This window comes from Tetrao urogallus, assembly GCF_951394365.1.
Source record: "Tetrao urogallus genome assembly, chromosome: 1".
Classification (NCBI taxonomy): Eukaryota; Metazoa; Chordata; class Aves; order Galliformes; family Phasianidae; genus Tetrao; species Tetrao urogallus.
The window spans coordinates 111,768,330-111,840,418 of NC_136813.1; the positions used below are offsets into that span (position 1 = coordinate 111,768,330).

The 72,089-nt window shown below is 40.4% G+C and overlaps 1 protein-coding gene across 1 annotated transcript; it reads right to left on the reverse strand.

Annotated features, from left to right (window-relative positions):
• Nucleotides 1-13,737: 13,737 nt before the first annotated feature.
• Nucleotides 13,738-47,245, reverse strand: ZBTB20 (zinc finger and BTB domain containing 20; the record flags this gene model as incomplete). Its single annotated transcript, XM_079547657.1, has 4 exons — nt 47,193-47,245; nt 40,471-40,658; nt 17,956-19,566; nt 13,738-14,156 (listed from the first exon to the last, which is right to left on the reverse strand). The coding sequence occupies exons 3-4, from the start codon at nt 19,544-19,546 to the stop codon at nt 13,738-13,740; spliced, it is 2,010 nt and encodes a 669-aa protein (XP_079403783.1). The 5' UTR covers nt 19,547-19,566; nt 40,471-40,658; nt 47,193-47,245.
• Nucleotides 47,246-72,089: the final 24,844 nt, after the last annotated feature.

Consider the following 72,089-nt stretch of genomic DNA (forward strand, 5'->3'; position numbering starts at 1 on the left):
CCACTCACTAAAGTATCACTTGGAAAAACATCATAAAGACCATAGGGGTTTCACCAGTACTTGGAGATTAATGTTGGTTTGGACCGCCACCAGAGCTTCCATCTAGCACTCATAACAATGAGAAAGGAGTGTGGGGAACTAAAATAGTGTAAGAGGCCACAGTGGGGGAGGAAGAGGAAGAAAAGGAAATGTATAGAAAGAGAAACATACTAGGGCAATCCTGCTGCTGCTATACAAGTCTGTCTACAATTGCTCAGTATATAGAGGAATATTGCATGATGCTTCATCTAGGCTCAGGCACATGCTTTCTCATGTCTTCTCCCTTTTCTCCCATTCCCAATCCCTAGTTGAAAATTGCAGCCTACCTAGAACGTGAACAAAAGCTAACCCCAGCAAATAAACCAAAGCATAAATGAGAAACAAGTTCCTCCTTTTTCTTTCTCTTGCAGAAACATAAGAACCATGCCCTCGAGTCAGATGCACAGATACACTCTGTTTCAGTCTAAAGATTAAGAGGTCTTCGAGTGCACAGAAAGAAGAAGGAATGAAAGAGGAGTCTAATTAACGGTATGGGGATCCTGAATATTCATCTCCAAAGCAGAAAAATGCCAGGTCACGAGGAGATTTGCTGTCTAATTTTAGCAATGAGAATGTCAGAAAAAATAGAGACTGCAACTGAATTGTTAACTAAGGGAAGGGGCCAAGCACCTAAACCTTCTGTCTCTGGGTTTTTGTGAGAAACAGAGCTGCAGCAATGTGTCCCATGTCAAAGCATGCACAAGACACAAAACGGGTAACGCTCGCTAGCTCTTCTGTAAAGCCTGTAAACAACAATTTAGCCAGTATAACCATCAGCAATGATTTTTTCTCTATTTGGCTGTACTTTGAGGGTGTCCTGTTCGCAAAAATGCCAAGCTTATGAAAAACTGTGAGGGCTCCCATCCACTCTCCTGCAAACGAGATGCAATCGTATGTTTTTTAAAGGAAGTCTAAAGAAAAACATGATGTATTCTCTGAATTTTGGGTTATTTTAATCAGACCTTACAAATAAACTATTTTATTTCACCCAAATGATTATGTAACAAGGTACTGCAAGAAAGCCTCCTGGTAAAATAGCCAGAAACGTAGAATCATTTAACTCCACATATCACTGCTGCAATGTCCCAGAGGCACAGCTCTCATTTACACCCCAAACGCTTGTACATTGTTCTAGTAATAGAAAAGTGACGCAGCAATGCTGTAGATTAGGGAAAAACAATTGCTGTGCATCATGTATCTACACTAGCTGTTGGGGCCCCCTATTTGATTATTTAAGATTAACATGCTATTGCCAATCAAAAGAGGCTATGTACTTGTGCACTTGTGGAATGAAAGACTCAAGACTATTGGGAAGTGGTTGTCCTGCCCTGTATTCTGTGTATTTCTTATGACTGTTTAAGCCTCCCAGCAAGAAACTGTCCCTTCAATCGTAGAGCCCTTAAAAATGGCAAAATCTGCCTGGTAGAATGAAATCAAATCTTAAGTCAGTTTTAGGAAGAGTGAAAACCTTGGGCAGGAACATTCTAAGTTATGGGGAACAGTCTTGTGACATCTTAGAGGATGTATATGAAATTAGTTCTTAGGACTGTGACCTTCGGTAGGACTACATATGCTTTTGCAGTCTGAGAGGATGCACAAAGTCAACAAAAAAGTCTGTAAGTCACGTCTGCAGGATTTGGCCCAGAAGGCATTGGTCTATTCTGTTTTTGGGATTAAGTACAGCGCTCTCTGATGCTGACAAGAAAGTTATGCAGGACATCCAGCCTGAGCTGAGCAGCCTTTCTATCTTATGTTTGTCAACAATTTGGAGTTAGGATCCAAGGGACTGAATGCTCAATATATATATAACTGGGAATAAATCAAAGATTTAAAGGATCCTGAGTTTCATTGAAATCCAGTCTACATTCTGGTATTATGGCAAGGGAAAAAGGACATGCCCCAAAAGACAGTGAAACCTGTTGAAGATACTTGTGAACTGATTTAGTTCTGACACCAAAAACTAAAACAGTGACATCTCTTCCATCAATAAATAGGAACTACACATTCTAAAAAGCTAAAGATAATTATATATGAATAAAAAAAGAGCAACAGCAGACGCTGACGATTCAGTCTTTTTCTCTGAGTGGGTGAAGAGAAAGTCCCTTGTATGGAGTTCAAACATTCCTTTCTCTTGGAAGATCCCCCAGTCTTCATCACAAGCATCCCCAAGGCAGAGGGACCCTCCTCTTATTCAGCCTTGCAGATTTGAGCTTTAGAATCCCTTTCTGTCCCCACACAGCAGTACAGGGTAATGCTCTCTTAGTACAAGGTTCTCCCTCTTGCGGTGACAGTGTTACCTACTTCCACTGTTGCGTTCCTCAAAAGCTGTATTAAACAGAAAAGAAGTGCAGAAGGGAGCTGGATGGTAATGCTATCATCTGCAGAAATATTGCTTGCATTAGCCCAGGAGGTCTACTTGGTCAATGAGGAGACGAAAACAGAAAACAACAATGAAAACCATATAATAGGATAAAGCTAATGCTTGGATAGAGTCTTCCCTTAATGTTTATGCCATTCAAGAAAAGTCTCCAAAGCAAGACTGGAAAACTGCAAAGCCAGTATCACCTTCTGTTTTCTCTCTCTTCAGAAAAACAGAAAACATGCACATACAAGTTTCGTAGAACATAACAATTTTCAAGGTTAGCGTTTCTTCAGAGAATGAAAAAGAAAGGATACATGTTCAAAAAAGCAAGATTTCTGGATTCACAAATGACTGACTGTTCTTTATGTAAAATATATGTTAAAGTAGTGTTCACCAGCTGATTATTTTGTTAGTTTCACTTTCCCTTAGGCAATTGTATCTGTACACACTGCATTCTAAAAGTACAATCTCTAGTGTGGATAATCTACCTGTTTGGTACCATCCTGTTTGTAAAACCACTTCTTAGCCTAAAAATATAAACTGTAAACTGTATAAGATGCAAAATGAGCGGTGGTGCTTAAAAAAGCATTAGGAAAAATAAAAGGCAACAAGGAAGTTAAATCAAGAAACGTATTAACTAGTCATTATCCTAAATGAATTACTGAACCTTACAAAGGATTAGCAGGGGAAGCATGGAATGGGTATGCAGCCATTTAAATGAGCAGACGTTCTCAGTGAAGGGAGAACACTCTCTACTAAAATATGTATGAATTAGCACTGAGTCAAAGGAAAAGGCAAAGACCATGGTCAGAAATTGTGGACCACTGAATCAGCACTCGGTTGCAGCAGCTAACTGGAGTTAATTTGGGAAATGGCACCTTTTTGGTTTAAGGGGACCAAAATAATCTTCTATGTATTAGGGCAAATTAGTAGTCTCTTCCTTCCCTCACAAATGGATATACACAGAATAAAGACAAGCCAGAGTTAGAAATCACTGCTGGAAGACCATGACTTTTAAACTGCATGTAGAAAGAAAAAGGATGTGGTAGTGGCCTCCACGTAAGTGCAAATGGCAGACGACAGGAGTCTGTAAAAACTGCCAGCTCCTGATGACTCCTGTGCTTGAAGTTCTCATGCTATCATCCCACGAGGTGGCATAGATAAATCTTTCCCTCTTCTCTCACTCCAAAATCACCTTTAAGTTTACTGATTTGCAGTGACACAGATTTTCTCACAGCACAGTTCATAATCAATGTGACCATTACTCATTTCTTCCAGTCTTTACAGTTAGAAGAAATAAGATACAACGAACACCTCCTCCACAACTCTCGTCCACTTGATTTTGCACATTTTCATCTCAAATTAATATGCTATTGACCAAAAGAATAAAGATCACCTGAGATGTAAGTGAACTGGAAAAGCAAACAAATTTCCAAGCTCTCATAAGATTGGACTTGTACAAAGTCTGGATCTAGACCTGCTGCCTGGGTGATCTGCTGCAAGATGAGAGTGCAACCTCCAGGCAGTAGGTTTGGGTGTTGATCAGTTTCTTCTGGGCTATTCAGATGTTGCCATAAGCCTAGTGACATTTTTTCATCAGCTCCATGGTGAAATCCTAACAGATCTGACTCAAAACTCAGAACCAACTGGAAGATAACAAAGGCAACACTCAACACTGGAAAACTTTCAAACTGAAACTCCAACTTCAGGGAGGTGCTGACGTTTGAAAAAGAAATGATCAAGTGGATATGGAAAATCTAATTGGAATATATTAATAGCGGTGGATGGAGGTATTTTGTATCCAATTCCTGTCAAAATCCACTGGCCACATTCAGAATGACTGTAAAAAAGAGTCATAATTCTTCTTCTTGGTGCAGGGAAGAATTTTAGGAAATCTTAAAACTTCAAAGAAATGGAATTTGGAAAGAGTAAAGGGTCACTTCTGGCATCTTTCTCCAAGGCTAGTGGTAGTGGAAGAGGAAAGTCTGACAGATGCTTTTGCAAATGAAACAACAGGACATCTTTGAAGAGAGCAAATAGATAATCTTAACTGTTTTGATTAATTGTTCTTCTGATATGAGATTGATAGCAGGGAACAACATCTAACTTTCTGTAGAACCTAATACTGTTTTACCTTTTCATAAAAAATTATTTTCCTACATTCTGCTACATAGAGATTTTTAAAAGCCTGAAAAAAATACTTGTAAAGACAATAAAGAAGCAAATAATATGAAAAAGCACAATAGAGCTGTAATAATGATTGTTAAATGCTTCAAGTAGCTGCAGCAGTTGATTGGGTTGTGAATGATAAATGTGAAAATATTTTTTTCTATGATCATAGGCAGATGCAAAAGTTAAATGATTATACTATGTATATATATTGATATAGAATTGCTATATATATTGTGTACTGTATGTTCTAGCTTTCAGAAATACTGTATTGTAGTGTACTGTACTTACTAAGCAGATCTAAATAGCAACTTGTCATTTTCCACAAAGTCACTAGTACTGTTAACAAAAACCAAAAAGTCTATTTTCTCCAGTAAAAGAAATACATACTGTTACAGTCACAGACATTTTGACTATAGAGAGACAATGTACATTTAACCAAAGGAAAACCCCAAACCAAAATAAAAACCTCACCCCAAAATCATCCAGCCAAAATTGTTGCATTTATCATCTTACTCAAACGAGGAAGGGAAATGCCACCAATATAAGAAAAGGAATAACATTTACTCAACTTTGTATGAGTGAAAATGAAAGGGAAAAAAACCCAAAAACAACACACCCCAAATCATCAATTACCTTTTCTGTGACAATGAAAAAAGAATTCCAGAATAAGAAGAATAAAAAGCTACTTTAGGGCCACACAATACCAAAGTAGGCAGCTGTAGCTTAACATACCGATTCATCCTGCTAATGAAATGAGAGCAAAGTGCGTTCCAGAGCTCCTTCACTTCTCGTGGAATACATGCTGACTATGCTCACCAACCATTTCCTTCTCCTGATAATTTACTAGCCTTCTTGACACATTAAAGATGTTCCTGAAAAAGCTTTGGCAAAGACCAGAGGAAAGTTAATTATTAGTGGCTGTACATTCTGATTACCTTATTCATATTATTTCGAAAATATTCATAGCCAACATGTTGCAGAGTATATGAGGTGGGGAAAGAGCTGTTTGATACGGGCCTCTGGATACAAGAGGTTATTTTTGAGCCCATCAATACACTGTATTGCTAACTGTTTAATGACTTGATAATTTTTTACTATCCTTTTTAATGTGGGCAAGAGGAATGTTAGATTATGTTTTGTTTTGGGCCTTTTTTTTCTTTTTTTTTTTTTTTTTGTTTTATTCCCCTGTTAGGTGAACATGAAATTCAGCGGAAATGAGGGACTGAGCTCAACAAGATAGCCCCAGAGTTGCTAGTCCCCTGGCTGTTCACTTCAGCCAGCAAAACCTGCTGAGCAACACAACCTTATTTATATTGTGGCTAAATGTCCGTCCTAGAGGCACACTTTAGCTTTCCCTTCAGAGTAGATACTAACAAAAATACACCGGGCCAGTTCTGGGAACTCTGTTCAAGTTTTGAACAGAGGCAAACATTTCATTTGGGCAAATATGTACTTCAGTGCATTTGGCCAACCAAAAGTGCATTTGATGAATATATGTGTGCATGTATACTGTTTAAGTAGTGCACTACAGATTCATGTCAGTGTTCCATAGTTAATGTTGTAATTGCTGTTTCATTGGAACCCTTTCCCAATCCAGATCTAGCTAGCTACCTACCTACACATGCACACATACACATGCACACTCACACATCTATTTGCATGCACATGTGCACGGAGGACACATAATTTGGTTTTATTCAGAGATCCCACAGATACCAACAGACTATGCAGCAAATGAAAACCAAGAAAAAGACTTTTGGGGAAGAATAAGAAAAAAGCTGTGTTGTGTTTCAGGGCAGTTGCATGACTGTATTCCTTACTCCTCAATGCACTGTTCCTCTCTAGTCAAACAGTAGATCTTCCACATGGGATACTTTTAGGGAACTCTGCAGTTGTCAACAAAGAACATGGAAATATTCAGGTGGCAAAAAGAAAAGGAGCGAAGTTAAACAGAAAAGATGCCTAGTTAGATGTACAGACCTCAGAAATGTGCCTATCCATTTTGTATAAATGGGACGCTGCAGGAACAGACAGCTGAGCACTACAGCACGTATTTAACAAAGCTCTGCACTTTCCTCAGTTGTTCTGTTGCAGCAGAACATGATAAAAAATCACCACAAAGTCATATGAATGAAGTACACAGCCTTTTGCTCATGTTGTTAATTTAGTACAGGAGCAAGATTTATCCTCCAGTGTTTTACAGGGAGTTGATGCCAACTCAATAAAGACAGGATCACTTTGGAAGAGGACCAAACCTGGAGATGTAAGAAAAGATAAGAAACAGCTGGAAACACCATCCAGTGTAAAGAGAACAACAGGAATCATTTCTTTACTTCTTTGCTTCCCCCTTATACAAGAAAACACAAAACAATACATTTCATATGAAGAGAATGTTTTGTATAGAACTCTGCTACGTATACAAAACTTAAGTACACTATACAGCTCAGATGCATTTCTGTTTTAAGCAATTGTGTTTGAGGCTGTAGTGTTTTCATTTCCCAAAGAAGTATTTCACTGCTCTTTGCTTTTTGAAAAATAGCTAAGGACAAATGTGCAAACTGGGAGGTTACAATCCAAACTGACGATGTTTTTGGAAGACCTTTCCACCCTCAATGTTAAGCTTCTTATTTTTTTCTTCTAATTTCAGCTTACTTGCTGCTTGTATTGCACTAGCAAGGGTTTTCTTTCCATCTACAAAGTCAAGACTACAGATGTAACATTTTGTGTGGTTTCTTTCCTAAGTCTTTCTTTAGCAGGGTTGTGATCACTTAGGGGCTAGATCCCACTGAGTGACAAGCCCCTTGGGAGCTGAGGAGGCTCAGAACCTCTCCAAGTCAAGTTCATCAGGTTGCACCTCCTTCGCAAATTGTCACAGCTAGCTAACAACAAATCAAAGAACGTGAAAGGTAGCTATTTTGCTTTAGGCTGATGAGATGCTGTTTCAGTTAGGTTGCGTGCTGATTCATTTCTATCAGGTTTCTTTCAATAGATCAGAGGAGTTGGATGCAGAATTGAAAGGGTGATATTATCAAGGTCTAGTTTGCCTTGAGAGAACAGCCACCAGGTACTAAATTGATATTATACTTCTTTTTGAGTAGCAAGTCATCTTGAGCAATGAGAGCTGCAGGATTACCTTACCATAAGACTGTTGAAAGGGTCATAGTCATAAGCATACTGGATGTCTGGTTGTGTTTGAAATGTTTTTGGATTGGGCTCAGTGCTTATGCAAAGAATATGTTTTGTGCCTTCCCCCTGCAAGGTCTGTTTTCTATACTAAGAGAGGCAGAACATGCTACAATAATACTAAAGGCAAGAGATCTGTTATTCCACCATATGAACAATCCAGCATTACCTGAGCAGCTTAAGGATGACTGAAATCAGTCAGTTTAGGGTCAGTAAGAAGTGAGGGGGCTGATGTGGGTTATTTTTCAACTTTTCTTCGGATGAAAAAGAAATCAGAAGAAGAAAAATGGGCATCACTTAACACAGAATCACAGAATGGCTTGGGTTGGAAGGGACCTCAAGGATCATCAAACTCCAAACCCCTGCTGCAGGCGGGGCTGCCAATCTCCATATTTAATACCAGGCTGCCCAAGGCCCCATCCAACCTGGCCTTGAACACCTCCAGGGACGGACGGGGCATCCACAGCCTCTCTGGGCAGCCTGTTCCAGCACTCACTCTGTTGGTAAAGAACTTCCTCCTGACATTCAACCTAAATCTTCCCTCCCTCAACTTAAAACCATTTCCCCTTGTCCTGCTGTTATCTACCCTTTCAAAGAGTTGATTCCCCTCCTGTTTGTAGGCTCCCTTTAGGCACTGAAATGCTGCAATGAGGTCACCCTGCAGTCTTCTCTTCTCTAGGCTGAACAAGCCCATCCCTCAGCCTCTGTGTAGGTGAGGATTCTTTGATTAAGAGCAAAGGGAAATCATATTGTCTCAGCGCATTAAATGATACTTTTCTCTGTTAGCTTATGGTGAATTTGGGCTGGTTTTGAAAATATCTAACTGCATGGGCCGGAAGTGGGTCTACTGGCAGCAAGACAGTTGTTCCAAGCAGCTCCTGCAACACATCTATGCCTGTTCTCCTTATGAGAGACACAATTACTGGGGGTTTTGTGAGAGAAGTGACAAGCTCAAAATGCTCATATTACAATTTCTAAATACTGGTATACTTCCTTGTTATTTTCTGATTATGTAAGAGCTGTACTTTCCGTGCCTCTGCAAGAAATCTTGACGGAGAACCTCACTGATGCACATGCCCAACACGCACACACACACGCAGTTGCTAGCTGTTCTCTACTTTCTGACCAGTAGACACTGATCTTGTGATCCTGCATTCCTTGTGGATTCAGATTTCTCAAAGACAGGCAGGCTTCAGGGGAACGGGCAAGAAAAGGCAAATTTTGGTCATCTGATTTATGTTTTCATGGGATACAAGAACAATGGTGTTTCAATCAACAGCAATAAATTTAACCAGAAAATGATTTTTTTCTATAAGGCAGTAATTACACAGAGCAACTCACTTCCACAGGATAGCAGTGGGGCCAATTATCAATTAGTAAGCTAGATCTTTATAGGATAATGAGAATTATTTGCCACAATATACAATTTTTATAAGGAATAAAAGGTTAAGGCCATCAATTATTACATCTTCAGGTTATAAGGAGATGCATATCTAATAGGGACTATAATAAACTTTCCCCTTATTTTGTTTACAAAGTTTACTACTTTGTAATTATCCAACATGGGTCTTAGAGACAGAACACCAAGAGAGGTGGACCACAGGGTGAATCTGTGGCTGTCCCTATATTTTCAATTGACTTCATCAGCCTCAGCAGCAGTACGAGAAGGCACTTCCCTCTTGTTTACCCTAAGGCTTCCTTCCACTTTTGAAGTGTAGAGAAGCCTTCATTTCTACTTTTGAATTTGTGCTTCATTTGATGCTGTTTTCCACTGCTTGAAGCAAAATAAGAAGAGCTATAGAGAAAGTGAGAATCAGGTTCAAGGAATGCAGGATGTTGTGTGCTTCACACATCATAGGGATGTGTGCTACTGTCCGCTCTTGCTCATCTATGTAATTTTATTAGGTGTTTTGAAGGAAACCTTTTGAGCATACTGAGACAGATGCACTCAAACAGCAGTTTGTAGATCGCTGGGCCTAGCAATACATGAAGCTGAATAATACTTGCAAAAGTCAGCTATTGTAGTTGTTTCCACATAGTATACAAATTTTCCTATGGTTAGGAGGAAGCATTACTAAAAATAATTTAACATTTTAAAAGACAAAGGGATCTATGTTTGAGCTCCTAAGTTCACAGAAGGGCGCTTAAATGCATAAGTGACCTGATGAGCATTTTCGGCAACATTTGCAGGAAAGCTGCAAGTTGCTCCATGTTTTACAAAATCTAGCCACTACTTTTTGAGCCTAGACATTTGACAAAATCTGTTTATATTTCTGTTTGTGAAGACCTTGGCCTAAGCTCTCTGTCAAGTGATTTAGAATTCAATTTATATGCCTTAGCTTTACTTTAAGGAGTTTACTTTTAATTAGCAACATTCATTCATTAGTAACTGATACTTAATTCACTTTAAATTGATTATGCCCTGTAATAAATTTGCATTTCAAAGATGATGTTTTTTTTTTTCATTTAAGAAAGGTTGAAAATTGAAGAATTAAGATTTGTATAGGATTTCTCACTCTAAACTATTATTAGGATTTTGGTGGATGTAAACCTCGATTCTTATTTCCTGTTTATGGGCATCTCTTCTGGTATGAGAACCAAATTTCAGAATATGCTACATTTTGACTATAGTTGACCAGATTGAACAGTGGCAAATTAAACAGCTTTTCCCCAGACCTCAGATGGCAAATGAACAGCTACAAATTTTTAAGCCGGGCAAAATTCATGAATTCTTCAAACTGGAGAACATGAAACATTTCAATACTAAAGATCTCAGGAAAAAAAAAAAAAAAGAAAGAAAGAAATCAAAAACAACCCATCTACTTTCCCCACGCAAACACCTTTAATTCATTTTGTATAGGCTCATTATTCTATTCTCTTACCCACCCTGGTCTCTACAACCTGAATTTTCAGACTTAGTGTGCCTTCACACAGCAGATACTAGTTATTCCTGTCTTTGTCTTAGGCTTAGTCTTTTCACCTCTAGCTTTACAGGTCAGCATTGATCTTACCAGTGCACTTATGAAAACAACGTATTTTTAACTTGCCAAACTAATGTAGATACTTTTTGAAAATCCTTCAACTATCCAAATAAACTGGTGACAAAAAAGACGTTACCACATAGAAAGTTCATTTGCTCTGGCACTCATCTCAAAGTCTCTTGACGTTGTCTAGTGCAAGTGAGAATCAGGCCTTGGACACTTAGGATCTGCTGAACAATACCTTGCAGGTTACTGAAAGATTCTGAGACTCAAGTATCTGTCATTTTCTTTCCCCATAAAAAATCAGAAATGGAAAAGGCCTAGAAGGTAGCAATGGGGTTACTTGTTCTGAGTACAGAAGCTGTGGGTGTAAAGAACACACATTTTATGTGTAGTCCTATTGATTCAGTATTTAGAAAGTTGTCCAGCATAATAGAATGTCTCGTGTGAAATGCTAAGTGTTCACAAGCTTCGTAAACTTAAGAAAGCTTAATTTAAGTATAGACACAAGTAAAAGCTAAACTAGCAGTTTTTCTTTTTTTTTTTTTTTTTTTTTTTTTTCCTTTTTGCATATTTTTGTTAGGTGCTTTTTCTCTGCCTAAAATATAAAGTCCAGAGTGCAGCTGGTGCAAATCCTAGCTATGGATTTCAAGCAAGACAAAAACAGTGTCAGACACTGATCCAACTGAACTAAGGACCCATGTACTTTGGGAGTTGGCTTTGGGGGAAAATCCTCACACGGATGCACAGAAGATGACTAGGGAGAATACTAGCTGATACAATAAAACAAAATACAAAACACCAACACATATATGCAGATCAGGAATCAACCTTTCACAGTGATCCTACATTCCTTGCATAGCTTTGCATATGCAGAGAATGTGGGATGTGGCCCTTAAGTTAGATATTTTTGCAAATGAAGAAGGGAAGGTCATATGCAATGGTAACGTTTTAAGTCATTTTGGCATCAGCACAAACTACCAGGGGCAGGATCAGATTCCCATACAAATATGGAAGCTCTCTAGCAAGCTTCAGGCAGGGATGAGAGAACAATGCAGCGTATTAATTCTCGTCCAGTGTCCAAAAAAAAGGGGAATCCTAGTTATTATACACCTCCAAAAGTTTCATGACATTTGCAAAAATGAAGAAAGACAAGAAAAAAAAAAAAGAATACAAATTCTATCATCCCCAAAACCAAGGATACATTGAGAGAAAATCTCTTTCTCAAAAGGAATCTCCCTTCAGCGGAAATAAATTTTGAGATGGAACCAAAACCAGAAACAACAGAACCTTGGTAAGAGCCAAAAGAGAACCACATAACTCCAAAACAAAGTATAACCGATACCGCAAGACGCACAAACTCTAGTAGATAAACCCACAGATGACTTCACAGAGCCCCTCATCGACCCAGGTAATTCTTGATTCCATTAGAAAAGAGAGAGAGAGAGAAAGAGAGAAATAATACTCGGAAAAAGAAATCAGGAAACATCCTTCCTCTTTTTTAAAATAAAAATCAAGATCATCTCCCCTCCCCCCTCTATCTGGAAGCAGGTTAGCTAACCTTAACAGTCTCAATTTAAAATAAAATATATATTTATATATATATTCATATATATAATAAAAGAGAAGATATTAGTGGCAGTGTACGCAAAACAAAAAAGAAAACAAAGAAAAAATTACTTTTAACAATCTCACTTTTTGTTTTTTTTTTTTTACACAAATACTGTTGTAAATATATTAAAAAAATCAGCATTCTATCTGGTAAACGTCACTTTTGCCCCTCTATAAAATTTTGAATTAAAAAAAGTCCCAATAACTCTTTTTTTTTTTTTTTAATTATTCCCCTCCCCGCCCCCCCTCTATTCCTCCTTCTTCCACAAGAATAAATCCTGATGCAACTTTTTTTTTTTTTTTTTTTTTTTTTGCAAAGATTGTGGGAACTAACCCTTCTCTTGTACCTAGATCCATAGGTTGCAACCTCTGATATCTTTGATTTTCCTCTGTGTTTCTCTTTGCCTTCTGTGAAAGTCCCTCTTGATTGTGCTGAGGCCCTGGGCTCAGCGAAGACACTGAATAAATTACAAAAAGCCACCGTTGCTCGTTGTCTGAATCTTCTTGGTTTCTGCTGTAAGGTGGTGATGATATGGGAAAAGCAGCGGGGAGGGTGAGCCAGAGAGCGTGGGATGGAGCAGAATCCAGGTGAGGAACCTCTGATTCTTTTTCCTCATCCTGCAGGGACTCCACACTATCCAAGCCACACTGCCTTGCACTCCCCTCAGCCCTTTCGTGTGTTTGTGGGTGCATGTGAGTGAGAAAGCAGACACGTGGTGGAGACCAGCAGGGCCTTGGTTCCTCTGGTTGCTGCTCAACCAGAAGTAAAATATTCCACAGTTCTAACTGGATACTGTGAAGTCCAAAAGCGGTCAGCATTGTGAATTATGTCCATTGAAACACTGCGAGCGGTGTACTTATAACGACAGTAGGCCTTGTAGATTTTGTAATATATTTTGTTTTGTTTCTTTTTTTTTTTTGTAGTGCTCTTCACAAGTGAGAAAAAAGAAATCTTTTTTTTTTATTATTTTTTCTGTCTGTTTTTTGATTTTTTATGATTTTTTTGTTTGTTTGTTTGTTTTTTGTAGTAAAGAAGGGTTGTATTTAGAGGCCAGTAGTTAGAGATCCAACCAGTGGAGCTCGTGAAGCACTACCTGGCCTTAAGGCCACCATCCAAGGGAGGCTGGGAAAATTATTATTCACCCAGCCTCCGGAAATGTAATGTACCAGCAGGCAAAAAACAGTTCTTCATGTAGTACAAAAACAACAAAACGAAACGAACCCAAAAAAAAGGAGGAAAATAAAGGTAAAAATGAAACAAAAATCATTTCTTAAATTCTAGTGCCATAGCTTTTTTTGTTGTTGTTGTTTCTATTTTTTGTTCACAACAAAGAGAGAGAGAGATTCTACTTATCCGTCTGACACATGCATCCTCATGTGGTCGTTGAAATGCTCAATTTGGTCAAACTTAGCTGGACAGACAGAGCAGACGTACGTGGTCCCCTCTGTGCAGGCCACCACCCCGGCGGGGACGGCCCTCGCGCTGGTGCCGGTGGCTCCAGGCGTGCCGTTGGTGGCACTGTGCAGAGCCACATGCCTCTCCAGCAGGGTCTTGTGGGAGAACTTCTTCTTGCAGATATAGCACTCGTAGGACTTCTCCCCGCGGTGCAGGCGCATGTGCACATTCAGGGAGCTCTTCTGGGTGAAGCGCTTGTTGCAGATGCTGCACTGGTAGGCCCTCACGCCGGTGTGCGTCACCATGTGTTTGATTAGGTAATCCTTTAGAGAGAAGGAGCGCCAACAGATGCTGCACTGGTGAGGCTTCTCACCTGCCCATTACCAAAAAGAGAGAAAACGAAAATTAGATGGGGAAAAAAATAAAAAAAAGGTAACAGAATTACGATGCTTTGCAGTAATGAATGGTGAACACCACAGGGGTCTCTGGAGAGATGCTCTAAGAAAGACTAATTCTGTTAATAACTGTGCTTTGATACACAAAACCTTGTTTGATCAGAGGATTCATGATGCTTTACAATGGAGGCTATAGGTACTCCCAATTTACACACTGTAAAATGGAGCTCATGTGAGCTCCTAGAACAAACAATTGCAAAGACAGGAGTGGAGATAAAAAGATTCTGGCATCTATGCTCAGCTTCAATGGCACAGCCTCTGCTGCTCCGGGCAGGAGAGGGAACACCGTTTCTGTCCTGTTCTCTTACACTTCCTAGGAAAGTCTTGGTCAGGTTATTTTACCTTTTAGTGCCTCCATTTCCCTATGTGTATGCAATAAAAACATGACTGACCAGACAGCTGACCTGTAATACACTCTTTTCTGTCAAATTGCTTTAGATTTATAGGAAGATAAGTGCTAAAGATTGCCAAGGGAATCCAGCTTTTTTATGTGAGTTTATATTTGCTGCCCCTTTTTCTGGTCAAATCTAATATCTGAAATATGGATTACTGTGTATTCCATATTCCATAATACAAATATATAGCTGTATATCCAAATGTCCCATCAAAAGGTGCTTTCAAATCTTTTTAAATGTCTTGTATATTTCAGATGTGGCAAATTATCAGCCCTACGCCTATCAGGGAAAGAGGCATTCCCATAACTCTGAAACTGTCACAGTCATCCTTTGTTTTGCTGACTGAAAAATAATTTTCCTTTGACTATTCTGCAATTTCCTGTCTAGCAGAGATCCTTTTCTTTCACATCCTACTTCCTCCCTTTTACAGTCTGTCTAGGACTGCTTTAAATCTTGAAGAGTCAATTTTCAGAGACCATCGCATTCCCGTGGTAATATATTATTTACTCTTTGTGCAGTGAGGTACATTCAGTTTTCAGAGAGCATGATTCATATGGATTGGATGGGAAGGATCCACTTTTCTTGTCTCTTCTGAGTTTTTGTTTCTCTTTATTTCTCAGCTTGCACGTATGATGGCAACATCTGCGAATAGAATCCACGAGCTCCACGTCTGCGTAGCAACGATGATTTTGTCCTGACTTGGTCAAAGATACTTTGTATAAAAAAAATAAAATTTCCTGGCTTTGTTCAACACAGTAGTGTGGTGAGCATAGACAGGCCAATATACTTGACGTGTTATGTAGGAAACGATAGTGTGTCAGCTATAATCATGTCAGGCTAATTTACAAGAGACTGATTACATTTACAGTGCTCATTTTTGCCTTAGGCAACGTATCTCCCAGAGTTTGTAATAAGTCAGTCTCCTCTGCTCTAGACCTTGTTAAGTTTATGCTATAAAAACACCCTCATTTTTGCCTGCACATATTTCTAAGATATGCTGGGTTCTGGCTTTTTTCTAATCTTAGCTTCAAAGCCTTCCTGGGAGTTCTTTCCTAAAAATCTTAAAACTTTTTAGATTTTCTTTTTTATATGCCAATTTACGTGTTCCTTAAGTAATCACTTTGTTGCCTTTTCCCACTGTAGATTCTTTGTTCCCATGATTCTTCCTCTTGAAATCAGGCATTCCATCAATTAGGTGCATATGTTCCTCCTTTTGGTTCTTTACTTTATATTCGACTGCTTTTAGCCAATAACATGAGAAAGTTACTCAATATTAATGTGTAGCATACAGGAGAAGGCAATGATGGTTTATAAGGTGCAGGTCACTGCAAATGTTCTACCACTGTGTTTCCAGAACACTAACTTCCGAGAACATCATGGGATACATTTACACCAGTTCACATGGAACACAATGTGAAAGAAGAAAAGGGGGTAGGTTTGCGTCTACATTACAGGGCTTTCATTGCATGAAAAAGTTGCATCAGAATATTGGTCTTGGAACCTTAAAATTGGGATTGGGAGATCTAAGGGTTGTTGAATTCTGGTTTACGAGTAGATACCTCATGAATTCTCTTGAGAGCAAGACAAATTCAAACACCTGTATCTCCCAAATCTTTCTCATTTTCCTTGGATCCTCACAAGAACCATATACCATGGGCAAGCAGCAGACAAGCCTTCTTCAAGACTGTGCCTAAAAAGTTTATTTTCAGAATGTTTTTTTGGAAGCTCTGCCTTCTGCTGCTCAAGGTGCTATTGCTTCTTAGTCACCTTGGTTGACTGTGTGTAGTACTTAGAAATACTTTAAGACAGATCTTTCAATGTTACCCCTTAATTGACTCCAAACACTGTGTGCAGTGCATAGTTGAGACTGGGGAAGGTAAAGCACCTGATCTCAGTGAAATTATTTGTGAAAAAAAAAAAAAAAAGAAAGAAAAAAAGCCTTTCTAGCTCTTAGAACTAGGATGCAGGCAGATATAACTGACTGCCTTTTTAATGGGATATTTTCCTGAAAAACACAACATTATCTACATAGTATTTTAGCCACTTATCCACAGCAGAAAGATAGAGAACATAAACAAACACAAAAGGATAATTCTGGGACTCGGGATTCTTGATCTTTGCAACCATACTTTTTTTATCAGTCATGAGAAGTGAACCTTCCTGTAAATTATATGTGTGTGTACATGTCTGCCTTAGATTTCTAAAGGATTTTTTAATTTAAGTGATGCTTACACATAAATAGTAGTTAAAAGTTTACTTACAATGGAAGTGAAATTTATCTGATACAGTAGGGAGGCATGATTTACATTCTTTCCATACCTTAGGCAATTTCTCCAGGTTCTACTCTATATATCACAACCCCAACATTTACTTTAAGATTTGATGTTAACAAAAAGACTGGTTGGTGAGAGAAATATTTACTCTTTCTCTAAACTGGAATTTCTTTCCAAAATCAAAATGAGATGAGGGCTAAAGAAAGCAAAATTTAGTCCTAAACCCCAGACAGCTTCTCCATGACCAACAGATAGGTAGACAGATACAATATCCTTGATTTAAAATCTTATAACTAAACAAAGCCAGAAAAGCTAGTTTTGGATTAGTAGTAAAAGCAGTCACCTAAGTTGCCTCAGAAGATCGTACACTAAAAACATTTTTTAAAGAAGAAGGGTGCTGCTGCTGTGTTCTACATTCATTACTTTATTTTTTTTTCTGAGTCCCATGTCTCTGTAGTCCTAGCTAGTGAAACATTTAAGAAGTAGTACAGAAGTACAGAAAAACTTCCTAAAAAACTCCAAATGTATGTGAGATTTAGAAAATATGTGGCATTCTGTGTAACACCCAGGCCTGGACCTAGTGCTGCAACTCCACTGGGAATGAACATGCCCTAACGTCATTCCAGTCATCACCATTTGAACCTAAACTCCTACAGCTGTAGCACTGGGAAGCTTTTCCACAGTAGATGCATTCTTCTTTTGATGACTCTATTATAATTTTGTCATGCCACTTAAGTGTTGCCTGGCCAGCTAGCAGAGGAAAACAAGTGCTTACCATTTCCTTGTATGGATGCAGGACACCTTTTACTCCAAGCATAAAGAGCTTGTTTCTGCACCATGCACAGTTAGACCCCTGTGTGGGACCTACGTGTGTCCACAGGGGCTCAACTTCAATGCAGTCAGCTTAGTGTTCAGTGATACCAGCTCCCTGGGTAGCCTCTCCCTTCTGTTTGTGCTGAGGGCTGTCAGGTTGGGAAACAGAACTTAAGTCCTTGTTTGTAAAGGATTTTCCCTGGCTTCATGTGTAAGCCAATAGGACAAACTCTTACCTGTGTGTACAAACATGTGCTTGACGTAGTTCTGTTTGGCGGTGAAAGTCTTGTTACAGAGAGTGCACTCGTAAGGCTTTTTTTCGCCTTGCCCACCTGCTGTGCTGTGGCCTGCAGATGGGGCTAAGGGCTGAGGGGCTGGCAGTTGAGCAGTGAAAGTTGACAGGCCAGGCTGGGACACTGTCACAAACTGTGTCTGTTGGCCAGCTATGGGCTGGGGCAGGCTGAAGAGAAAAGGCTTAGGGCCACTGCCAGCAGACTGTGTGGTGAAAAGGGCAGGCAGGTACGTGTTGCCAGCTGTGCCAATGACCTGAGTGTTGCTGGTCAGAGTCAGTGGCATCCTCAGATTGCTGGTGAGGGATTCTGTCTGGCGTAAGTAGATCTGTGTGGTTGGCAACGGTTGGGCAACAGTTGTGTTGACAGAAGGCTGCAAAGCCCCCTTTTCGGTGCTGTTATTGACTGTGAGCACTTTGCTGTCCATTTCAACGTCATTGCTTCTCTCTGGCGAGGAAGAGTTGGCATCCACATGCTGCTGCTGCTGCTGCGGAGGCTGACTGCCATCAGCAGGGATATCATTTTGATCTGCTTGAGAAGGTTCTTGCTGCCCATCCCTGCCCAGACCAGTCATAAACTGCTGCTCTACAGAATCAGGCTCAGTACCAATGGAGGAACTGACTCCCGAGTCAAAACTCTCCCCTTTGGGTTCACTCTCAGTGCCTTCTGCTTGGTCAGTGTCCTCAGTGCATTCCTCAGACTCATTGCGCTCAAGGATCTGCACCCTCTGTTGGCCATAGTAGTCATAGTCATCCTCCATCTCCTGCTTAATATGGATGTTGCCCATCAAGGTTTGAATTCGGACAGGGCGTGGTTGCTTGCGGCAATGTGTGGTTTCTGGAGTAGTAGAGAGGTACCGCTCCATCTGCTGTGACCGTTCATGGATCCTAGTAATCCAGCTGGGGTCTTCCATGTGATGGTCCCTAGGGAGACCCAGGGCTGTTTCATGGTGGCTGACCACAGCCCCACTATAGAAGGAGCGCTCCCCACTGCCATTTTGCATGGAACAGGCGTAGAGGGCTGAGTAGATCCTGTCCACACTGTGCTGTGAGTGGCTCTGCAGGTAGCCAGACTCTGTGTCGGTGCTCTGCCCCGAGGTGCCTGATTCGGGTGTTCCTCTGGGTGTCTCCTGGCCAGAATCCTGAATCACCGGGTAGACCTCTCCAACATTTTGCGAGACAATCCTTGTGCACTCATCAATCACAGTCTTGATCTGCAGGATGCTGGCAGCTGTGAGGATTTGGAGGGCCTCTGATTGCGAGACCCGCAGCACCCCACTGTACATGAAGTCAATGAGCTTTTGCACAGACTGGACTGACACCACTGAGGGAATCTCGATGTCACTGTAGCCCAGCAGCAGCTTGTCTTGGAAGAAGGGGCTGCCAGCCGCCAGCACGCAGCGGTGGGCGCGTAGCATGCTCCCGTGGATGCGGACCGTCACGTCACAGAAGTGGCCACGGTTGCGCTGCTCGTTGAGGGTCTCGAGCACAGAATTGCTGAAGTTGTGAAGGTTGATGCTATGAATGCGCTCTGTCATCCCCTTGCAACTGATGTTACCTGTAGCAAAGCAAGTGACAAAAAAAAAAAAGAGGAGATTGGGTCTTTTCTCTGCAGACAGGACACTGACAAAGGTGACTGCCCACTGGGTAAACAAAAGAGATCCATACCGTAACAGTCACAAACAAAGGCACTGGTAAGAAGATACCGCCTTTTTAAGGATAGAAATAAAATTATACAACTCTTTTTCAGAGTTGAGAAAGTTCCGAATTTCTGAACAAAAGGAGGCAAAGAAAGTGTAGCTGGTCAATGTTTCAACCACTTTTCTGGGCCTCAAGCTTTCTACCAGCTTACATGGCTTTAAAATCCTAGAGCCAGCCAACTGTAAGCACTGAGCTGGGTTTTAAGCTGTACGGATGTGGATCTACTCCAGAAATGATCAAATTATTACTTTAATTACCCTTTACATCAACTTGTTAATGCAAAGAGTCTACGTGAAAATGTGGTTTCTATCTAGAATGTCATTCCAAGGAATTTGCGTGCTGGTTTTTATACTACAGCTACTTGTACAAAAAGTTGGCGTTCACTTCCCAAGATATGAAGATTTATACTGTAAATGTTCCTAAAATCCCACGCACAGTTTTGTCTGGGGTTGTGGATGAGAACATTTGCTACCCCGATAGTAACAAACAGTCCTCCTTAAGAACCCTAAGCAAAAAAGATAACATGAGCTGTCCCCTTTAGTTTAAAGCATATCCCAAGTTCTGATTGGCACCAGAATGCCATCATATAAACAAATGTTCTCCTGCTGTTATTTACTTGACAGAAACTGGAAAATTACAGGCATTTTCTCTAAGACTTAGTCTTAGTTTGGCTGAATGATCTAAATAGGGAATAGTTTAGAAAGGCATCTAACTGATATAGGTACAAAGCAAATGTATCCTTCAAAATTAACCTTCATGTCTAACTTCTTAAACTGTTGATTCACTTTTCCCTATGTCCAACCTGCATTCTTTGGATTAATGCTTTTTTATTTCTTTTCATGTTCTTTATTCATTTTTCATCTACTTAGATTTTGATGGCAGAAACTACTTTTTCGTCTTTTAAATCACTACCACAATTATGGAACATTTCTTCTTGAATATTCCTACCAAAGTTACAGCACCTTTTGCACAGCTAGTGCTTAAGAATCTAAAAGAGGAATTTGATAGAGAAGTATGAGCAAATTAAACAAGCTTAGTGCCACCATCTGCTCTAAGAGAAATACAAAGAGAAAATAAATGGCATCAAAAGTGGTTTCATACACATGCTTTTTAACCCAACAGTGATCCTCTGGTCTGGCCTAATGGGTGTCTTACATCTCATATGCAAGCTATAGAATATTATGTATTACAATTTGCAGGAAAATGTGGAGTTTTCCCTCTTCCACTGTTTCCTTCTCATTTATCTACTCCTGCCATCTCAAGCTTCTTTTCTTTTGCTGCTTCATAGAGAAATCTCCCTGGACACAGGTTGTCATTTTAATTCTGTGAAGATGATGATGATAAAAGGAAGCATAAAGGTCAGGAATTGGAAATCCTGATGAGGCCAAGCTATCTGAGGAAGTCTGATGCTAACAGATGTGAACCAGCCAATGTCAGAAGATGTGAAGTCAGAGCACTAGGCGGATGCCCAGATAACTGTAACAAGGAGAAAACTACTAACAACATCATGGGTGTTGTGAATTAGTTCTGTCTTGGTTAATAAACTTTGCTGGGAAACATGAACTTCTTCCTCTGATGATCTGGATCATCAGGATTGGAAAAATGTCTTAGGAATTTGGAGCCTTTCCTTCATGGGCACCTCAATTACTATTAAACAGAATAATGTATAAATTACTCCACCCAGACAGTTATTCTCCAGAGGCCTCCAAGATAGTTCCAGATGCTTTCCTTCCCAGCATCTCAGACCACATAAGTATGGAAAATACACATTTTTTAAAAAAAATTGATATCCTTGATTTGAAAGGAAAAGGACTTTGTAAAAGCTTTGTGTTGGTGGAGAAACAGACAGATGGATGATTAGTGGTGAACAGAGGACCTTCTCAACACTTACAGTAGGCCGTGGCAAATTATTCCATAAGTATCCATTTATCTTTATCTCCCTTTGAGTGCCAGCCTATCAGTATGCTTCCCATCACAAAATATTGCTCACTACTTGGTTTGACCCTATTACTTCCCCTTTGTGAGAGTAGGTGTTTGAGATGCTCTCCTGAAAAAGAGAATGATATCTAGTTTATCCTCTGTTTTATCAAACTGGGAATTTGATAATAACAAGAGATACAGAATCCTAGAATCACAAAGGTTGGAAAAGACCATGGACATCACCTTGTACAACCATCAAACCACACTTGTGTCCACTATACACAATGTTCCTCAGTGCCACATCTACCCTTTCCTTGAAAATCTCCAAGCACGGTGACTCCACCACCTCCTTGGGCAATCTGCTACATTACATCACCACCCTTTCCAAGAATAATTTTTTCCTGCTATCTAACCTTAACCTCCCTTGGCTTAACTTAAAGCCATTACTTCTAGTCACATTGCTAATTACCTGGGAGAAGAGGCTGACCCCCACCTCACCACAACCTCCTTTCAGGCAGTTGTAGCGATGCATGCAGTTGTTGTGACTGAAATGCAGGACTTGGAACTTGGCCTTGTTAAAGCTCATACAATTGGACTCAGCCCATCGATCCAGTTTATCCACATCCAGGGCCTTTCTACCTTCAGGAAGATCATCACTTCCTCCCACCTTGATGTCATCTGAATATGTACTGAGGATGCACAGCCCAGATTATCTATAAAGATATTAAACAGGACAGGCCCAGTACTGACCTCTGAAGAACATCTCTAGTGATCAGCTGTCAGTTGGATTCAACTCCATTCATCACCAGTCACTGGGCAAAGGACACTCACTGGACAGTCAAAGGTTTTGCTAAAGTCTAGCTAGATTAATTACATCCACAGCATTTCCTTCAATAAACAGTTGGGTCAAGAACAGGTAGATCAAACAGGACCTGCCTTTCATGAATTCATGCTGGCTAGGCCTGATCTGAAAAGAATTCTACCTTGTTCATATGAACCTTGGCAGAAAGCATTAATTTTGTGAGTTAAATTCCCCCAAAAATGCATCCTCAGCTCCTTTTCACTGTGATCTGTATCAAGTAATCAGGAAAGGGAATCTCACTACCTGTTTACAAGTACAGAAGGAAGGAAAGATGGGGATTATCTGCATGTTTCAGCAGCCTTCTCTGCTGCATTGTATTTGGTCATTAGCTACTAATGAAAATCACCAGTCAGGGTTAAACAAGGCTAAGAAAAAGAGGTGTGTGTGCTCACAAGAGACTGATGTGAATAGCTCTCTAATAGGAACTGATCTAGGACACTAAATTCCTTGAGGTGTATGAACTGGACTCAAAGTCATTTTGTTACTGAACAGAAATGCCAGTCTGAAAGATAACTCCTGAAGACCAATGTGGTATTAAAGAGCAAGCCTTCTTTATTGTGGCACTGGATCCATAGCGGATCACCCCATTTAACATGCACGCCCAGCACAAAAAGTCTTCAAAAAGTCTTCTCAATACATTTAAAGCTTCATAAGCATTATTGAATGTGTGCGAATTGAATGCTGTTTCTGCATCAGAACAAAGTAAGAATTTTGCTAATTTCATGGCCTCTGCTACCATTTGGGTCCTTTATTAAACTAATAGTTCTTTCCAGGGGGCCTTTCTACTTTACTGGGGTTCTCTGATAAGTCTTCATTGCTAATCCCCTAGATAAATCTTCCCCAACAGCACATAGTTAGTATATAAGCTATACATATATACATATAAGCTAGTAACAACTTATGTATAGCCAGCATTGAAGATATATGTCACACACATTGCAAGAGCATCCTGCGCAAATTAAAAGGACAATTTGTTATGTGCCGCAGGGAGTGCCTGAAGAAGGTATTAAGGAAGATCGGACACCTCCCCTCCGTATTCTTTGTTTAACAAGGACTCTGAACAAAATCACCATATCAATATGAACAAGAAGAATGTTGAGACGTCTTGGAAACGACAGGACTGACACCAGATAACAAATAAATTAACAAATGTAAACCTTCTGATAAGACTGTGAACCTGGAGTACCGGCCAACGGAGGGGGGGGGAGGAAAGCAAGGGAGGGGAGAGGCAACGGGGGAAAACAGGGTATAAAGGCTGTCATGTTGTGTTCATAGGTGTGCCTCTGCTTGCAGGACGCCCGCCATTGCAATTGCGAATAAAATCTGCTTTTATCAGAGATATCATCCTGACAAAAATTATTTGGATATTTCCAGCAAATGGATGCTACAAACTATTCCGTACAATCTGACTGGATTAAGGCTGCTTGGTGAGTTTCGTTTGGCTACAAATTTGATTGGCAAATCTAGTGGCTAGTGTTTAGTCATTAATCTTCTTTACTTGCCTATCTATCTGCTGCCTCGTTTCCTTATGGTTTACCACCATGATTACTCAAAATGTCATAAAACATAAGTAGCACAAGACACATTATAAAACATATAGCAAAACATAATGTAGACATTAAAATATACATCATGACATATTGATATAATTGTGACAACGTGAGTCACTCCATGTAAGGCAAAGGTATTTTGGTTGCGCCTGGCATAAACAGAGCTCTCTCTTAAAAAAAGCCTCATCTAGTCTCTTTACTTCTTCAAGTGAAATTGAAACACCTTCCCTACTTCAACAGAGAAACAATTGAAATTCACTCCTTAAGGATGAAAGAGGAGTGGTGCATGGAAGAGACACATAATGAATGGTAAAAAACAAAAACAACACAATCTCATGCAGATTTTGAGGATGATTTTTCCAAGCTATCTTCCTTGATTTTCAACACTGAAAACCATACCCATTTAAAGTGCAACCGAAGTACTTGCAATGATTGTGTGAGAGAAGCTAGTACACAAACCACAGTAGCATAAAAGAAGCAGTAGTTCACTCTAACAAGTTCTAGAGATTGCCCTGTTCAACGCAGCCTCTCCCTTTCTGCAGGGAACTATGTCCAGATCCAAGTTCTGGAGTTGTCCTTTACATTGTTCTAAGCAGTCCAAAGTTGGTGTTTCCCATAAGAGCTGGACTTGTTAGGTTTAACTCCAAAGTAAATGTGATATTCTGACAAAGAATACTAGAATCTTACGCAAGCCCAAGCTGGTATCAGTTCTTTCAGCATGTCTCAGAGTGTATACGTTCGTCACAAGATCCAGCAACACCCACATGCGGGTGCACATGTGCACACACATACACACACACACACACACTCAGTCACTCACCTACAGAATGCCTGGCTCGAGAAAAAGACTACTGTCTCAGGCTCTGCTCAGGCCTGCCACTCTTTTAAACATGAGACAGTGGGAAACTTTCTGTGAAATTCAAGTGGCCTTTGTTAAGTGCCTCCCCGCCTCTCCCCCTTTTTTTGTCCAGTAAATATGATGTAGAGATCCCAATGGACTCATTCTAAGAAACTCCTGTAAAATGGTTTTGTCCCCTTTCTATGAAGCAAGTTCTGATTGGAGGGGTATTCACAAACCATATAGGAAAGAATGGGTTTGAAAACGCAAAGGCCATTCTTACTCAGATGGGCAATGAATAGGAGTTCGGGCAGTTAAAAAAAAAAAAAAAGAGAGAGAGAGAGAGAGAGAGAAAGAAAAACGAGGAAGAAAAAAGGGGGAAAAAAAGCCCAGTCAACAGCGCAGATTATGCACATTTGCAATCCTCCTGAGCTGCAATTTGAAGCTGGCATGGCATAAAGGTGAAACATATTACTGCGCAACTTTGAAAAAAGCTCCAGTTCCCCATATGCAAATGTACCGATTAAACTGTCAGGCTATTCACAGAAACATGCATGGAATTCATCCTCAGCCAGTAAGAAGGAGCACAACATGGATGGGAAAGGGAAAAACTTTTGTTGTGCAATACATGACTGAATGCTTAGATTAGTGTTTTCTTGAATCTCTTCCACCCCTCCTGCTGACTTTTATGCTAAGGGTGTTCTAAGGAAGGCAGATTTTTACCATGACAATGACAGTGACAATCTCTCCAAGTACAGTGCCAGAGGGTACTGAGGGTACAAAGGCAGAAGGAAACAGCAGGCAGTGGACTCTCAGAAGATGTTTTAAAATACGTGGAAGTAAAGCCGAGAGATACATCAAGCATAGCTTGAAGGAAGATTTCTATACATTAAAGCTACAGTACATAGATCTTCACAAAAGTGGAAAGGTACAGCTCACAAAAGCAAATTTTTTGTCAGAAACGTAGCGAATGATCCTAGCAAATGCATGATGTAGCACAGTTACAAAGTTGTACAGAATGCTGAAGACTGCTGGTCATACACAAATGGCTATGCTGCATGTTTTAAAATGTAAGGGTTTTTTTGTACAGCCACTAGATGTCCCTTTCTGCAAAGCCAACCTTTGTTGCTTTAAAGCTCATACCTATAAGGTATCACAAAATTTGATTTTCTCTATTGTCCTTCAAAATCACAGTCTCTCAAAGCATACTGCTCAATGATGACTGACCATTCCTACAAATAGTGATGAGGAAACCACTGCAGCTGCTGTAAGCCAGCAGTAGCTCAGTGCATGGCCTTCCCCTGGAGCAAGCTGCCAGTGTTGCTGGAATCCAGGCTCTTTTTTGGAACTTACTGTGTGGTCTTTCACAGGAATAACTTTGCAGGGGGAACTCCAAAGGCTCTACTCTTAACTTCATACTTCAAGGGTGAAATAGTCACCTCATATACTTCAGAGCTGGTAGGCCTATTGAAACATAAATGGATTGAGTTTTAGCCTCAATTTTCTGCAGAAGCATCCAGAAAATTGTTTGGCAATTCATCTCATTGATACTTAGACAAGATTAACTAGAACTATTTTGATATTGCTGCTTTAGCTTGTCTTCCTGACAAGCTCCTCAGGCCTTGCATTGAGAAGATCTCCCACTCTGAGTGACTGAAGAAAAGCTGGAGGCATTTTTATCTCCTATAGAGTATGTGCACCTGTAATCCAGTTCCTGGAAGCACCACAAACTAAATTAACCTGCTGCTGCTGGAGACCAGCACCTACTCTTTACTCTCTGTCCCAGCAGTGGTTTGTTTTGGTTATCTCTAACCTTTGCCTCCCAAATCAAGTGCTGGAGGATCACAGCCTGCTGGCTGTAGCAAAAGGATGTGTTAAGTTCTTCATATAGTCATCACGTTTACTCCTCTTCCTCATAGTGGGAACAATTTAGTTACACCATGCGCTCAGAAATTTGCTTAAGACATTTGCAAAAACCACAAATGCGTGGGATTTCCACTCTCAGACAGACTGTCTACCATCTTTATAATAAGAAAGTTTTCCTAGTATTCTACTTGGAAATCAATTAATCATCCTTTTCTCCAACAGACATAGAGAAGTGTTGACTATTTTCCTTTCTATAGCAGCCTCCCACATACTGGAAAATGCCTCACATTTCTTCTTTAAGCCTGTCTTTCCTAGAAAATCCAAACTCTGTTCTCCCCATCACACTCACTGGACATACATACATTCTTTTCTTCCGTCTTCTATTTCATTTGTCCTTCTTTCACTTAAAAATGCACTGCCCTAAAGCAGATTAAGTGTTCTAGCTAACCAATGTTGTAATGATTATACCACTAAGTCACAGTGTATGTTTTTATGTCTGCATTGTGTCTCGTGGTATATTTTGCAGTGTGTCTCGGGCTACCTACATTTTGCAGCCTCTTGAAGGTAGCACATAGGTAGGGAAGTAAAGAACAGTAACAACTAAACATTAGCCACTAGATTTGCCAATCCAATGTATAGCCAAACGAAACTCACCAAGTGGCCTTAATCCAATCAGATTGTACCAAATAGTTCGTAGCAATGCAGTAATGCTTATGCAGCTTTAAATGTAATGAGTAAAATGTATATAATGTGGAGACTTTTTGTGCACATAACATGTACACCCTAACCCTGTGCATCCAGCACCGCAATAGAGAATGCCTACGTTTTTAAAATCCACCTTGGTCTTAAGAAGTCATCTTTCAGACTGGAGTTTTTGTTCAGTAACAGTGTGAATGAAACGCTTGCCTGAGACACCTCAGATACAATACTATTAAATACCTTATAGGATAAACACAATCAAGCAAGTAAAGCCCTGTTATCAAAATGAAACTCTACTGATTTTCCTTAAAAAAAAAAAAAAAAGCATGTCTCAGTAAAGAATGCTTAATTTGGAATGAAAAATCTGAAGTCTTGCATAAACATGGCAGTTCATTAGAAATACAGCATTTCTATCACAACATATGAAAGCCCCACAATTACCATAGGAAGTTTTCTCATTTCCATACATCAGCATCTCCTGTTCCAACCTTAGTAATCAAAAACCATGGGTGCATTCTTCAGCTCCAATGACCTGATTTATCCCTAGTGATGAAGGTTTATGTTCTGTTGTTCTGAAATTAGTTATTCTAAAATAAAACTGCATGAATGGAGTAAAAATTCATATCTGGTGTTGCCGTTGACAAAATTAGTCCTACATCAGATTTCAACTCTCTGAGACTGCATTTAACAGAAGGACACTTTTCCACTCAAAGAAGTGACCTGAATTTAAAATCCCGAAAACCCAGTAGTGGCTGACTTCTTAGTACATCCCAATGATGCCACAGAGACCGATTTATCCAATTCTGTTTGGATTGATTCTTCTGAATATTTGGCCTCATTCTGAAAAGGGGCCTTCAAGGCATAAAACCTGTATGGAGTTTCGGGAGCACAGGAAAAACATTTGTATCCTCAGCAGGAGATCTGACCAGGAGCAGCTCTTGCTTTCTGTTGCTTTAAAGGTTTGCTGGAGTTCTCACCCAATCATCTGCTTGAACATCTTGAAAATCAGTATCTCCTTCTATAATATCTATCCAAAACAAACACCAGATGACACTACACGAATTGCCCTAACCCTACCAGATTGTTGTTAGAATCAAAATATGTAGCAGTCTACATTTAACAGGAAGTACTGTATTTTTACCAGCACAACATCTATTAATGTGTCAGTAATAAAATCTATGGAAAAAAGAATCACTGTGTTCTGAAAGCTGTCAAACTTCTCTAAATTTCATAGTCTAATAACTACGTTTATTTGAAAGACAGAAATGCGTGCACACACGAACACAACCTTATTCTCCAAGGAGCAAACATATAAGAGTAGATGGCTAATCAGAGTTTGTCTAAACTTTTTTGAGAAGACAGGCTTTTTCTGCAGGCTAAGCAATGTTCAGCAAATGTCCTACGGACGATTTATTTAGCTAATTGCCCCGTTCTTTTTAGCATCCATAGTGATGAGATATCCATTTTTCATCAAACAGAAAACTAAACCATAGGTGTTCTGCACATAAAATTGCTTCTATATCCAGCAGTCCTAAATCCTCAACGCTGAGCACAAAAGCCTCTATTTCAGGGAAGATGCTTGGGGTGCAGGCACTGAATCACTTCCCTGTGCTTTGCCTGGAAGTCTGCAGGAAGAGTCCATTTGCCATAACCCCATTTACTTCTCATCTGCAGGGCAGCAATGTCTGTGCCTCACTTTGCTTTGCATGTAAAAGAGGGATAGCAACATGTGCCCAGTTCTGCAGAAGGACTGGGTGCTTCACTTAATCTTTATCCAAGAAATGCAGAACAAATTGTGAAGAGCAGTAGAGAAAGACCAAGAATTAATTCCAGAAGACACATAAGATTTTGTTCTCCAGGCTTACAAAATCAAGATTTCCTCTGCCCTGCTCTAGTGCCTTGATTCCTTTATGCCTCTTGACGCTGAACATACTACTTACAACTGCACATACACAATGTCAACAGAAGAAACACGAGGGCTGTTGCTATAGCTGCACTGACAGGTATTGTGCCTGGATGGCAATCTCACAATATGGGTGCTAGCTCTTGTGCCCCGACCAGCTGTAACCAATTTTCATTAGCGAAAGGTGGGATCAGCAAACCGCTGAAAACAGAAAGTGAGAAAACCACCCTTTTGCAAGAGGAATCAGAGAAAGTAATGTAGCCACATGATGGCACCATTTCCTAGGAAGAGAAACCAGGCTCGGCTCGGCTCCTCTTCGTTAGGGAACATTTTCATATTCTAAATGAAAACTGTTTCAACTGCATTCGCTTGTTCCCAGAGAGCTCATACACGATTATGCCAAGGCCCAGCATGGCCCAACTGTTCTAATTGGCTATAAGTTTAAGGCATTTGGGCTCTTTAAAAACCTAGGTGCATACATGTATTGCTGGTTTTCCTCTGCAGTGCCAGGTGCTGTCACTCAGAAGGCATTCTGTACCAGTGGGTATGTTGCAAAAGAGCCACCAATTAGGAAAGAAGTAAGATAGGCCAACAATGCCCATGGAATTAAGCTGAAATACTCTCAATTTAAACAAAGGATGAGACATTTCTTGGGAAAAAACAATAAACTTTAGAAAAATACAGGCAACCATGGTGATGTATTTTGATACTCAATGGTCCATATTAAGAGCTTAAAGTGAAACATTACTTCAGAATGTTTTTGCCTAATTTAAGGGCTTTTGCATAAATCCTAATAATGTATTTCAGATTGCAAGAATAGTGAATGGGAAGTCCCCTTCGGTCATCTCTCTGTGTTGGATTCTAGAAATTTATGTCCCCTCTCAGAAACATTGGGAGGAGAAAGGGCTGAGGGTGGGATCTGAGTGTGGAGGAGGAAGGAATTCAAGGGCTAATAGTTAAAATATATTAAAATGTGTCTCCAAAAGAGACAATTGCTATTCCACAAACCCTTTCAGATTTGCGCTGTATTGTTAGGTTTTCCCCCAGGCAGAGAGACAAGGAGGAAAAGCTTATCAGTTTGAGCATGGTTAAATACAGTAAGCCTGAAAGCCTATGGGCTTTGGTTAAAAGGAAAATATAGATTAAAACCTCTTAAGATAATTAACTGTTTAGAAGGTTTCTATTGAAGCTAAAATCTTCTGTGGGGAGTTGTAGTAGCAGTCTGTTAGGAGAGGGGTGCAGCTGGACAGAAATGGTTGGCTTTGGTGGGAGAACTGCTTATATCCTACATGTTTCCAGAGAAAGGCCTTAAAATGTAGGAGATTTTTTTCTGGTCACAGACGTAGTGGTTGATGGGACAAACAAGGAATGGAGGAGAAGCTGTAAATGCCAGTCCCCATGACTGGGAAAAAGACTCTTTTGTATCTTCCAGTGGCTGTGCCTCGCTCAGTTCTGGCTAGAGGAAAGCTATCACATGAAAAAAGCTACATTTTACTTGGTTATTTTTTTTCCATTTATCTTTTTTATCTGTCAGTGAAAGAGTAATTGTTAACTAGTACAACTGGGTGCTTTGGTGAATATCTCAACTTAGAAATATTGTGAGACAGATATTCATACTGCACTAGACTGTGGCTTCTTTATTTTGAGTTTAGGGGGTAAGCGTTCAGGCCTGCTTCTAATTCAGATTCAAAACCCAGTGGGAAACAGTACATGCTCATGTCAATGATGCTGAAGGCCACAGGGAAAATCTCTGTCCTCAGTGAGACCTCTGCAATCCTTGGTAACAGGCACATTCCAAAACCACCTGCTTGTTTTGATAGGAAGAACAGTGTAGGACAGAATGCTCTAAACTAATAGATGACAGTAATAAAAAAGAACACAGCTTTCATGGGTGACTTGACACCATCAGATAGGTCTGTACCGTTAAATGTACGTTGTCAGTTCTGGTATTTTTTTTTCTCTATAGGGAAAAGGCTCGGGAACTACAGGTAAGCACATGCATACAGACACTAGCAGGTGAGACTACTATTGTGCTTAAGAGTTATTTCTCAGGTCTGCCTTCAGGCACATTTTACCCTCTACTCAGCCAAAAGACATTAGAGATAACATCTAGGGGTTTTACTTTTGAATACAGGGAGGGCTATGCCTTCTTTTGAAACACTACATGGGATCAAAGCACAAGGTATTTTTGTTGAAGTTGACACGGCCACACATACAGGCATGAAGCTCTGGGGAGAAGTCCCTTGCTCTGTTTTTATTTCCTCTATCATACCCCTTTTCACACAAAAATTGCTACTTTGTGTGTATTTTTTTTCTCTGTGTAACATCAATAAATTACACGTTATCACTCCTATCATCTAGTTATAAAGAGCCTTTCAAGATTTTTAATAGATGCACAATATTGCTACACTTACATTTTCACTGGTTAAGATCTCAAAAATAGCTGTAGTGAGATTACTCTTAATTTATACTACTTCTCTCTCCTGGGTTTTCAAGAAGAAGCATTTCACCACATGTCACAGATTGATACAGAGTATATATTGCTCATCCCAACTGGGCAGAGCTCCCTTCAGTGTTTAACACAACAAAGCTAATAGGAGTAGGGGTTCTAGGATTTGTTTATCCTGTTTTTTTTTCCTTCCCTTTTTTTTTTTTTTCTTTTCTTTTTCTTTTTCATAGGCACAGTTAATTCATTGTGGAGCTATTTCTGCTGACAGATTAACTAGATATCTTGAATTCTCTTTATATTCCAGTTACTGAGTGGCAGATGGGCAAATCTAGATCTCGCGTTATTTTAGTCTTGTAAATGACTTTATGGACAATGAAAACACACATAGAAAACAAATAAAAAGATGGCATGATAGCATTCTCTTAAGAAACAATAATACTTAGTGCACTCTGGAACCAAGTATAGTCCTTGGCCAACAAGAACACACTGTTGTGCTATACCATACATTCATGAGGCTGCCAGAACAAATGCTTTGATAGCAAGGAAGGAGTTTAACAGCACTCACGTGGCTTACAACTGATTTTTACCTATGGAATAGATCAAACATCATGTTTCTTGTGGAAACAGGTGATTCCTACCCCCTGTGGCATCCCCTAGCACATTTTACAAACATCAGTAGGCAGTATTAAGCAGCAGCTTGCTTTTACTTCTCAGGTTCTCTCCCAGTACCATGTTAAGACTGCACTTCAAAACTATTTGGAATGAATGAGCTCCCTTTGGTCAGACATGAACAATAAAATAATCGTTCTGGTTTTGTTTTATTTTGTTATTTTATTTGAATACTGCTCTACCCCTACCTTGTTCTAAAGTTATTGAGTGGGATCACGGCACAAGGATTATATGGCTGTTCTACCCTGGCTAAACAAGAGAAAAGAAGAGAAAATGACCACAGAAGCTGAGATGAAAAGAGCAAAAAGCTCTAGTGCTAAACAAGTCACAGCGATGAAAAGGAACAGAAGGTGACCAAGTCTATTTTTACATTTGTAGATTTGAAGTTGCATAGTTGTAACAAACCTGACAAGTAATGTGCCAGACAATGTTTCCCCAAGCACGGAAGGTGTCTCCTCACAGCATACAAAGGACAAACCAAGAGATACAGAAGCACTGAGTTACACAGGGTTTTAGTAACACACAGCAGAACAAAAGATGGTAGATGTGGCTGCTTCAGCTTTCTTTTAGGAAGAGTCACCTGTCAATCACAGGAAAATCATTTGTGTTTGACCGCTACATGAAGTGTCCCTCTGTGGACCATGCTAAGGAAACAGTACATTTAGTTCAGTCATCTCAACTGATTAGGACTGAGGAGATGACAGCAGAAGCATGCATGATTAAGATATGAAATAGCAACTATTGGCATGATCATTTCTACAGTATTCTCCTGCACTGTTTCCTTTTGTACTATTAGCTATAAGACTGCTTACATTCTCTGAACAGGAGAAAAAAATTCGTAACTTTGATGGTGACAGAGCACTGGCACAGGCTGCCCAGAGAGGTTATGGAGTCTCTTCTGGAGATATTCTAAACCTGCCTGAACGTGTTTCTCTGCAATCTACTCCAGGGAACCTGCTTTAGCAGAGGGGTTGGACTAGATGATCCCCACAGGTCCCTTCCAACCTCTGTGGCTCTTTGACTGTGTGATTCTGTGATCTTCAGGAGGGATAACTAGTAAAAGAAAAAAAATAAATAAATAAAAAAGGAAGTTAGAAAGGGTCTTAAAGGAAAAGAGAAGGAATTTAAATCCATAAGATCATCAGGAAGGTGGCCTTAATAACACTGATATAAGACTTCATATGCAAGGACAACAACAATAACAAATATAAAGAAAAAAGAAAAACAATACAATGGTTAAATAATGAAGTATAAGAGCTCATCAAAGCTGAAAATGTATCTTTCCAAACAAGGAAATCATGCCCAAGTGACACTAATAGAACAGAGCATAAACTGTTGCAGGCTAGATGTAAAACAAAGATTAGGCAGGACAAAGGGGAAATTTAAAGAAAAACAGCTAGGAGTATAAAGACAAATACTGTAATAAAATATTTTTTAAACACATCAGATAAAGGAAGCTTACAGGGCAATGACTAGTACCTAAGAAGTGCCTTAGATTATGTAGTTTGGTAGATTAAACAGGCAAGGAGCAGAGTCAGTGGGTTGGCTGGACTACAGATTTATGAAAGCAATAAAAGTAATCAAAGAGGTTACAGAAATTATGCAGTGGAATTTTGCTTTAATTTTCAGAATGGAAGACGATGGGAGAAGGTAAACTACCTCAAGGGGGATAGGAAGAAAGCACTGTCCTGGAGACAGTTACCGAAAAAAATACAAAACCAAATCACAACAAAAAAAGCCAACAACAAAACCATAATTAAAAAAAAACAAAACAAACACAGACCAACCAATGAACGAGAAACCAAGACCAGCAAAGGAGCATTACTACGTCTTTATAAACAGTGATAAACACTTGAGAGTTGCATATTTTTCACTGTTCACTCAGTGAGTGAAATAGTGGAAAGTCTCATTTAAGGGAGGGATTTGCGAAAAGGCTTGCAACTTAATGGTAACAAAAATCTGTGGGAGGTAGACTCTGAAGGCATGAACAGGTAGACTGAGATACAGACTACCAGTGTTTTACTGGACAGTTACAGTATATCTCAATGCTTCAGCAAACTTACAAATACTGCTGTATTATCAAAATCTTAAAATCTTAAGAATAGAAAATTTAGAATTTTAAAGATTAATACATTTTTTATTCTTATTCCTTGTACTTACAAGTAATACATATGCTGGGGACATATCTTCAAGCTCTCCCTTGAAAGCATGAAAGCTAGACACTCTCGTGGCTTTTTCCAATCAAAGCTGAAGTTATGCATGTGATCACTTACAGTTCTCCAAGGGGAGACCAGTAAGAAAAGCACTGAACGCCACAACGACTGACAAGCTAGCATCAAGTCAGTATTACAGGGTCATCTAATAAGAGAATCACCATTAAAGATAAACAATTTTTTAAAAATCCTTTAAGTAACTTTCCCTGTGATTTAAGCATCAGTAAAAGTTAAGTTCCAAAGTCACACAGTTGTTTCTGAAAACATACTCACTGACTTCATAACTGAAGTACCATATGTTTTTAGTCATTTCTCAAGAGAAGAAAAGCCCAAGAGATCAACCTGACAAAACTCACTTAGGTACGTAGGAATATAGAGACCAGTTCAGATTGGTAGTATAATATCACTAACACTCTGGTGTATAGCAACAGCTTTTTCAACAGAGGTAGAGTGAGCTCAGCTTATAGTTTTACATCTTTACTTGTATTTATTTCTGACTCTACACAATTCAAGCAACATATGTCTGCTTCCGTGAAAACACAAGTCGTTTTTGGCTGACATTTCTTTGATAATATTACGAACAAAAATATAAATTTACAGGATGAGAAACCACCCGTGACTGCTAAGAACCAAAGTATTTACTAAACAAATATTAGAATGTTCTGCAAGATAAACAAATAGCTAAGTCTTGTGAGATTCAGCATTTGAGAACTATGGGTATCTTTCAGCTTAGTTGCTGCAGAGAAGGCCTATATCATTATTATATTGTCTAAAATAGATATCTAAACATACATCATTTCTTAGGTCACCAAAAACAACCTAAAAATATTCAGCATTAGCTAACACATACCATACTTAGATTAGCAAAAATACAGATGAAATGACTATTAACATACTGTCTGTCTCTGTAAAGAAGGAATCAGGATCCTCCTTGTCCCCTCAGAGGGGAAACCATTTCAAAGCTCCAGAGCAGTTATCAGGTAATCATAATCACACATTTCCAGAGGCAAAGCAGGAAGACCATAAGGGCATTTAACCATTCTTTTCCTGCCACAGAACCTCGAAGAGAAACACAGGAAACCTAAAACATAAAGATGAGGCCAAACCACCTTCAGATCCATCTAGCCTCTACATTAGCAACGGGCAAATCAAACCTGTTGATTCATGGGAAGGAAATGGATGATCCCTCTAGCTGCTCAAGAAAATGAAAAACTAGAGTTTCAAGCCCTCTCTCAATGCTCTGTTCAGGAACCTTCTGAGGTTCCCTCTCTGCCTTTTCCCATTATGCTGGAAAGCTATCAAGATACCAAAACAAGAATTTAGAAAAAGGAAAATAGATGGCCTCAAAGTTCTCATCCTATAAAAGTTAACAAAAAAAAAAAGTGCTGGAATCAGACCAAGTTAGCCACATCACTTGAGCATGTATGGACAAGTGGTTTTCATCTGGTCCATCATCAGAAGTGTTTATTACAAACTGCATTCTATTTCTCAAGAACTCTCCAGCCTGTTGCTAAGATGTGACTTAAAGAAGTCCTCCTCCATCACAATAACTTGTCAGTGATTGTTTCAAATATTTTTTTAAAAAAGATATCCATGCCTCCCTTTTCTTTGCAACTTTCATTGCCTATCAGAGTCTCAGATCTCTAAGAATTTTGTGTTCTCCAAAATCATAAAAAATTCTTCAGCAGTTTTTCCAATGACTGTCCAAGCTGCTTCTCAGCCCATTGGAAACTCTTTGCTAAGATGCTGCTTTTCCCTTGTCTGGAACAAATTCCTAGGCAGATGGACCATCCAATATCTAAGAATAACTCCTTTAACTATCAATAGAGACAAAGAGATTCAGTTGCACTGTTCCCATGGGATTTCTTTGAGTTTGGACACATCTGTTAAGATGCATACATCAGAGTCTGAATGAAGTTTTTGTCTGATTGTATCTCTTAGCATTTGTGAAAGTTTCTGCCAAAATGATCTTATCTCTTGGCACTTGCAAAACATATATAATGATAGATGCTTTCTAAAGGGCTCCTGAAATAAGTGGCCTATACAGACCAAAACAGTTTAAACAGAGAGCCAAGTCCTGGTGGACTGATTTTCCTCTCAGGAAAATCTTCAAAAGCTTTACCTGAGGGAGTTCAGCCTTTAGATCTAGGACAGTACCAAGTTTATGCATGCTCTGCCCACAAGCAAGAAAGAGCATGGAAAATTGCAAATGACACCACTCTCGTATATGTGGCTTCTTTGTAACCTTTCCAGAACCCTTTCCTCCCTTCTTTACTTGTCTTTGTAGTTTTTTGCAAGACCACCTTTCTTCTGAGCAAGCAGCTACATCTGTTTGCGACAGCTGAGTAGCTAGAGGTATTTGGAGCTCTATCAGCTCAGTCTATGATTTGATTCCAGATTAATTCAAAGTGGTGATTTCTATCTGCCAAGTCCCACATGGAAATAGTTACCTCAGGAAGTACCTCTTCCTGTGACCTCTTTCTACAACTGCATTGCCTGACCATTCATTTCCCAAGAATGAAAAAGCTGGGAATGGACACAACATCTCCCAAGTTCTGGATTTTGCTTCAAGGGTTCAGCTGCACTGAAAATATATTATAATTAAATCCAAAGTCCTAAAATGGTCAGAAACGATCCTGTTTCATTGTGAAGAGGTAGTACAAGAGGCAGCATGCAGAATATACTGCCTTAAGCTCTATATTTTATTGTGTATCACAGTTGACTTTTACATATACATATATTTTTCCCCACTAAGAATTCAATTCAGTAATACTGGCATTCAGTCTATTGCTTAGGCTTTCTTCACCTCTGCCTTTACGGCTGAGGAGCAGATGGCTATCACAGAGTTTTTATTTCCTATGCTTGGAAAAAGTATTTTGGTCTGAATCATTCCAAAAGCACCCTGATTTTTCAAAGTAGACTGGCTTATGAATATTTCTTATAATAAATGTGGTGATGTTTTCTGCCAAGCACTAGTGATTGTGCATGCAAAATGGTCAGTGAAGATTTCAAGCTGATTTGAATAGGTGGTCCATAAAATCAAAGACTTTTTTCCAGATACATAAATGAGGACTTACAGAGCCATCTGGACATCAGTACACTTTTCCAAGAATGGAAATACCCTACATGCTGACTTTTTCTGGATGTTTTTGATATTTTGCATGAAACAATTCCTGTCAAACATTTTGTCTAATTCCAGTTTATAAATAGAATATTAGCCATCCTCTAGAAAACATCCCACCAGAGTAAAAAGTGTCCATTTGAGAATGAAATACAATCTGCTCAGTCACAAGGGTAGAGGCTGTATAGTGGTCTGGGCAAAAGGGACAAGAAACAGTGCTGTACTGTCAAGAAGGCATAGGGAAGAACAGGAAGTGCTGCTGGCCCAAAGAAGGAAGACATAATTGCAGGTCCAATAGCTGAGGAGAAAAAGAGAGGTGTGGCAACATAATTCTGAGGGCAAAAGGAGGGATCTAGTGTAAGAGGAAAGAACCAGTCCAGAAGTCAGGGAAGGGAAGAGGTAAAGGGAACTACAGACGCCAATCGCTTGGGTCAACCAATGTGTTCTAGCAGTAGGGACTGAAACAACATCTAAAAAAATACGCATACCATGTTAAACAGCTGTAGTAAATATGCAAGCATAAATCCGTCCTGCCTCATTTTATCTTCATGTCAGAAACTGGCATTGATATTTTGCAAGAACATGCCAAACATTAATTATAGGCGTACCGCCCCAAAACAAATACAGCCTGATGAAGGTTATAACCCATCATAAATAGCGAGAGAGCTTTTCCAACCGTTTCAAAGTACAAGGAATCAACTAACAGATCAACACCATAAGAGGTTTTTAGCATTTCTTGAATTTTTGTAGGACTCTAACTGTATTTTGGGAACTAGATTTCAACAGCTTCTGAGATAGAACAATTTTAATGCTGAAAATACTATTAAACATTCTTTTTCAAAAACTGACTTCAATGTGAAAGGAACATCTAGTCCAGGTTTGAAGATTTTCTTTCCAATTGACACTGTGAATTTAGCAGGAATGGGAGGTGATTTGTGAACATTAAAATCTTGGGTGTCTAAAGGTCTGCTTGTCCACGAAACAAGAGTACGAAGAGTTGCATGCTCCACCTCTTCATGGTGCCCTTCACCAATTTTCCTCACCCCTGCATTTGGCCACCTCAGTGAGCAAAAGCAGTTCATTCTCTGAGTTCTCCACAATTCCTGCTGGCCTCTGTCCTAAGGTTACTTTCATGGGTTTCTATTTGTACTGTCAAAAACCATCAGTGTGAGGTTTCAAATCCCATTTACTAATGAACTCTTTCATCTTTGTGAATGGGATAAAGAGATTCTTTGTTTGAAAATAAGGATTATTTTTTCTTGTTGTTCTGCTCATTTTTGCATCTTCTTACAAGTCTTTTGTTTTTAGAAAACGTTACAAGACAAAACTGTATCCCAGCTTTGACAAAGTGTTTGACATCACCAATTTGAGGAGAATTCTTATATATACCAAATTGCATACTGCCTGCTGTTCAACTGCTTCACACTTCTTTCTTCTCCTCAGATCACTAGGTGAGATTTAGGAAATTCTCCCTAATGTTTTTATCAGTTCTACTAAAATCAAGATCTCCAGAAGAAGCTCATAATGAATAGAGTCAGAAGCCAGCAGGAATGAATTGCAGCTAAAGTGATTTTGATAGTGATGATCCCTATAACCCAGCTGCTTCCAAGCTTGGCCTTGAGGCAAGATTTTTAAATTTAAAAAGAAAAAGAAAAAAGAATATACATACTTTTTAATCTGATTTTTTATTGTCATGCCCTGATTTTTTTATAGGCCTTTGGAAAGTCTGATTGGCTTCTGAGCTCTTGAAACCCGGCATCACCATTTTCCTATGATTCTATGATTCCTTTTCCTTTCTTCCCCCTTGTAAGTTTTACAGTGTCCTAAAACCACCACAAAAGAGTTTAGCTGTGTTTTATATAACTAGTCAATGATAGGGTTAACAACACCCTCCATGTTCCTTCCCAAGAGACTTTCAGGTATGGACCACTGTGAAATGACACTGTTTGAACACCTGACAGGCTAAGTGCTGACATTCCAGAATCCAGTTTTAATCATTTCCTCTTTTCTGGGGGGAAGAGAGGAGCAGAGGGAAGAGGGCTGGAAGTGGGGAAGAGGAGGGAGGAAGAACAAAATGAGCATTTTAAAAAAAGCTGATTAACACGTGCTGAGTAATCTGAAAGTGAATGCACTGAAAACGTGGGCCTTAGACTGGTACAATCACACAGGTCTATAAAGATCTCCCCGTCTATCACGTATTGAATCTGATTCCATCCATAGAAACACTCCTCCCTTTCAAAGTAGAAACCCTTTACAAGGCAGCATGTTAGAGCCAGACACTGCAATACAATAATAGGCTGAAAATTCCAGTCAGTAGATGAGCTTGGGTAATGAGAAGTATGAGACTATCTGGAGAGAATTAACTACAGTTCTAGTTAGAAGGAGTCATGCTCAAAGGATCTTCCCTTTTTGCTTCGTAAGAAGTTGGAGCAGCCAGCAACTTGACCCATCAACATGTTCTCAGCTTCCTCTGTCTGACTGCATTACCATGACCTTATCACAAAACACTCTTTTTTCAAAGGTAATTCCCACAGGGAAAAAGTAAACTCTGAGGAAGTCTTGCTTGAGCCATTATGGAAAGAACATCCAATTGGCTTGAAAGCCTGGTCTACAGTAAGGAACGTGCTTTCAGGAACCCCAGTGCAACCCAGCAGTGCGTTGGTGTACTCACAATCAGATGACCCTGTGTGTGCGTGTAGGTTTGTTGGTGAATGTGGTGAGTGGATGAGGGCCGGGCTCAGAGACGGAACAGCTTCAAGGTTCAGGCAGGAAAGGCCTGGCTTGGCGCTGCATGCACCCGTCTGAGTAATCTCATTCTCCTCAGACGCCTTCTGGTTTTCAGCTGTCTTGGGTTTCTTCCTGAAAATAAACAAAGAGACCTTTGAAGGGACTGGCTGCATATTTGGGAAAAGGCATTTTTAGAATCTGTTAAAGATAACTTTCTTTTTCCCCCTCTCGCCCCCCTCCCTTCTCTCCTTTCCCTTGCAGGGAGGGAGGCAGAGAAGACTTTCCTCCATGCTTCTTGTTTGGAAACAAGCTGCTCCTTGTTTTGACTCTGATGCAATGGCCCTGAGACTGTATTACAGCAAAGAGGCCAAGCACGAAGCTCCTCATTCTGCCCCTACTGATGACATATAAAGCGAAACTCGTCCCAGTGGTTTAGACAGTCGGAGCTCCGTTTGACAAATATTAACCAAGGCTGTAGCGTTCTGAATAGTTATACAGAAACGTAATAGATTTGTCTGAAAAGCAAACAAATATGCAAGTTTCCAGTTCAACACAAATCAGAGAAAAGACTTGATTTGTAGAAAAAAGCACTGAAGTAATTTTGAGATGCAGAGGTCATCTCAGTAAAGCGTTAAGTTTTGGAGCCTGAAATGACGTACTCTGAGCACAACGCATGCAAGCCCTCAAGGCCTCCTTCCTCGCAGCATTTTGTAAACACAGGGAATTAGAAGCTGTAAGCAGGTGGTGACTGCTGCATCCATTTCACAGTTGGGGAAATTGAGGCACAAAGAAGGGATGTGGCAGGCTTTGATTCACACAGCAGGTCTCCCGCATGGACATCCAGGGGCTCCTTCCCCACACACGCTCTGCTCTCCATATCCCACCTAGAACAGCCTGTGGCTGACACGCCAGAACCCGGAGTTTTTCAGCCCCCGGGCGCTTACATAAGGGCGTTATATAAGGGAGGCACGCCCGGCCGGGGGCAGGGCCGGGGGCAGGGCCGGGACCCGCCGCTATTTCCCTTCGGCCGCCGCTGGGGGGCAGCAGCTGCTGTGCCCGGCGGTGTCCCTTCGGCCGAAGCTTGGGGAAGAAAGGAAAGGAAGAGAAAGCAAAAGTTAAACGAGCACAAAATAAACAAACAAACCACGTCCCACAGGCCGAGAAGAATCGAAAGGTGAAGGAAAGATGGGGAGTTAAAAAAAAGGGGGGGGAAACTGAGGCACGGCAATGAGTTAAGGGCGATGTGCTCACAGCGGCGGGGTCCCTAAGCTGCCCAAACGACCCCAAGTGCTCCCTCTTGTCCAGAAAGTCTGCGTTTAGGTCTTGCAGCAGAGATTTTAGGGAAAACAAAGCTGACCGACAAAGCCTCGATGTGTTTTGGAGTAATGGGGCTAAAATTCCTCGCAGCAGATGTACCACAGACAGCGGGCACAGGCTGCTGCATTCTCCACATATATAATCAATATGCTCAAAATAAGATGGGCCAACATCAAATCAGATTTAAACAATAACAAATAGGAGATGACAAAGTGCACCTTACTTAAAATTGCAAAGGTACAGCTAAGGGTTGAACGGGATTAATTTATCTTGAACAGAAGGAAAATGAAAGCATTTAAAAGCATGTTTTTCATGAAGAGTAAACATAGCATTTTTTGTCAATCCAAGCTCTGGCATCCCTCCGTCTGTTTCCCATCCTGTCACCAAGATCCACCTCTTGCTACATAGCTGAGCCTGCATGAGATGCACAGCTTGCATGTGAGCATGTATATTTTAAAGCGTACAGACTGCCTGTGTTTTGTTCATAGCAGTTTGTGTAGCTCCTTGGCATACTAACTCTGGTGACTTCCACTGCGTGCCCTCACACGTATCATGTCCTGACCCCATGACTTTCCCATGTGCACCCAGCACATGCTGGATACTGCAGTGTGTATAAATCAGTGGCTTTTTACAGCATTGCTACCCAAGAGGCTTTCAGATAGCATGGCTTTTGTCCAGGCAGCAAAGGACATACATAGAGTTAGACTCTGAGCGCATTTGGAAGCTCAGCTCCTGTATTTAAGGTCTGTTTGCAGTCCAGTGTTAGCTCAAATTGTATACTTGGAGTATGGCCTCTGGCTCCAGCTCAATCCCCACGCAAACCTGCTTCCTTTGAGAAGGACAGCGCTGTTATTTGTAGGATAGGGGCTCTGAGCAAGCACTGCTTGTAGGCTGCTAGCACAGCCAGAGTATGTTGTTAGACCTAGCACTGACCAAGGCTGACATTTAATCCATTCTGATCCTGCATCTGCCTCCCAGAACTCGCTTGTACTTGAAATAAAAATGACACCAGTGAGGCTGTGTACAGCATCTCCTGCATTTTCCTTTCCAAACCTACATATTCCAAACCTACTTCAGACGGTCTTGCACCATCACTTTTCCACATTAGAGCCCTGTAGCATGGTGACTTGGATGGGAGGAGAAGCAGTGTTTCTAGAATGACACTAAATGCAATACCTTTCCACAGCAGCTCTCCATTTCTCTCCATTTAGACATGTGCTGTGCCTCAATACTACCTGAAGGGAATGCAGGCCTCCACATGAGGAAATTTCAGTAAAGGAAAGAGCTTATGAAGAAACTCGAATGTGGTTCTTCCTCTGCAGTCTGCAATGTCAGACTGCAATTGTCAGCTAAAGAAAATAGGTAAAACCAGAAAAAAGCTCCAATTGCTCAAAGTATATTGTTATCCTCTTGTTCTACCTTATCTCCCTTACAAAAAATTCCTATTGTTACGATCTTCACCTATATGTTATAATTAAACATTCATGCATTCATTTACAAAGTCTATATTGCTATCTTATTGCTACATTCTTTACAGGGAGAGTTGTTAAGCACTGGATCAGGCTGACAAGACAGGTTGTGGCATTTCCATCCTTGGAGATTTTCAAAACTTAATTGAACCAGGCCCTGAGTAACCTGATCCAACTTGGAAGTCAGCCCTGCTCTGAGTGGGGAATTGGGCTAGGGACCTCCAGAGGACCCTTCCAACCTAATTTCTTCTCTGATTGCACAGTTCTTCTATGAACACTTCCATCAGTGAGCTCTCTAATAAATCTCTGTGTTCCAGAGGTAAAATGGGACACTAACTGTGGAAGAGTATGACTTGTCTTAGCTACGTGAAAAAAATATAAGAATGAAAGCACAGGGATAGGCATGAGAAGGAAGCATGCAATAAAGATTAATCGTGGAACCTTCCCAAAGTATAACTACTTGTCCTTGGACTTCACTGTCAGTCTTGTGTGATTATTTCTGTTGTGAAAGTCAGCCTACCTAATTACTTGAGTTTATCTGAGTATGTCCTCCTCCACAGACTAATCCAAACAAGAAGTTTGCAATATACTTGTTGCTTAGGGCAATGAAAGTTGAAGATACTTGCAAAAAACTTGGGAATTTGCCTTTGGAGCACAGAAATCTGGTCTAACCTTCAGCTATCTCTGAGCTCCTTCTCCACACTTAGGTTCACTACAAGCCCTTCCAAATACTGCGTTACTCCCGAGAACCATCAGAAGGCCATATATCATCTTTGCTTCATGTGAAGGACAGCAGAAAGCCAACATGGAAAAGAAAGGAAAGGCACGTCTGTATATGAAGCTGACGGAAAGACTCCCAGAAGTCATGGACAGAAATGACACTGACCCTTCCAAGATAATCTGAATCTGAAGAGTCACTACAGATTTATTTTTTACTGCTGATATATAAGAAGTTTATCCAGCAGTTCTAAACATCCAACCTACTCATCTCTTTAAATTACATCCTATGTTCGGGTACTTTTCTTTTGTTGGTATTCATTTTCAGCATTCCTTTGTTTTTACTGCGTTACTTCTCATTGTGTTCACTTACACCATCTAAAATACATTTTCTTTCTTAACTGCATGCTCTTTAATACTTAATATGAGCTTAACTGCAGCCACTTACATCCCCAAACTAAACTGTGTGCATTAGTGATTTCTACATCTTGTGTAAAACAGGAATCCTTCCCAGCTTTTTATTTCTGTTTCCCAAAACTTCTTGGTCACTGTCTTCACTGCAGTGAGGTATTTCCTCCTTTCCATCTACCTCAATGCTACAGTATCACACACCGAGGTCTCAGATGGGTGACAGATAACAGTGTGACATTTACTGCAGCGATGGCATTGGCTGCAAAATAGGACAGGATCCTTTCTGCTTAATTTGAAGGCAGAACATAATGTTTTGGATATCCTAGCCTCAGAGCTATCTGGAAACATTGCCACCACTGAGCTTTGGAATGCCTTTAAAATCCCTGCTAACTTTACCTCTTCTTGCTGCCACTCACTTATGCAGCTTTCTTGCCCCCAGTTCTCCACATGCTCTGCACACGATTTCTTTGCATTGCCCTTGTAACCATTGCTTGAGCTTTGAATGGATTTCCCTGTGATGGGTTATCATGTTCTCACAGCTGAACCCTTAAATCAGGTCCAAACCCCCTAAAACAGGCAACCTATCTTGTAGAGCTGCAAGTGCCTTTGACAGGTAGGATTGAACCTACCCTTGCAGAGAGGGCAGCTTTCTGTCCTAACCACTGGGTTAGCAGTGAACAAATTAGCTCAGGTCTTGGATCCTGTGTAGCTGTGCAGAACACACAGTAGTATCCTGGCTCTCAGGGGAAGCTATGATAATGTGACTGTATGAGAATAATGCTACATAATGAACAATAATGAGGCAGTTTTCACCCTCTGAATACAGGGGGGGCTGGGTCACTAACCAGACCTTTGTTCATCGCATACTAAAGAGCATGGAGGGAACATGGCATAAGGTTGCTGATGTTACAAGTGTTGCTGCTGGTTGAGTTTGCCCATCCATATCCCTGGCATTATATCTCTTAACAGATATGACATCACCTTCCAGTAACTGCCCTCAGGTCAGAGATGCCTTTAGTGCCCAAGCCAGGTACTTAACTCACTGGTGTCTTTACTCTTAGTAATTCACGCAGTCTATAATTTTAAAACCCTAGCTTTTCAGATCCTAAAAATATAAAGGTGTGAAAACAGTTCACGTTTGGTTTTAAGCAGTATTTTTCACTGAGTGTTGTGCTGCACATTCTTCCTCTGTCTGTACACGACTAACACAGCTCTTGATATCAGTGCTTATCACTGCCAGTGTTGTGTCTCTTCCAGACGTGACATTGACAATACATATTTAGAAACTGACAGAGTGAAAGAGAGAGAGATGAGTATAATTACTGAATATATATATATATATATATAAAGAAAAAGGAAAAGAAAAAGCAAAAACACCCAACAGAAGTGTTACGTCTGCCCAGAGCCCTCACCTCAAAATTCAGGGTGACTGAAGAGAAGAACCACGAGTGAAGTTTCTGCAGACAAGCTTGCTTTAAAACAACCTAAGCCATCCCAATTTTCCTGCCAGAAGTGTTGCTTCAGCAGTAAGAAGTCCTGCACAGACTGACTGCCTGAATATTCACACGGTTTCTCTGATGATTTTGCAGCCACATTGATCTTCATGCTGTTATAGCTACATGACTGGCAGTTTGTTTAAAATCTCTGACTGCAAATTTGTGTCATACAGTGGAAAATACAAACTCCTGAAAACATCGCCATAAAATGTAATATGAAAGGGAAATCCCAGCAGAACACTGAAAAGCAAGAATAGGAGGCATGGAGAGCTGACAAGAGAGGCCCAATGTTCTCACGCAATAAAAGCCTGGAAAATTTAATCAATGCAGAAAAGTGAAATAAACTCCGAAATCCCTTACAGGAGACTGATTAACATAATTAAGTTAAACTCAGAGATTAAGTTAAACTTAGACTGAAATTTGCTGAGTCTTTTTCAGACCTGCAGTGAGGCTGACATGCCTCCCCAGCTTGTCCATTTCTCCACCTAAACCACAAACCTCAAAAAAGTTACTCCTTGCCTACAAAACTTGCCTCACTTATACCCTCAGAGCACCTTGGCCACAGCAACACTGCCACAATATGAGAACTGATCACAACAAATCAGAACTATGAGATCTACAGGGAAAACCAACAATGCAGATAACATGAAGTCGATCATTTCGCAGTATAATAAAACCACAACACAAAGTCAAAACTGTTTACAATCTCAGGCAACTCTACTTACATAATCCAGCCAAATTTACCAAATTGCAATGGCCTAAAGAAACTCCAGCCCAAATTAGAGATGACTCAAGGCCTGGAAGAAATAGCTTAAACCTTTAAGGAGTTGTAGTAAATTCAATCTACAATGCATGAAACACCAGCAAGAGGAAAGGTGTCTCATTAAAAAGTAATAAGAATAAAAAGAAGATAAACACTCTGAAGACAAACATGGATGAACCGACTAGAACAACACAAACTAGATCAGTAAGCAAGTAGAACCTGCCAAAGTAAGAGAGACACAAGCACAACAGCCATTGCTGAACTATGCTCCGAGGCTATGACTTAAATATTTAAAAGTTTTTTATTGACATATTTTTCGCCCACATATTTCCTTGTAAATTTCAAAAGCAAAAACTCAGTTTACTCTCATCAGTAATGCTTGCAGGTGTTGCAGTTTGTTTTTGTTTTATTTTTTAAATCCATCCTTTTTTCTTTTTTTTTTTTTTCTTTTGCTGAAACAAGCAGCCTTTTATAAGAGATAAAATATACTTACAGTGGTTTCCAAATGGTATCACTCCTCAGGTAAATTACTCCAAGCCTTGGACTTAGTGCACACGTTCATTGGGGCAGGGAACAGAGAGAGGCTGTGTCTGCAACAGAAAGAACCAAAAGGAAAGGTCAGGGGGGAAATAATAATTATTTATTGAGAGCAAGAAAACTCGTTGCAATGATAACTGGCGTTCTCCACTGTCAGTACAGCTGGCTGGAGCCTTGTTCAGTCTCTCCAGCCCCAGCTGTACATGACAACAGAATCGGCTCCCAGCTTCCAAAGGCTGCCCATGCAACCTATTCTGGTGAAGCTGGGACAGGGAGGGCTAGCCAGCAAAATGCTATCAGTAGGATTCTTTGCTAAGAAGTTGCTCACTTTGATGGCATGAGCATGGAAAAGCAATGGAGAGCTAGCACAAACTTGGCACTAAAATGCATCTCATCAGAACAAGGCTAGTCCTGTTCAGAGCAGCGACGAACACTTCCTCAGAACTAAAAGGTAGGAGAAGGAAGAAAAAAACTCCTTCACTTCTTTTGCTGTCTTCATATCACATATAAAAATGATGGCTCATATAAAAAAAAAAATCCCTATTCATCTCCCATCAGGACCACTGCAGTGAGAGCAGTCAAACATCTTATTGCCAGCCTTCCAGTGAAGGTTCAGCTCAGGAACAGCTTTATAGATGGAATTTTCTGAGCTATAGAGGGAGTTGGACTCAATGGACTAATACAGGAATGAATCTGAAGAGAAATCTCAGCTCCAATATTTATTAGAGGGCGATTTTACCACCCAGACCTAAGTTTTTGGGAGTATTTACATCTTTGGGGGGACCTGAATCCTTTGCTAGACTAACAGAACTCCTCCTTTGCTAACTTCTTATAATCTTTGGGTGGCTCGTTGTGGATGTTGGAAGTATTTCTGAAGTTAACATCCAGAGACAGAATGAAATCCTGCTCACTTCACTTATGCAAGGAACTCCTGGGACATCAGCATATTCAGTCCTACCCACAGTGAAGCCAGTGATGCTGTTTCCATGAATAAATAATTTTGCCTACTCCAATCAGACAAGAAAAGCAAATATTTGCTTTATCAAAGAAATCAGGAAGGTGAACAAAAAATGATAAGAGATGTAATTGTTATTTCACAGGTAGTTAATGTCATTGTGCAAGCTGGAATTTATGGCCATAAATGCAACACAGTAAAAAAAAAACCCCACTGTTAGTGCAGCAGGAACACTGGAATGAGTGCCAGCAGACACAATGAAGGATTTTAGATGACACTGTAATAACGTGCTTCACAAAATATACATTCAGTTTTATGTTCAATTTACATATTTTGTAATGATGATATTTAATGGGAACTGAGATATGTGCTACATACTCATTTCAACAGGCTACACAAAACCTGGCAACTACACTTCACAGGGGCTCAAAAAACATTTTCATTGATTCCAATTTTCTTGGACTCTCCCCTTTTGAAGCCTGCTTTGAATTGCAGATTTAGAAAATTTAAACAGAAAAAAAAAAAATCCTCAGCTCAGCCTGGACCTCTGACTTTCACCGGAGCTTGGAGTGGAACCATATGCCAGCATCAGGTTAGCTCAAAAGAACTTCATGAAACAGTGACACCTTTGACCAGCACAAAGGTTTGAATTTCAAAGGTGCAGTAATGCTCAGCGATTCTGCAGACTGAAGCCCTTGCTAACACTCAGCATGGCTTACTTTCAGACTCTCCACTTCCATATGTGCTCCGCCTTTTCAGTTAACGCTGACCTCACTTCTTGTATCCACTCTGCACACATCAGTCTGTCTTTTATCTGAGTATTCCTCCTCTTTTTAAGGCATAAATCCTGCATGGCTTGAGGACTGCCCACTACTTCAGTCAAAGTGCATTTTTAACTTGCACTAGAAGCAGAAAAATCACAGAATCAGGTCTTTAGTCTTTACTTCAGCAGAACTCCTGCTCACTTCGCTCCTAATTTCACACAAGAGAAGTCTAAGGAACTGAATGTACTAATCCTGCATATTTTGTCACATCTCTCCTTGTGTGTCATTTGTTTTTCTTCCAATCGCTGGGATTCCAATCCAAGTGGCTCTCTGTTGCAGTGCTGCCTAGCACTCAATCTGGCTTGACATCAAGGGTCAGAGAGACAAGTTGTTAGAGATGGGCTGTTCAAAGTCTTCTATAAAATCTGCACACCAAACTCCCTGTGGAAATAAGAACTAAGAATATCTCCATTTTTCTCCATCATTTTTTCTGTGGCTTGGGAAGATGCATCTCTTTTCCTTCGATGTGATGAACATAAAGCACTGAGATCATCCACGGTTCTTAGGTTCATTTTAAGCACATAAAATCAGCAATGCTGATGCTGCTTTGTAAGACATACAAAGCTTAACAGACAAGGAAACACTTCAACATGTTCTAAAAGCCATAATCTAGTTACAGAAAAATTAGAGGAAAATAATTTTTGACCACGAGAAGACTGGGTAAAAAGAGACACAAACAGGACACCAGAGGAATGGGACGTGTGACACTGAGTTAAGTCACTTTTCCCCAATCTAACTGTGCTTCTCTATTCAGAAAAGGAAAACATTAACTTCTTTGCTCCATGAGGTACTGTTCTTAATTAAGATCTTAGAGGATAATTTTTCTGGATGAATGCATTCCAGAAGTGCAGACTGTTATCTCTTTAATATTTTTGTGGATGATACTAACTTCAGCATTTTATGTATCTTCACATACATTCCACCTTATTCTTCCCAATTTTTAACTAATTTAGAGGGTGTAAGTAACATAATACTATTTTTATTAAGGAATATCTATTTTATGATGGCTTCGATGTACTACAGATTGTAATTTAAGATGCAAACTTTAGCTCAATTTCTATAGTAGCTTCAGTGGAGACACAGCGGGCACAATGTCAGCAGAAAATATGGTACTTTACATAATAACGCTAACGATTAATGGGATCCCAAACCATAACTCTATATTCTGATGCATTGACCCTCCTCCTCCTCCCTCCTCAAACTTGTGTCTTGACTCTTTCATCTAATTTTCTACCTTTCCATTGTTGTTCATTAATCAGCACCATTGATCTGATGTGGTCTGTCATACTCTATTACTTAAAACACACATAAGCAAGCAGTGGCCTGACTCTGATCTTTAGACAACACACCACCACAATATTTCCCTTACAGTTGACTGGAATACTATAAACATCAACTTCCTGCTGGTGCTCAGTCCTGAAACCTGCTTTTTCCAGGTTTATTCTTTGTAGGGCATTTCTGTCTCTGTCCCTAACTCCACTCCTTCCACTCAGATATATCACCAAACTCTCATTATTCCACATTTGTTAGGAGCAGCCATATGTCTGACATGCACAATACGATCAATGAAATAGCTTTCTCTTTGTGCATTGGGCTTGAGACCAGGTACCAGACTCCTGTTACCTTCTCTTGGCAACTCGTGATCAAGAAGGCTCAATATTTTAGTTAATTGCTATTTATTTTATCCCTGTAATACTTTTTACTCTGATATCTTCAGGGAAAGTCTGCTCCTTTCTGCTTTCTGTGTGATTCCCAGTGATAAAAAATTAAAAGATGAGCTTCTTGTGAGCTTATTTCTCATAATTATTTGTTGCACTGGCACAGCACAGTCTATCACGAGGCAAAGAAAAATAAGAACTTGCTATTGCCACAGAAGTAAGCACGTTTGATCTTAATCCACATATTGTACAGGTCTCTTGAGTAGGGTGGGGTCAATTTTAAATGACGCTTTCACAATCATGGATATATCTTCAGACTAAGCTGCCTAGGATAAATGCAATTCTTTTGTGGCCACTTCTCTCCAGGAGTAGCATTTTATGTGATACTTTTAAAGCAGCAACAAGAAGGAAAAGATGTGAGCAGCAGTGCTAGCCATCAACAAGCGTGATTCAGAAGTCAACTTGTTGCATGAGGCAGGTGAGTCCTGGTTCTTTTTCAAAAGAAAACACATCCTCTGCCTAGGGCAGACTGCAGCATTTATGTTAAGTGAACAAGGTAGGATGTCAGCTACCTGTAGATATCCAACTTCAATGTCTTAAACAGAGATCAAGATGCATGATTGCTCACAAAACACCTTCCCAATGGAGGCCAGAATGCGTGCCACAGAAAGCAGAAACATTTACCAGCGCAGGTCACGCTGTCAGAATAGCACAATTTTTTCTCAACACTCAGACCTTCATCTTTGAGAGGAAACTGTTCATTGCTGTACCCTGCTGGAAACACTGCACATCCACTATCTGTAATTAGGTCTGAAATCCAGAAATGATATTGTTAATGGATTAGACGTTCACAGAAAGTCTGTTTAAAGAGGCTGGACTGCTCTAGCCTAGTGAAGGCCAATTTCCCATAAAGGCATATTTTCAAAAGTACTATAGAAAAAAACCTCTCTCTGAAGTCCCAGGGGTTTTTACTGAATTCTGCAACAGCAATGTAGTTTGTAGCAATGCCTACATCATGTTTACAATGTTTGTCTCACACACTGTGTATGACTTTTCTGTATCTGTTTCTTTTTCCCTTCTCTCACTCCTTTTTATCTGAGAGTATAAAATTCCTCTTCCCTTAACAGGCAACTCTTCAGTTTGAATTTGGCACTTTGGAAAAGGCATTTTCTAGGTATCACTTTCATCTGCTGATTCTTGCTGAGATTTCTTGCTATTTTGCAAGTGGTATTGTTAATGCAACAGCTAGCTACTCTTAAGAGCTAAGGTCCAAAAGGACAGACAACTCTTCCATGAACCTTCCCCTCTGCTCCCTGTGCTGAATGGCCCCTCCTGCCCTAGGCTGTCATACAAAGCCTCAACTGTGAACTCTGGGAAATGCTCTCTCCCATTTAACAAATATATTTGCAGTGCTGCATATTTTCTCACTAGTGAAGATCTCATTGTGCTTGCTGTGTCAGATGTATAAACCTAACTCTTGCAGAGAAGGGAATTAGATGGTACCTATGCGGAGCCAAACCTCAGAAACCAGAGAGCAGAGTCAATGGATGCTTCTTCTGCCTCACCACAAAGAACCAAGAGAGGAAGAGGAGGCCTTCTGAACTCTTCCTTGTTGCTAAGTAGAAAAGTACTGTTAGGTATCTACTGGGACTTTGCATGCCTGATTTGAAACGGTGAAGAAAACTGGCACCTGGAAAAGGCAATGTTTTGTCAGTAGGTGGGAGACACAATGAGAGTGGAAGCAGATCACTGCAAGGCCAAAGTAACACTATGGCAGACATCCACATGAACAAAAAAAGCTGCAGTGTCAGACTGAACCATGACAGTGTGTCAGACCATGAGCTGTCTTCTCACTAGTGTTAAAGAGAATGATGCTGTACACATAGTTTGGTATATGTATACAGGGCAACTATATATACGTGGATGTCTGCACAGTTACCTACATGGTTATTATTTTTAAATTATTCTGACAAAATATTGTTGTGTATAAAAACACAGCATTCTCTATATTCCTACCAACAGAGCCATCACAAATGTATCTTAATGCTCAAAGAAACTGCCTACTTTCCAAAACTATTCACTAAAACAGGGCATGACTGAGGCAAATATGTAAAAAACGAATGTACTGGTACTAGTTTTAAATTCAGAGTAAACCTTCTGTGCTCAGTGGCACTGCACCTACATAAATGTTCCAGGAAACAGACTGATTTCTGGGTGGTCCTTGTACGCTGCTAGTGTTGAGTTTTAAGCACTCGTTTTCTAGATACCTACTATTAATAGAAGCAGTTTGAGCAACTCTCAATGATACCTGAAATGTCGTAGCAATTAGGTGAAGTGCCTGGTGACTAGAAAAAAGGCAACATCACACCCATTTTTAACAAGGGTAAAGAGGATGACCCCGGGACTGACCTATTATTAGTCTCACCTGTGCCAGGAGAGAACAAGGAGCAGATCCTCCTATAAGTTATGCTAAGACACATGGAATACAGGAAGGTGATACAGGAGAACTAGCATGGCTTCACCAAGGGCAAATCCTGCTTGACCAACTTAGTGGCCTTTTATGATGGTGTCACTGCATCAACAGACAAGGAAAGAGCCACTGATGTCATCTATCTGGACTTCAGTAAGGCCTTTGACACAGCCTTTGACATCTTTCTCTTCAAATTGGAAAGATACAGATTTAATGGTTGGACTGTTCAATGGACAAAAAACTAGCTGCAGTATCAAGTCCAGAGAATGATGGTCAGTGGCTCAATGTCTGGATGGAGATCAGGGATAAGTGGTGTTCTGCAGGGGTCAGTGCTGGCACCAATACTCTTCAGTATCTTCATCAGTGACATCGACAGTGGGGTTGAGTGCATCCTGAGAAAGTTTGCTGCTGACACCAAGCTGTGGGGGTGCAGTCAACACACCTGGAGAACTGTGTCCAGATGTGGAGTCCTCAGTACAGGATAGACAAAGACCTGTTGGAGTGCATCCAGAGGAGGGCCACAAAAATGATCCAAGGGATGGAACACCTCCCATATGAGGACAGACTGAGAGAGCTGGGGCTGTTCAGCCTGGCGCCAAGGTGACCCGATAATGGCCTCTCAGTATCTAAATGGGGGCCACAGGAAAGAAGGGGACAGACTCTTTAGCAGGGTCTGTGTGACAGAACAAGGGGAAATGGTTTCAAGCTTAAAGAGGGTTGGTTTAGGTTAGATACAGGGAAAAGGTCTTTTACAGTGAGGGTGGTGAGGCACTGGAACAGTTGCCCACAGGTATGGTGGATGTCCTGCCCTGGAGACTTTCAAGGCGAGGTTGGATCAGGCCCTGGGCAACCTGATGTAGCTGTGCATGTCTCTGCTCATTGCAGGGGACTTGGACTAGATGACCTTTAAAGGTCCCCTCCAACTCTAAGGATTCTGTGATTCTATAAGAAGCTCCATGTTGATGCTGTAAGTTACAATCCATGAGCTCTACAGTATGAAACTCAAAAGGTTGATGGGAGGGGCTGAAGGTAAGAGGTTTTAAAGCCATGAACACTGAAGATTGCCAGCACATACAGAATATTGCCTTGTCACCAAGAAAAAGGTGCTTTGGACAACATGATATTGTATTGCTCCACTTGAGCAAGGTTCTCACAAGAAAAACAAAGGTATTGTTGTGCTGCAGTTATTGCCAATGTTTCTGCCACTGAAATACGAGTTGCCATCACTGCAGTCACCGAGATGAAGAAAATGTGTAGAAATTAAATTGTTACAGTAATGTATCTGCCTAAGCTACTGCTTTGGCTAGATGAGCCAGATTAGCTCATGACAGATGAGCTTCATGAGCATTTCATTGCCAAGGAACCCTGTCAAAATATTGGTGATTTCTCCGAATCTGTTCAACATCATGGAGATGTCAAACGAAATCTGAAAGGACATTATTTTTCAGGAAGAACAAAAACAATGAAAGCATATGAAGAGAATGAGCTGAGTTTTTTCCTCCTCCCTTACACACTGCTGTGGTTTGATTGACTGCTGTCCTTACAAATACTTTAGCATAAACTCTGAAACTCTTATTACCATAGATGTTGATGAACTGAAGGAAGTACTGAATGTCCACAAAAAAAGATTTCAGCAACCAGAATTGCAAATGTATAATGTACTTTCACCTGCAGGGACTGCATTATCACAGAATCATAAAATCATAGAATCACCAGGTTGGAAAAGACCTACTCATCCAGTCTAACTGTTCACCTATCACTGATAGTTCTCACTAAACTACGTCCCTCAACAAAATGTCTAAATGTTCCTTGAACACCTCCAGAGTTGTGAATCCACCACATCCCTGAGCAGCCCATTCCAGCAACTGACAACTCTTTAAGAAAAGCTGTATTTTCTAACATCCAACCTGAATCCCCCCTGGCACAATTTGAGGCCATTCCCTCTAGTCCTGTCACTAGTAACACAACAGAAGAGGCTGACCCCCAGCTCACTACAGCCTCCCTTCAGGTAGTTATAGATAGCAGTAAGGCCTCCCCTAAGCCTCCCCTTCTCCAGACTGAACAATCCCAGCTCCCTCAGCAACTCTTCATTAGACTTGTGCTCCAGACCCCTCACGAGCTTCACTGCCCTTCTCTGGATGCACTCCAGGGCCTCAATGTCTTTCTTGCAGTGGGGGCCCAAAACTGAAGGCAGTACTCAAGGTGTGGACTCATCAGTGCTGAGTACAGAGGGACAATTAACCTCCCTACTGCTGCTGGCAATAATGTTTTGGATGCAGGCCAGGATGCCATTGGCCTTCTTGGCCACCTGGGCACACTGCTGGCTCATGTTCAGTTGAGCATCAAATTTGTTTCCCTTACACAGTCTTCCAGCCACTCTGCCCCAAGCCTGTAACGTTGCCTGGGGCTGCTGTGGCCAAAGTGCAGGACCCAGTACTTGGTCTTGTTGAACCTCATTCCATTGGCTTCACCCCAGTGATCCAACCTGTCCAGATACGTCTGTACAGCCTTTCTGCCCTCAGGCTGATTGACACTTCCTGCCAACTTGGTGTCATTTGTAAACTTACGGAGGGTCACTCAATGCCCTCATCTGGATCATCAATAAAGATACTGAAGAGGACAATAAATCTCACAATTGTGAGATTTTGTGAGCACAACTGTGTTACACTTTACACTACTGGCACTGGTTCTAACAAGTGGAAACCACTTCCATCATGGTCTAAGTCCTGTAGCATTTGATTTATCCAATGCCTGGCCACCACATCTGTATTTCTCATCAATCACAAATCTGAACTGCATTGCTGTAATTTTGGAAGGTGAAACAAAATGGTAACTGATAAAAATCATAGCAATCAGATTCTGCTCCTTCAACGCTTGTTGTCTGCAGAAACCATGAGATACTATTTAGATTAATTCATGATATAATTCCATGAAGGCCAATAGCATAATGCCGGATATAAATTTAAGTGGATTTTATTCATTTGTCACAAGAAAAAAAAAAAAAAAAAACCCACCCAAAAAACAACCAAGAACAACATAAAGTAGTAAATGAAATTTTTACTCATAGATCTATTTTTCTCAAACAGCAAGAATCAAGTCATTACAGAATCACACAGAATCACAGAATCACAAGGTTGGAAATGACCTGCAAGATCATCTAGTCCAACCACCCTCCCATTCCTATTGGTACCACAAGCACTAAACCATCTCTCGTAGCTCCTCATCCAGGTGCCTCTTGAACACTACCAGGGACGGAGACTCCACCACCTCCCTGGGCAGCCATTCCAGTGCCTGACCACCCTTTGAGAGAAAAAGTTTCTCCTAATGTCCAACCTAAACCTCCTCTGGTATAACTTCTGTCCGTTTCCTCGCGTTCTACTATTTGCCTGGGAGAAGAGGCCAGACCCTTTTGCACCACAACCTCCCTTCAGGAAGCTGTACAGTGCAATGAGGGATTATTGAAGGGATAAGCAAAAAGATGGGATGACTTACCCCTCTCCCCCCAGTAAGAATCATATAAGAGAAATTCTCCTCTTTCACTTATTATTATTATGATACTTGTTTTAGAAGGAGAAGAAGAAACTTGCTACTTATCATACTGATGCCTTTGCTAGAGGAAGATTTACATTATATTTATATTGGACAGGGAGGAATCTGATGAGGTTTAACAAGAGCAAGCGTAGAGTCTTGCATCTGGGGAGGAATAACCGCATGAATCAGTACAGGTTAACTGCTGGAGAGGAGCTCTGCAGAGAAGGACCTGGGGGTCCTGGTGGACAACAGGATGGCCATGAGCCAGCAGTGTGTCCTTGTGGCCAAGAAGGCCAATGGTAAAAAGAACGTGGCCAAAAGGTTGAGGGAGGTGATCTTCTCCCTGTACTCTGACTTGGTGAGGCCACATTTAGAATACTGTGTCCAGTTCTGGGGTTCTCAGTTCAAAAAAACAGGGGGTCTCCTGGAAGAAGTCCAGCACAGGGCCACACAGATGATGAGGGGTCTGGAGTATCTCCCGTGTGAGGAAAGGCTGAGTAAACTCGGTCTGTTCAGCCTGGGGAAAAGAAGACTTAAGAGGGATCTGATTAATATTTATAAATATCTAAAGGGAGGTGGGAGGCAAATTGATGAGGCCAGGCTCTTCTTGGTGGTGTGTAGAAACAGGACAAGGACTAATGGCCTAAAACTTGAACACAGTAAGTTCCATACAGACATGCAGAAGAACTTCTTTACAGTAAGGGTGACGGAGCACTGGGACAGGTTGCCCAAAGAGGCTGTGGAGTCTTCTTCTATGGAGATATTCAAGACTTGCCTGGATGCTGACCTGTGCGACCTATTGTAGGGAACCTGCTTTAGCAGGAGGGTTGGACTCAATGACCTCTTGAGGTCCCTTCCAACCCCCGCAGTTCTGTGATTCTGTGATTAAAGATCATGCCCGAGACAAGGAATCTTAAGTTTTAAGATTCATCACTGCCCAAATGCAGAGCTAAACAATGATGTTACTGGCAGTCAGGAAAAAAATACTCAAATGATTTCAAGTTTTTTGTTGATGTTTTGGCTGACTGTCTCCAGTCTCTGAAGATTTTCCTTGCAAGTCAATCATTAAAGAGCTAGTAACCAACAAAGTGAAAAGACTAGGTAAAAAGAACCATGAACATGTTTTTCCAAATATGCATACCATTCTTCCTGTGCGCTTGCTGCCTCTGGCCTCAAACTGTACAAATGAAAGCTTGTTTGATTTATGTCGAAAACTATATATAAAATATCACACGGGATCCACAGAGAAACAGAGTCACTCAGGGCTTTGGTTTCATTATCCATTGAGGAATAACTGACTGCAGCCTTGGAGTACGTAGAACTGATCAAAGCGTTCGCTTCCTCAAAAGCAAAGAGAAACCCACTGTAGATTTCCTGTTTCATGCTTCAGTGCCAAAACACAATGAAAAAAAGTTCTAGATGAACATGTGAATTATTCTAAAACATTGTTCAATCAAATCTGATGGTTATGCGCGTTTGTGAAACTCATCATTTGAAATGTCAAGTCACTGACAGCAATGTGTCCTGAGGTGTGATATATATTTGTGATAATTATTTGCTTTTTTAAGTTATGTATCAGCTGCATCAAAAAAGGATTTTTCTTCAGTTTATCTGAAGTGTAGAGATGTCAGTGCCACCTGATCTGGGTTTTAAATACGCAGTGCCAGGAAAGGTCGGAGACATGACTAAATGCCATTTTTAAAGCACGCTTTTCTCCTAAAACTTTATGCAGTGCGGCTGATGGAGAACGATTACTAACATTAATAGCTGCTGAAGTGGTTTCTGCTCTCAACAGTACATATAGCATAACACATTAAGGAAAATAATGTATCAGTAATATTTGTTTTTCTTATTGCTGTACTAGCAAACAATGAACTCTTGGAATGTATTTGAATTCAGTTCTCCTCTGATCCTCTTCAAGGCTATTTCTCTGGTTATTTCAAAACTTTTTTGAATGAAACTGAAAGCAGTTGGCTCTTTTGCTCGATAAGATCTGCTAACGTAGGAGAGCTGCCTCCAGTGAGCTAAGAAGACCATTTCCAAATCTTTAGCATCTTCCTCCTTGACAGCAGAAGTCCTATACAGGATGGCTTAGATGCTGCTGAAATGAAATAATACAGAAGATCCAGTATTCCAAGACGATACAGAGTAGGGAATGGCAGTGGCTGGAGGGGACCTTGCAGCAACTTCCCCACATTTTATTTCTGGAAAGATATATGCTGTAGATAAACACCCCATCAGTGTTCGCTTTGGTGCCCTGAACCAAACCCCATTTTTTTTTCTCTGTAAGAAAAAGACTAGATCTTTAACTGTAGACAACCTGGCAGCTACTTTACTCCTGCTATCTCCCAACAGAAACTGTCATACGAAAACCGTTCCGTTGAACAAAATCAAAAAGGAGCTTGCAGATATTCTAATCTCCTCCATGACCACCAAGAAGTACCATAGGAAATGGATCAGGAACGTTAGCTGCAGGGGAGCTCAGATTTATTCTAGTTTGATAAGATTTCACAGTTTGCTCTAATGAAGAATACTGGCAGAAGTTCAAAGCTACTCCAGGTCTCAACTCTCCCTCCACATTACTATAAAAATGACTGTAGAAGTGTTAATGGCAGAGAAGCCAAAAGTTGTTTTGGTTCCAGCCTTCCCAACTGGAGTAACTGAGAAAATAGGGTAGGAGTGTTAGTTCTTCTCACAGCTCCCTCAGCATCCTGCAGAACACCACAGACACTGCTGGGAATACGGCAAAGCATATCCAGTACTGTCCCCTGTCCCAGCTCCTACAGCCTCAGCTGCTCCTTGCAAAGGCCACGGATAGGGGTGCATCAGCTTGATAATTCCAGGTGACTTCAGAATTAGCACTAAACTCTGCTGCTGATAACCTGAGGGCTGCTGAAGAAGGAGAAGATATCAGGAGAATGGCTGTGTTCAGCCTGCATTGATTTCTTCAGCCTTTTGTCTGTGTCTGCTTTCTGTCTGGTTTGGAGGTGGTTAGTGTTACTACAAGTAGCATGAATCATGTCTCTGTTAAAAAACAGAGCTTCAATTGTCTTACATAACCCCTGGTAACTGAATATCTAATAATAGCAAGCCATTTCCAGGTAGGGAATCTGTCTGTGTCCCAGACCCAGACACATGCACTCACACACAAATATTCATATTACTTTTTACACCTCACTTCTGGGAAGGAGAGAGCTTTTAACATGCAATATGACAGTTCTGAGATGCAGGACCTGGCAACTATTATTTTAAAATGCCATTTTTTTTTCACTTATTGCCTTGAGAAACCAGTTCAGTACATACAATTTGCTTCACAGCCCGAGCAGCAAGAGGGAGTGAAAGAAAAAGCAACAGCAGCATTTGGTTTTGAAAGAGCATTAAATGGCAAAGACCACCACTGGAGTCTGACTGGAAAGCTTAACTCTTGCTAGACGTGAATTCTCCATCTGTCTCTTAAAGAAGGCATATATTTTAATAAAACTGTTACTTTCCATAGTTCTGACACACCATTATGTTTTCTATCCTCTGTTTTCTCCTTGGTAGAGTGAAGGAAAATATGAAACTCATTCATTACTGTAAGGCTAATAGGAAATGTTGCAAATCAATAATGAGATCTTCCAATAAAAATTCTTTATCTTGAAAATACTATTTATATTGCAGTCCACAGGTGGTTTGCTTAAAGGACGAGTTTCTAAAGATTATACTGCCCTCATAAAAATTCTACACTTTCAGTAGGAGGCCAAAGAAGAAATTCTCTCCAGTAACTTTTGTGCTATTCATTGAGACATTGAATTGTCTGTCCTCTTGCCAAATGGGACAAACCTCAGTAGTAGAGAAATGTGCTCTCAGGTACATCATTTGTAGCATCATGACTCTGCTTAATAAATAACTCAGAACTCTTCAAAGGAAGAGAAAAATGAAGATGAACAGGTTCCAAGCTGTTTTATAAAGTTTTCCAAAGAAACGAGTTTCTTCTGACCTCTCTTACCATCAACCAGCATACTTTGGCATCTAAGTTTGAATTATACAGTATTACCAACATAAGAGCCAGACTTCAGCCATTCCAGACTGCTACATTCTCTTGGTCTAAGAGATGGATCATGGTCAGAGATTCGGAAAGTCAGTTTGACCTCTGGATTCTTCAGAATTGTGAATTCAGTCTAGGTCCATCTCTTCACATTCAGAGAATGTAACAAATAGTTAAAAACTGAGTGGGTAACAAAGAAAAATGTTTCTCTTCAGCTTTTATTTCTAAAGTTATTGTCAGCTTAGATAATCTTTCTTTAAAGTTTGTTGGAAGTATCTGAAAACAGTAAGGCAGAATGGATCAGATGTGAGACTCTGGTTCTATGTCTACTTCTGACTGAGTTGTACCATTTAACCAGGCACTATCTTTGGAGGAACTGCTATTTGCCCCTTTCGAATACTGTGGGCATTCATGAACAGTTTTGTACTGGGAGATCAAGTGCCTTGCTTATTACAATCCTGGATCCACCAACTGCCTGACAGTAAAGTCAGAACTGAACTAAAGCTAAACTGTGTTTGAACACAGAAATTGATTGGACTGGTCAACAACTGCACACTGGCTTTCCTGGATAACCTCCAAATAAGTTAGTCAGTAGTACTCCTATGATCTCAGAGAGATTTTTTTGAGTACAACTGGGGAAAAAATTGGACTAGTACTTTTATTTATTATCAAATAAAAACTGATGGCTGAGCAGCCACAAGCCTACTGTGAAAAGTCCAAAGACCCAAGCAAGTGAAAAAAACAAATCAAACAAGAAACCTGCTGAGTTGTAAACTGTAGTTTATCAGTATCATGCAGTCATGATGAGCTGACTGTGCTAGTGCCCTAGGGTAAGAAGTTCTTACCTTTTCTGTAGGAAGTCAAATTAATTTGTTTTCACTATCTAGTAATCCCCTTGTCAAGCAGTAAGAAATTCAGATATTGGCCATAGTGTTACAGTGTACTATTTAGAAAAGAAAGAGAAAGGAATAGAAGCCACGGACCATGCATGAGTTGCTCAAATTGCAATATCCCTTCTAGAACAACAGGATTAATATTTTAGTTGCCTATCATAGCATGGCCCCATATTCCAGTTAAGCATCTGGGAACACAGCATATCTTGTGCATTTAGATTTTTTTATTAGGACTGAAGCTTCCATAGGAAACTTCCACCGGTGGCGCAGCAAAGGGTTAAACAATAGTTGGTCTCAAGTTTACAAAACCATCTGAACTGGTTTCAACTAGACATGTAACATCTATGCATCTGGAAAATGGAGTCTGCAGTTGACTGTTCTGTACCATCTGCTCTCTAGAACATTTTCAGCTTGGGAGTTGCATAAGCGATGAAAAAAAAGCACATAAACAACTTCCTGTACCATGTTTTTGGTCACTTGTAATGACGCATTACAAAGTAAACCAGCTAAATATGCACAACTGTGCCTCACTCCAGATGACAACATGTATTATATAAGAGCCATCCCTGACACAAAGACATTTACTTTAAAATATCATGATGCAAGGAGCACTCAAAGGTAAATATTCACTGCATGTGAGAGTTGGGGGCAAGTAACATGGAGAGTTTTGCCTCCATCTCAAAGCCCAATATAGTTTAAAAGTTAGAAAAAACTAAAAGGAGGACTTTTTAAAATTTATTTACAACATTAGATGAAAGAACTTGTTGCACCTCCTTCTTTAAAGGGCAGTTTAACTTGTAACAAATCCTGAATGTTCCTTTCATGCATTTCAGATTCAGAATTATTCTTATCCCAAAAACTTTTGAAAACATCATTTGTTCAGACTCGCCTTGTTTGCCTGTTGGGAAGCCATGGCCTGATTTAATCTCGTATTGTGACATAAATAAAACAATAACCACAGGAATGAGAGTAGTTCAACCAGAATAAAAATATCTACCTCCAACCGGATTTCCGCGCCTGTCAGCTGGGTAGGTATGTATGCGCATGTTGGCCTGCTTCTCTGATGGAACCGAATGGGAACATCTGAGGAAAGCCCACTGTCACTATGAGCACTGATGATGGAAGAGGGTGACTGAAACATGAAATGAAGCCAGGTGCTCAACTGAAGGAAGGAGGGTTTGCTTCAGCCTCGGTGGGCTGATGTTAAGAGGCAGTTTCCCCACTAATGAACAGACTCAGACTGTCAGCCCACAGCCCTTAACACTGGATCACTCAGCAATACAGATCTGACCTGCTCTGGGTATGGGCACATGATCGCATTACTATCAAATTAGCAAGAGTTGATGTTGCTGTGGGAGAACAGACGATATATAATCTAGCCTGAAGTCAGAGTGGCGCAGACAGGTGATATCTGATCTGGCACAAAGCCTACCATATGAAGTTAATCCATTTGTTCTGAAAACATTTGAACCGGTATGCAAGTTTATCCTAGATCAACACTTCGTGTTACGTGGCTACAGTGTTTTTGATGGTGCATTAGGACCCAGATCCACCAAACCACAGCTTCAGAAGCTGTTTACCCCAGAGATTTGGCATTGGCACAACTAACTGTATCCCTCTACAGAGTATAAAGTCCTTATAAAGCCTATCCATGCAAAGAATAAAGGGGTTTGCTTTCAAATCAGCATCTAGTAGTGCCAACAGGCCAAATGGACTGAAACCACTGAATTCTCTTATTATCTTCAAAATATGGTGGCTTTTGTTGCTAATATGTGTTTTTCCTAGATAACGGACCCTGCAGGCTAGAACCTGCAGGACTAGATTATTCTCAGGAGAGCAGTTCATTTCTAAGGAAATATCTCACCCTGTGGCAAAAAAGTCTGAAGTTAAAGCAAACTGTTTTATGATTTCCACTGAATTAAGCAGGTGCACAGTTCACATAGGTCATCTCTGCATGGGAAGGTACATCAATATATTTTCTGTACCTACAACTCATTAATCTCATTAATAACAAAACCTGGTTCATATCTTCTTTGCTACAGCATCCTTTCTCTGCCTCCCATTGCCACTTAGCCTCCTTCCTGATTCGAATGCCTTACACCTCCAGCCATCAGAAGGACTCCAAATGAAATTTCCTTCATAATTATTCTGGTGAGTCTCTGGCTTTTATGGCAGTTACATCCTCATAAATGAAAGCAGAATCTGGCCCTCTCTCTTTTCCAAAGCAAGAGTAATGATCAAACAATTTTCTCACATCTCTGTTTGCACTTTCACAGTCTGGTTACATTGATTTGTGTCTCATAAGTAGACATTTCCTTTGTTGGTTACAAATCAATGTTATAGACCAAGCCTGCCTGAATATTCTCCCTTCCCTATTACTGTGTGAAAAACAAAGTGCAGCTTCAATTCTTGCTTATAAACGTGAACTTCCTTGATGAAGCAACAGAAAAGCAGATAAAATTCCAGCTCTCCCTCAAAAAACAGGAAACGTCTGTGCTTAAATTTCTAATTACTAAGATGCTTTATGGTATGATAAACACCTTTATCATTCCAGTCTTGCCATGGCTTTGTTAACCTCTTTGTAATCCTCTCCTTCAGATATCACAAGATTTCCCACAGCAGCCCACTGTGGTGTCACTGACTTCACACATGACTTCATGGTACGAGGAAAGAAAAAAGAAGCACTGGTTTTAGTCTGCAGCAGGACTGAGCTGCCACACAAAGCACCTGAAAAGGACGGAAAAGAAAAGGGTTTGCAATCGGTTATTGAGAGGCAATGAGCTTTTTGACTGGAGTATGAAAATACAACAGTGAAGATAGCTAGGTATTTTACTACAAATGGATACGCGTGATAATAGAAAAGGAGTAGTAAGAAACAGAGCCATCAATCAGAATATACCAAGTGAAAGAATGTACAGGTTTAAATGTGGAACATATCAGTTTGATTTGCCTTTATTAAAAGAGCAAGAAAAAAGGAAAGAAAAGTAAAAGCAGCTTCAAGTCAATCTCATCAATTTTAATATTATGAAGTAGTTTAGGAAGCGACAGTTCCACCAATTTGATGGAAAACTCAGGGCTGCCAAAATAAAAACAGAAATAGATTAGAGCCGGCATCAGTAAAAATAATAATAATAATAAGGTTTAAAGGATGTGAGATCAAAAGGGAAAATACAAAGTTTTACAAATATGAAACAAGGCTTGCTGCACTACCATCACCACCATCAGAGAGCATCCTCAGAATTCAAAAGGGAATTTGATTTATTTTAAAGAACAGCACTAGGAATTGGGAAATCTGGGTCCTACTTACACCTCTTCTGGGGAATCTCTGCCCGGCCCTGAGAAAGACATTTCAGTGCTCTGTGCTTCAGCTTCTCTGTAAGGCCAATCATCTTAAAGACAGATTGACTTCACAAGCAATTTCTAAGGCATGAATGTTCAGAAAACATTTTGAGGTCTTTATGTAGTAACTATTGTAAGGAAGGAGAGACAAAAAGAAATGCAATGATTCAGGTAATACTAAATAGAAGAGATTGTGTAACTCAACCATTTCCTGGAAATTGCAGGAAAAGAACAAATCGCTTCCTTTGTGGATTTTATTTCCAAAGGAAGTTTAAAGCTTCTCAGCCAAACAGGCAACTCAGCACATTCCCCTCTCTAATAGATGAAGAATCAGCAAACAAGAGGTGATAGGGAGCCCACCAGTCCTTGACTCTAGGCAACTACGTGGTTCTCTTGTGTTTAAAACAGATCTGGCTTTCTGAAACTTTTCGGTATTGTAGTAGATGGATAGCCTTTAATAGATTAAACTCATTATCTATGTTAGAAATAAAGAAAAAGAGATTTAAAATGAGCATACTAAAATCAAGAGAGCTATAAGAACAAAACAAAATTATTCTGATTTGATGCAAACTTTCCAGATTGTTTTACTGAGATGTAAATGACGAACAGAAGCTACCAGGTTATCATGTGACAGAGCTGCAGTACCAAATCCATCCATCAACGTTTTGGTTAATCATTGCCCCAACTCTTGCTGCGAGTTAATTGTAAAGAAAGAAGCCAAGAGTCAGAACTACCCAAGCATGGACCAGTTTACTGATTAAGAATTCATTCTACAAAAAAATTCAAGTAGTGGTGCGTTAACAATTCAAAAGGACCAGCACAACTGCATTCATCCACTGGGCAGTGCATTTCAACACAACCATGTTTACAGCTTCTTGTTTACAGCATATGCCTTCTACTGTACTCTACACATTTTCCTTATCTTGCGTCATCAACGTTAGCAGACAGTGGAGAGGTGTGTATCTTTTCCTTACCTTATCCTGAAAAGGCTTCACTAACGAGGACATAAATTCTGCCTTTTCAATACCTAGCTGCAATTAGCACAGAGGCCATGACACTGCAGTTAGCACAAAGGTCACTGCAGCACGGCTACCCAGGGGGTTCCACGACAGAGCTGAGCATGAGCCCAAAGCGTTCTGGGCATATGGAAAAGTATAAGCTTTGGTACGTCTGCATATACACATGCCAGAAGTAAATATTTAAGGAACAAACAGCATGAGAATGAGAATAACAATGTTCCTAAGCATATCAGTGATCAAAATATCTAACTGCCAGATGGACAAAGTAGATTTACCTGGTGGTGAGCACTGTGGAGAGAAACAAAATCTTGCCTTTTACATTTCATGCATTTTAAGAAGCTGCTCAGATTATTTGTTTACTTGAATCTGACGCCAGCTCTGCTGACTGCAAGGGCTAGGGGAAAACATCTACTGGAATACAAATACCTCCAAAAAATTTCATGTTATCTCAGTGTATTTCTCCTTGGTTCTTTCCCTCTCTCTATACATCTGTAGCACCTGGGTTCAAGCCACCTGACAACTGGGGAGAAATGCCTTGACCTTGTTTTGCTCCAGGCCGATGTTACTTTATGACCTAGTCTCACAAAGATTCACTACAGGCAACGTGATTCCCTTCCCCCAGCATCTTTAAGGAAGCATATGCCTTTGCTTTGGACAGGCTTAGAATACCAAAGGTATGTGCTACACACAGGAGCTGGTGACCCTGAAGTCCTAGCCCACAGGACTTGCTCAGAAAGCAGGTGCAGCAGTAAGCTGCAGTAACTGAAACACCTGTAACGTGAGAGCCTTACACTCTTACAAGAAAAAGGGAGAGCAAGGAGGCTGAGGGAGCCCAAAAGGAAGATTAACAAAATCAGAAACACATAACCAGCCTGGGTCCTGCCTAAAAGTTCATTTTTAAGAGCCACAGATGATGGCTCAAGTCTAGACCTAGCACACACAGAGAAGTCAAGACAAATCAGCAGCATTAGAAGCTAAGTAATCACATCACATAACAGTGAGATGTAGCAACAGTTTCTGTGTCTGTGCTCTGAGGTGAAATCACCTGGAATCTGACATTCGTTTCTGGACACCTTCTCATCAGAGCAATTGGAGAGTTCAGAGAAGAGGTACATAAAATGACCAGGGTGGTATGAAAAAAATAAAAAAGAAAAGAAGAGTTAATGTGCTACATCTGCATAGCCCAGTTACATGACAATGGCTAGCAGATAAAGGCATGAAACCAAGCTTTGTATAATTAAAAGATGCAAATGCAAATGCAAAAAAAAAAAAAAACAAACAAACCTACTAATAAAAGGTATATGGATAAAATCAAGAGCAGTAACATCAATTCCAGCCTAAGTCTGAAGAGCAGTCTCCTTAGGGAAGGAACTGAAGGCTGACTGCGTTGCAAACTCCTTGAGACAAAACACTGAACATGTGATACACACACAATCCTCCACTGGCCCTGGGGAGATGGGCTGAGCAGGTCCTGATTGTTTTTCCAGTTTGATGACTCCAAGGTACACCGTGTTTTTCTGGCCTAAAAACCATCTTTGAAAAATACGGAAACCCATGAAACACACTTTGGCAGGTTAGATGATGATTAACCAGAAGGAGACTAAAATTACTGTTGATGAAGAACACTATGAGTGAGATGGAGTTGTGTAAGAGGAAAGGAACAGATCAGCAAGGAGCAAAACCTGGAGAACTGAGGAGATGGCTCTTTCAGCATTGGATGGCATCACAAGGAATGGTCACACAAGAGGAGTGGATAATCCACTGCATAAAGAGAGAGCAGCATGTACGGATCAAACAACAGACGTGACAATAGCAGGGAGGAAATGACTTAAAAGAGTACGTGACCTTCTGACCTGTGAGTCAATCAGCTGCTAAAGGGAAAGTGTATCACAAACCCAGAAACATGACAGTGCAAAAGGGAGCTGGTCTTTCTGTAAAGCAGTGTAAAGACAATGACAGAAAGATTGAGCCTTGCACTCCTCCACACCACTGAACAGCAGATAAAAGCTTATAAAACAAAAAGTAATACTCCTCTTACTTAAGCATTAAAACACTGAAAAAAGTTGCACCAGACAAAATCCATGCAAGGGGTGGCAGTGGAAGGCAGGCAGGTGTCAGAAAATGATGAGATTAAATGATTCTGGCACTTCCCATCCAAAACCTGTGCCAGCAAAGGACAGCAGAAGGAAAAGCCACCAGCTAAACTTGGGACCAGGTATCAGCTGTTTTCAGCCTTCTTAGTTTTTGAAACTGGAAAGCAAAGAGCTAACTGATGAGAAGCAAGGGAAAGGTAGAGACGGAGGAATAACTTCAATTTTACTGATTATTTTGAGCAAGAAGGATGAACTTTACACCAGCGGTGTTGTTGAAGACAAAAATTAGGTTAGCGGTATATCTATTTGAGTGTCATCTGTTCCTCTTTGCACGTAGTTTTGAACCAAGGGAAAAACACAATCCCTCTTGGGACCAAAGACACTGATTTAACTCCCTGTGGTCTCGCACAGGAGGTGCTGCCTCAGATAGCTGACAATGCAACATCTCCTGGCACCACCTAAGCTCTAGGTGTACAGCTCTACTATGGGATCCTTTCATGAGGTGCAGTAAAAAAATCTCATTAAATTTTGGATTTTTTGGAGATATTGAGCTGTTTGCACTAGCAATGGTACTTCCTGCACAAAATGCTGGACATAAATGCAGTACTAATTACTTTGCAAATCATGCCCTGAAGCTGAAGGTCCAACAAAACAGTGATTTCAGAAGCAATATCAGATAAGGTATTCTCATTACTCCCCAGCACATTGCAATCCCTGCAAAAAAAATCCATGATTTAAAGAAAGATTAGTTGTCTCCCCTCATAATGCAATGCCACTAACAGCTGTGTTGGCACAAGTGGGGGACTTGGGAACTGCAATATATTGGCAAGCCTGAGCAGCCCAAGAGGGAAATCTGTTGAACTGATTTGGTCCCTGCAGCCCATGTATTGTCAAATCCCAGCCTGGGCAGCTTATTAACTTTCCACAGTTCCCCACTAACTAATTGTATGTACCTGTCTATCTGCAAAGCCAAATACAGCTCCTTTTGAAAGAACAGAAAGAAATCCCTGCTAAGTTTAATAGAAGACAAGGCTACCATGTGTCTGCCTGGTGCTGCAGTCTTGAGGCTGTGAGTTCATCTTCCAGCTGATACACATTGCTAACTGGTGCTCTGCACTTATAACATACATGCAATATTTCATTGCTTACCTCAGCTTCGACAGGCCTTGTATCCTAAAACCCCATGTACGTCACTGCGGACCTTCCAAGCAGCTGACAGACAAAATGCTTCTGACAGCCATTATGGCTAGGATAACACTTAAATATGAGGAGGAAACACAATGCTGCTCACTCCCCCAAGAGCAAGCTAATTTTAAAGTTAATACTGTAAGTCCATATAGACAGGATGCTTTAATGACCTTCAGCCTGGCCAAACCAGCACTCCTAACCCCATGGGTTCTGCTGACGTGACTGACAGCTGATAGCTTTTCTGAACACCAAGCAGAGCATTGCAGTCACTAGTAATCAAACTGCTTAAAATGGTGTGCTTTCTATCACTTTGATAGCACGACAATTTTCTAAGAGCATAAAGGGATTTTTTAAATTTGCTAAGATTTGTAAAATAAGCCTTCTTGAAAGTTTGATGTGTGTACGTAAATTGATCTTTAAAATCACAAAGAACAGTCTGATTGTGCCTTATATCAACATTAAAAAAGGTCTCTCCTCTTATAGAAACAAGTCCAGATCTTCTTCCCTCAGTTTGCATAGCCACATGTTCACTCCTCATATAGTTCACTTCCCTGCTTCCCATTCCCCAAAGTGTGGGAAACAGATAGGGCTTTCCCCAGAAATAAAAGTACTTGGAGAGAGAGAAAGAATGGAGAGGCAGGAATGTGGTAACCAGTGGGACAAGGAGTGTGAGTGAATCAGTGTCCAAACCGATCAGATGAGAACGAGAACAAAACCCACAAAGCCCCTTGAAGGCCCAAAAGCATCCCTTAGATCATGTCTGAGAACAACATAGAAGTCAGTGCCATCCAGAGAGCAGCAACATATTAAATTTTGTGGCAGAAAACATACTATATATAAGCAAGAAGTTGCCCTGTACATGCATGAGCTAAAGTTTTTAAACCATCCCCCACATAGATAATCATAGTAAGATCCACAACGAGAAAGATCTTGTTACAATTCCCCACCAAATACTAATGTAAACAACACTGTGCTTCTATATTCAGAAAGCATCTACATCTCTGACAAGGCTTCTAAGATTTCTAAGACCAGAGCAACAAAAGCCAGTCAAATGCAAGCAGGTCTTAATTTCCACTTACAAGTAACTTAGCATGTGAAGGATGAATTAGGATCTTTTTTCTGGCATATAAGGTATTAGGTACTAGAATATCTAATCACTAATTTATGGCTGATTCAGCTCCTACTAAAATAAGAGATGCTGGTGGATCCAAATAGGTGGCTGGGACATTTCAAGAAAATACCAGGTTGGGCGGGCTATAAGACATAAAGATGCTTTTTCAGGCAGGAGCAGCAAACATGGCTGAATGAGATGCAAACTGTGGTCCTGTTGAAACAGTCCCTTTAGCAGAAACCCACAGAGCCTCCCCTGTGCCTCTGACCTTCTGCATGCTGACAGCGTAGGTGCACCGACTGCTGGTGCAACAGATGTTAAAGCAGGAAAACCTGATCCCAGAGCAGAGGGATTAATGGGGCATTAACATGAAGGCCCCACTTGTGGCCATTTAAATGCTAGCAGCCTTAAGTAAGTTATCCAAAACACAAGCTTGCAGTGTGAGCCACTAGAACTTAATTATAGAACATCCGGGGCCAAAACTTGCCCCAGGATATACATGAGGTCATCCCGATGATGCTAATGGAAACCCGTATGCCATATATTAGAAAAGCTGGTTCTAAAAAGGGGCTATTCTAAAACAGGTTAGTTTTTGCTGAACAGTCGTTTTACTGTTTACATTTACAAAAATACATCAATTCACAGATGCCTAGACTCATCAGCTGGCATCTGATTTACATTATTCACTAATATTCCTTCAAAATCAGCTGAAGAAAAGCTTGGTTTTAAAGCTTAGGATGTGAAATTAACGTTCTGTTAAATCTGGCAGATTTTGTTCACGGTTCTCTATTGACCCTTGCTGTAATAGTCCTTTTGACGTTTATCTGATGCACCTTTTCCCTTCCAAAGTGTTACTCATTTTTGACAAAGCAGAGTGTATTTGCATCTCCTTGTCACTTCCCACAGCAGTATTTCAGGGCCCATTGTCTGATACACCACTAAGCTTAATGCATGCAGGTAGCTTTCCTTGCATTGCTGCTAACATTCTGCCACATTTCAGATCTGCAGGGCAGCGGATGGTAAACACAGCTTTGGTTTTAGCAGCTCAGTCACAGCTAAGCGAGCATCTGCCCTGGCTGCACACAACAAACCTCCGGTTTCAGAGGAGGAACATCAGGAACATCACTGGAATACCTCACTACCTAAAGCTTCCAGTGAGCCTTTGTTATGCACTGCACTGTAGCCAAACAGCTTTTCACTTTAAAATCTCATTCCTTAGTCTTCAGAATATCTCTGGGAAAAGGCAGCAGAGTTACACATTTTGCAGAGAAAGAAGGAAAAATCAAAATAACAACTATCCACTAATTGCAGGCACCGAACTAAAATACCTCTAACTAGAATTTGGAGGTCTTTACATCGAAGCATAAATGTGTTTAGAACCATGGGTGTTTCCAGGGTGAAGGCTGAAAAGTAATAGGTCACTGAAGCTAAATCTTAGAATGGACAATATCAAGCTACTTCATCTGTGTAAAGTCTTCTAGAGCATGTGGGCAACACATACATACATCCATAAATGCTTTGAGAAAAAATATCTAGCCTTTCAGTGCACACTCACATTGCATAGTATATGCATTAGTGTTTAATGAAGTGTTTGGGGTGCATGCTAACTTTCATTTGTAGGGCTTTAAGTCATGCTGCTCCTGCTGGTGTTACTGGATGCTGCCAAGAATGCAGAAATATTTTAAGACCAGCTGAGCGTGTTACACTCACAAGCCTCTTTTTATTTCAAGGTAAATTGTGAGTTT